Raw genomic sequence first — 72,089 nt, forward strand, 5'->3', positions numbered from 1 at the left:
GGTGTCATGACACTCTGAGGCATCAACTTTAAGCCTTTTCAAAAACAACGGGTGTTTTACATGTGACATTAGTATTTTTGTGCTTATGTGGAAATGGTGGTTAGCCTCTGGGGCTGCTATGAAAATGGACAATTATGCTGGAGACAGATAGATTTTGTTAATGTTAACCTTTATGTGTGGTTCGGGGGGCGGTACTAGTCCCCTGCACCCTATCATCTTCTTCCACCAATTAAATATATTCTATTTAAACCTTAGTCACCTTCACCTAGTTGTCTTGTGTTTTTTCATATCCACCTCCTCCTCTAGAATCTCAAACTGCCTTTACATCAGTCTCCTCTGGGGGGTTAGTGATTCCACTTTCTCCAACCCTTTGTTAAGTGTCGGTTCATTTACCTCATAGAGGAGGGTTCTCCGTGAGTCAGCAGGGACCCCTGGCCAAACCCCTCCTTTAGCAAGCATGATCCCTTGTCTTCTCTTTCAGGTTCTGATGCCTCTATTTATGTGAGGGCCCCAAGCCAGAAACTTTGTTTTCTTTCCGGTTCACGAGCCTCTTTGTATGTCGGATAACCTCTAAGGCAGTGCCAATCTTTGTATGTCGGGTCACCTCAAAGGCAGTGCCAATCTTTGTATGTCGGGTCACCTCAAAGACGATGGCCGACCTCCTGTTTGTCGGGTCTCCTCAGCGACGGAACCCCCCTACTGCATATGTTGGGCCATTGAAGAGTCAGAAACTCTTTTATGTGTGACTAGTACTAATCAATGTTTTTCTTTCTGGTTCGCGAGCCTCTTCTTATCTCGGGTCATCTCAGAGATGGTGACCCCTCTCCTATTTGTTAGGTTTCCTCAATGATGGAACCCCCCCTTAATATGCATAGGGCTTTTGAAGGACAAAGCCTCTCTTTGTGTGTTATACGTTGCTAACTTCATGACTTAAAACATCACAGCAGGTGGTCTTGTTCCACCCTGTGAACTGCTAATTAGGTGCTGTACCAACATACAGCAGAGGTCAGAATCACGAGGCAGATCTGAAAAAAAAGAAGTAGAAACAAATTGTTGATTGTTTTTCGAAAAAAAAAAAAAAATCCCTGTATATTTCACAAATGTGTGTATTAAAAGACTCATCCCTTATACCATAGCGCAGAACCATTGTAAGCCAACATAGTAGCTGTACAGTAAGTAATCATCATTGTGTGTGGCTTAAGGCTATCCAAGTGTAGTCGCCAGTGTTTTTTTAGTACAATTGCCAAGGAAATCCCTTATTTGACATTCAGATAAAAGGGAAGCTCCAGTGATCAGCTTTCCTTTTCTGAGCCAGGAAAACACCTCTTAAAGTAGGACTGGCTCTGCTGTGTTGTGTTTTCTTAGCAACTAGATTACGTCCTACAGACCCTAAGACAAAAGAACTCACTTCCATAATCATTTAATGTTGAATTTGTTCATAGTTTTTTTTTTTTTTAGGAAGCTCGTTTTGTAAATGGAAGTGGTCAAAAAGACATCAGTCAGTGTCTACTTTTGAATTTTCATCAAACACCACTCGTATTTTACATTTACAAATCAAAGGACTGAATTCAGTATGCTTTCCAGGTAAGGTTGTCTGGAATATCAGTCTCTTTGAATCTTTAACTCTTACAGAGCAGTATGGGTTACATACCATTGTTGTATGTTATGGTTATTCCAGTGTTTAAATGATCATAGCTAGATTGGTTAAAGAGGAGGTTGTATACTGACGTTGTGGAATATCATTGTTTAAACTCCTTATGTTTATCTTAAAGTCACGTTCCATTTTAAAATTTGACCATTATGGATGACTTTCTACTTCAGTTTGATAATAATAAATCTTCAGGAATACTCTTTTTACCAATGTGTTTACGCCGTATTTGCCACATACTCTGAATTGTGGAAACTGAAATCTACTTCAGTAATATTATTTAGCCTGGTGCTGGACACATCTACTCCCAAACCCTTACCGATTATTTTCTTAATTACGATTTAATTTAATCAATTTAACTTCACTCGCTGTTGGCATTTGGTTTGAATTAAAATTAAGGAACTGCCTATTTTTTACATTATCAATGAAACAGAATCATTGTCTCAATCGGGTTACGTGAGAAAAATCAACACATTTTTCCAAGAGTTTAATTCAACGGAGTTAGCTCAGAAAAAGTGAAATCACGTGATCAAAAACAAACTCTGAAAACGAAGAGCCTTATAGTGTTGGGGAGTATAATATTACAGTAATCTGATTACATTTTCACAGATTACAGTTAACCAAATGTGCTAATGGATTACATTTTCTGTGCAAAAAATAAGTTACTTTTTTACTGTCTAACTCGGCATTATTTTTAGGTCCCGACCAAATCCCAATTGAATAAAATGATGTGATACCTCTATCTTCCTGAACCTATTCTGAAATTTGGTATTATTTTTCAGTCCCTTCTGCCTAAAATCAATCTAAATCTGTCTGTGAAACAGGGCATCTGGTCATGTAATTTTTTTTTTTTTTGTTTTCTAACATTGGGAGCTTTGCAGGTGGTCTATAAAAACATTATTCCTGTTTAGTGACTAAATATAAGACTTTAATCTCAAATTCTCCAAATCAAATGTCTGTCACTCAAAAATGCATAAAAAAAGAAGAACCCATTATTACACTGGCCATGTACTTGAATATTTGACATTTTTTGTATTAATGAAAATGGCACTTGCTGAAGTCCAAATCTGACGATTTAATCTTTCTTTACCCTGTGGGCTCATACATATGCTAATAAACAGATTTTGCTACAAATAATTAGTAAATATTTTTGTATTTATTTGTATTGTTATGATCTAAAATTACAGTAAAACAATATATATTGTTCTTAGATGTGTGATTGTGGAAAATGGTAAATGTATTTGGCAAAGATAGGTACTTAGTATTTATTCTTACAGAGCAAACCTTAAACACGTTAACCTTCAAACTTCATAGGAACATGGGTACTCTTCCTAGTTTATTTTGATTGACAGATATTTTATCAATGTTTCTGCCACTGCACTGCAAGTTGCCACCAATGTTTTTTTCTCAGCAGCCGGTGTCTTAATTAGCTCAGTGATTGCCAGACATCAAACAAGAATGAATCAAAGGGTGTTAGTTTGACAGCTTGGTCTATTGGGGTTCACGTGCAATTAGGGACATTCAGCTATGGTTTGTTAAAAAAAAAAAAAAAAACACACACACACACACAAAAAAAAACCTCAAGTCTCCAGCTTAATCATCCATGTATCATTAGCGAATCGTTTTGTTTTATATAGAATAAACATATTTGAACAGATTAAGTAAAAAAAAAAAAAAAAGAAGAATTACAGGAAGAACAGTTCTTTATTTTTGTTCTTACAGTTGAGTATTTAAAAACAAACACACACACACACACAGAGAGTACTTTTTTAAAAAAAAAAAAAAAAAAAAAAAAAAAAAAAAAAAAACTACAGTAGTTTGTAAACTTGGTGTTCCAGAGTAGAAAAGATGATTTTGAGGGGACTGGAATAAATTTGACTGTGAATAATAGGTTACCAAAAACTATTTTGTACTACTCAATCGTGAATTTCAACTGGCATATATAGCACGGCACATAGCAGCACCGATCTTAAATAGTTAAGAGCACGCAGTGAACTCAAGGAGAGGTATTGATCAATCCCTCGTTGGTATACAAAATGGACTGTATGTTTGCGCGTGCGTATTCTGTCAGGGGAAGGCTTCACCGGTGATAGTTTAAAACCCACCATGCATGCGCAGTTTGTGTTTGGATTTTTGAAAAAAAAAAAAAAAATCTACGCCATATTGGATCGGTGTAGTGTATACCAGTTTCTAGCATTTAGAAATTAGCGGTTCTTGTTTCGTTCGGGCTTGTGTAGCTTACTTTGTTGGTTTTAAAAAGAAAAAAAAAAAATCGGGTTTACTGTCGAAGTTTAAAGGACTAAACGCGTGCATTTTAACAGGAAACGGGATTCAGGAAAGGTTTGTTAGATTACAGAAGTTGAATGGATCCGAGGGTAGCTTGGATTCAGCCTGAACAGAATGGACCTGCTAATGCCTTGTGGATGCATATATGGGAGACCTCTCAGGGAGTCCGGACCAATTCAAGCCACCACTATCACCACAATCTCGCTGTCAACTCGCCGGCTTTGGACGCCAGTTTTTTAAAAAATGGAACAGCTGCGGCGACTAAAAGCTGCTGTAGCAGCCATCAGAGCCGTGTTGCTAACCAGAGTATTAGCAGCAGCAATGTTACTATTTCTTCCAGCGTTTCAAACAGCAACGTAAACTGTCCCCCTTCTACCCAGTACATCAGCGCGTCAAGGGTAGGAGAGGGGAAAAGGTTGCAAAAGACCCTCTCTCTATCATCTTCATCTACGTCCTCCTCTGTGGAGTCTGGCACGGAAAGCCCTTCGTCCACATTTTCTTTGGCAAGGACTAGTAATGGTGATATCAATAACAAGTCTGCTGGTAGCAACTTATTTTTCAATTTCAGCGAGAATTTGCACAATGTGAATAATCACAGCCACCACCAGCAACAGCAAAACCACAATCGCCAGAATTATCACGGCACTACTACGACTACTATTAACAACCATCACCCAGGCCGGAGAAAAAGTGAAAATAAAGCGAGCACCTACGGGATAAACTACCTGCTTTCCAGCTGGAGCAACGGCAACTATCAGCTTTGCTCCGGGACCCCCTGGAAAAAAAGGAAGTATAGCCCAGGCATTAATGGGTAAGATTCTCTAAATACTTGGGTATACAAGTGTGTGTGTGTGTGTGTGTGTGTGTATATGTATGTGTGTATATAAATGTGTGTGTGTATATATAAAAACCCTGCGTGTTGTAAATAGACATTCTGCATCAATTCCGAGCAGTCCATTTGTAATTGCTTAGCGTTTGTTACGTAACACACATTAAACGTGTTTTAAATCTTGAGTAAACAATGTAGATCAAAACGTTGATTGAAAAATGTAATGAAACCTGTTCAAAACCTAAATCAATTTTCAGTAAACTTTAGGCCATATTGTTTGGGCAGTTTAGTTTTGAAACAGTATATTCAGACAGGAAGAGAAGGTGTGGAATACTTGTTCCAGCTCTTGAAATTACTTGGTTGTATTGGAACTGTTAAAGTTGCAATGAATTGTGTACTGATTTTGATGCGTCATTCCATGATAATTGCCCGAGGGAAGTTTCATAGTTCCCACCCCCTCGCTCTCCCCCTCTCCCTGCCTCCTTCCTTTCCTCCTACACCCTCCCCCTCTCTCCCCTTATTACTACCTCCCCCCTCCTACACTTTTTTTTCCACAAAATGGCTTGGTGTGGTGGTGGGACTTTATAATGAAGCAACCAAGTCTGGAAAATATGTTGGTTGACAGTGACCAATTCTTCTAAACCGTGAGAATATTTGAACAAAATTGTTAAACACATGTAGTGTACCTGAGGCGTTTTCAAATTAGTGTTGTTGTTGTTATATACCTGAGTGCTATACGGCCCCTTACCAACACATGGAGTTAATATAATTAGTATGTATTAGGACTGTTGGCGATTTAATGCATTAATTTATTTTTTTTTTGAAGCGGGTTAATCGCACTCCTCTGTTTTGACCCTCTTATTAAGCCCAGAACAGACAGGCGCGGCACTCCACGCGAGGCATTTTGTCGCCTGTGTCGCTGCCTTTGCTTTATGGACAGATCCGCGCAGGACTGTACCGCAAGTCCGACTGTTCTGGCTGACGCGTGGTACCGTCTGTGGATTAACCCATCACAAATCTTGAATGAAACTTGTCAACTGAGGTGTCCAAGCACACTGAAGTGTTTGATTCCTCCCATATTTCATACAAGAACAGGCAAGTCAGTATTTTATGGATCGCGCCGATCAGCATCCTTCCTGTAGCCAATTTGATACTGTTATCATGTTTTGCTTTTTATTATTACTTCTGTAGTTCACCACTATGTTTACTAAATAACTGGCTGTAAAATTATTTAGTAGGCTAGTAGGAGTACAGTACGTTGCACCCTGTCTCTTCATTGATCGCCTGAACCCCCTGCACATAGCCGGCCGCTACAATATATTTCTTGCCACTAATCAGAAAATGAAGTGTTTTGCAATATTGATCCCAAAGTGCTGGTTGTGGGATAAACAATACATTTGTATATCAGGTTTTTCATACAACGACGTATTGTATTACAGTTAAGTCTCACCATGGTATTGGAACCCTCATACATAGGAACAAAGAGTAACACTGAAACAAATTAAAGTAACACAGATTTTTTTTTAAATTGTTGATTTTATTTTGTTCATTGCGTTTCATTTATACCTCACTATGGTATTGGAACCCTCACACAGGAACGCAGAATAGCTTATTATTATTATTATTATTATTATTATTATTATTATTATTATTATTATTATTATTATTATTATTATTAAGTAGCATACATTTGTATTTTAAATGCTACATTGCGTTATAACAAATTCAGTGAGAACAATTTTGCACTTTCCTGTTGATCAGTTTTAAAACATCAGGTGTGAGTGTGACAGACTTGACTGATAATTGGCAGTCTTCCAAAAAATGTACGCGCCCCTCATTGTTTTGTTGAATACCAAATCGCACAATGTCACTCAAAACCACTTGACAAATGTGGGGGTCACCGGCTGACATTTTGAGTTACGCTTCACTTTCAGCATATCAGAATGTTAAAGTAAACTAATTTATCTCTTAATACATGCAACACAGATGCTATATTTTTTTACTGATATGTATTTGTTACTTTATTCCTTTTTTTATTTGTTTTCAACGGCTGCGGCTGTTTTTATTTATTTTTTAATTGTTGAGCTGGTTGCCGGTGAAACAATTTAATCTGCCTTTATTTCTATCATGGAACAGATATCGATACATTGGGATGTATACGCAGGTAAAGATTATTGATGCAGCATTGCCGCCGGGAATGCAGTTAAAGCTGATATGGCGTCTGGCCATAATTGGCTACAGTAATGGTACTGACAAGTACTGTATTATACCGTTACATATTTCTACAATATTGTAAGAAAAGTCGGTCTTGTAGTGCATACTGCTCATGTGTGCTCGGGTGAAAAACGTTTTTTGGTATGTTCATGCGGACAGTCTATACGTTCCTGAAAACGTAGAACATAAGAATAAGACTATTCTTCTGACATAAGATTACTCTCAACCTGACAAATACTGTGTCGTTAAAAGAAACGTCATGTGTATAATAATCTACACGTGTGTTTTTTTAGGTACAATTTTTAACATGATTTGATTTGAATATATATATATATATATATATATATATATATATATATATATATATATATATATATATATATATATATATATAAGGACTGTCAGATGATTAGTATTTTGCGATCTTGGGGAAGGACCAGAGACACATGGGGTCAGCAGACCTTGAAGATTAGAAGGTCCAAGACCATGTAAGGCCTTATAGGTAATAAGAACTTTTGAATAATAGCATCAGTAATAAAGCAAACTAATGAGATGGATGCAGTAATTTTAGCAATTACATATGCGATTAAAACCAGTTGCATAAAGTATTCTTAGTCGAACTCTATAAATCACAAGGATAGTCGAGATCTAAATATTGTTCTTTTAAGTATTTTAAGATTCCTGCTTTTACTGTGGCACTAAAATTGCACCCCTGTAATTACACCCATCTTTGTGGAGAGGTGGATGTGTTGAAGAGCTTAGAAACTTAATTTTTATTGTGGATACTGTTGAGTATAATTGCTGCACTTTATGTATACAACCAATATTTAAAATGTCTCTTTACATTTGAATCATAATTCAGGGATCGTGCATTTAGAACTGCATGTGGTTCGAAACCCCTGCCGCATCCTGCACTGAAAAGATTATGGGACATTGATACACCTCGTGTCGCTCTAGTCTGTTCAAAGTGATGAAACAAAAGAAACCACTGGACTGCAGAGTGCATTGGAACTTAAATAATGTGCACGGCATTGCAGTTAATTGTTGTGATCAGTTGCGTGAAGATGATCCACTGCCTGCATTCCTACTATGCCTGTTTTATACCTAAATAATATACAGTAAAGTTACAGTGTGTATTAGTTTAGCTTGAAATGGAAACATATGTCGTGGGTTTAGTACATTTATCTGTGCTTGATCTAATTAAAAATATCTGCTGGATTTGATCTTGAATATGCAGTTACACAATACATGTTGTAGGTAACATATGAAATTTGAGTTGAACTGGATATTCAGGGTTTGATTTTAAGGGATTTTTTCCTCACTCCCACAGACAAATACAAGGCAAATCACTGGCTATCCACAAATAATAATAAAAAAAAGAACTGAATGAATAACAAATGCAGTTTGCTTGATTTGATGGGGAGACCCACAGGCATGGGATGGCAATTTGCAGACTGGGGATAAACTTTGACCTCCATGTTGAACTGGAGTATAACATCGCATATTTGAGACAGTGTTTTCATAGCTGGATAATAATAATAAATATATTAAAGAAAACACGTTTCTATAGCTTGATACTGCACTGCCATTCATTATGAAGTGATACAGCCACGGCCTTGCTTAAGCCAATGTTCCAACAGCCTTGCCATCGGCAGCAGGCATTGTGGAAAATAGCATAATGTCTTCTGGGGGTAAACATTCCTTATTTAAGAACCATTAATATTTAAATGTTGTTTTTACATGTTTGTGTAAATGGATGAAAGACGTCTACAAAACTTTAATGCAAGTTTTTAGATAGCGTTCGTTGTTGCTTCAGCTTAAACATACCACTAACATTTTCAAAAATGTACTTTATACCCAATATTTTGAACGTTACATTTTTTATAAGCTTTGTTATTGTAGAGGCATGCATATTTCCACGTAAACGTAACTTCAATAAATTAACCCCACATAATAGTATGGAATGCATTTTCTGACATTGACTAGCACACACAAATACAGGAAGCATCAGCTTTCAATAGTCAAGATGTTATTAAAGTATATTTATGAAGCACTTGTCCTATGGACCACTGAGCATGCTAGAAGCTCTTATCTGTCCAAATTGACTGTCTTGAGCAAACTGACAAACCTTAAAATCGAACCCTGCTGTTCATTTAAAATGCAGATTTGCCTGGATAATAATTAGTCCTGTGTTTTTTTCACAGAAATGAAATATCACAAAATAAAACAAAATGCAACATATAAAATGAAAAATCATTATAAAGCAAACATAAAATTACTTTTTTTTGTTTTTTAAATTGGGCGGTTACACTGGATCCCTGTGCAGTATAGAATTAAGATTTTGCTGTTAACTTACAACCCTGAATGGATTAGCTCCTAGTTATTTGCAGGAGATACTGACCCCTTATCTTCCAAACCACACTCTGAGATCACAGGATGTGGGGCTGCTGGTTATTCCTAGAGTCAACAAAAGCAATTTGGGAGGTAGGGCTTTTTCTTCTAGCGCTGCTAAATTATGGAATGCTCTGACTTTGTTTGTCAGGGACGCTGGGACAATTACAGTTTAAGTCCAGACTAACAATGCACTTTTTATAAAATGGCTTTCTTATCTTAGTGGGTTTTAATGTAACTTTCAAATTGCTGCTTTTGTGTTATGTGTTTACTGTTTAAATCTGTATTTAAATCGTCCGAGTGTGGCAGTCGTATGTGTGACAAGCTATACAAATGTATTGTGAGTTGTTTGTTTTTTTCTGCATGTACTGTACAATGATTTGCGATACTTTTGTATAAAAAGTGCTGTATATATTTAAAAAGCGCTATAGATATCGATCTGGAGAGAGAGATGTCTATATATGTATATATTCTCTAAAACATACTTTAAATAAAAACTTGCAATCATAGTTGTCAAGGCTCAGCAGTTACCATAGACAGTGATGGGGAAATGGAACTCTGTCTAGCACTTGAGCAAATATAATTTGGAATTGTGACGGAAGAGAAGTTATGTCTGTTTCTAAAATGTGTGAACAACCTTGCATGACGATTAAACAATGCTGGAAAGAATTTGAGCACGAGGGGGATGTATGCAGCTGACAGTGACAAAGTAATGATGTGCAGATTTTGTAACGGTCAGGTAGAATGTGAGTCAAAAGATACTGTTAAGCGTTAGCTGTTTATTCCTTTTTGGGTGGGGGAGATGCTTTTGTATTGGTATGCTGGGGGGCGGTGGTGGACTGTGCTCAGTTTTAAGTTAAATTTTAGGGTTGGCGTATATTTTTTTTTTAACAATATTCTACCATATTTGGTAGTGGATTTTAATACAACAACTTTTGTTTACGTAATATGCATTATGCAAATCAAAAGATCCAATTTGTGCATGTTTAATGTTTGATTTGTAGTATTCAGATGTTGTCAAATGGTTTCTGTTAAGAGAAAAAGAAAAACGGCATGAATGTCACCTGATGAACCTTCAAAGTTGTAAAACTACCTTTTGAATTCCTGGCTGTGAACAAACCTGCGAACACAGCCCTAATAGAATTCAACAAATAATTACAGTAAAGTTAGTAAGGAAATGTGTTTTCCTTAATGGGGCAAATCCCATCCTTTGTTTAAAAGTAACATGTTATTTGACCTGCTCACAATGCTTATTTAACTCTGATATTTCTGACTCTTGTAGTGGCTTTTTAAAAACTGTTACTTAACAAGAAAACAAATAAATTAAGAAAAGATTACTGTATGTACCTACAGTTACACTGTTTGCACATGTTTTAAATCTTGTGTTTTGTGGGCAAAGGAGATTTGAACAACCTAAAATCTTTTGCTTTTTTTTTTTTTTTTTTTTTTTTTTTTTTTTTTTTTTTTTAATACTATATAAACTTGACCAATTAACAAAGAAAGTGAGGCATAACAAAGTGAGAGCAAGTCTTGCGTAGTCATGCGATACTGACAACCCAGAGGTACAGTACCAAGCCTTCAAAATAAGCTGATGTATTTCAAAAGATGAATAGAAAATTCTGTGTAATTCAAAGTAATGCTATAACCTGACTGCATACTGTAGTATGGTTTGAATGAGAAGAATAGTTGCAATACTTGTGGCACTACTATACTGCTACCTGTGCGGAAGATTAATGATCAAATTAAAACAAATCTATTAACGACAACTCATGGGTGAAAACAAAATGTGATGGGTCTAATGCAAGGAAATTTCATCAAGCCTTGAACTTGCAATATCAAACATTAGACCCTTTAATCGCTACTACTAAAACAAGACTACTCCTGTCCTCTGGGATATGAGCAAAGTGAATCAATGGAACTGGCTGTCTCAATCATGGCTCCAAGGAACGCTTGCCAAGTGTCAACAGAAAGGTCAGAGCTTTATAGTTAATAGATTTGGATTAATTATCAGGGAAAACGTTATCAATGTTGGTGAAAAATCCTGTATGTCATTCCAGGGGGAAAAAAAAAAAAAAAAAAAAGACTTTGTTTTGGTTTTATTTGATAGTTTTCATTATCAATATTTCATGTTTTTACAGCCTCCATGAAGAGATTATTGACTTCTATAACTTCATGTCTCCACGTCCTCAAGAAGCAGCTATGCGTGAAGATGTGGTGAGGAGGATAGAAACGGTTATAAAAGACCTATGGCCTACAGCCGATGTAAGTACTAAACCCTGCACACAGACACAGCACTGGTTCAGTAGTCTGAAACAGTACATCACAGCAATAACTGGGAATCTGCATTTATTGCCTTTTTGAGTCCTAATCTGCTTTGTAATCTCCATGAACATCACTTAAGAGAACAGGTTATACAATAAACCCAAATATGCAGATTGTATTTTGTGTCTGATGTTTCAAGGGTGAGACATTTGGAAGTTTATAGAATGGGAAAATAATGTAGTTCAATATACTTTCTATAAGGATTTTGTGCTAATTTTTTTTTTTTTTGTGTGCATTTTTTTATAACACTTCCTCTTTGGCTTGCACTGATTAAGTGATAAAATAGCATGTTGCACAGTACTACTGTCTACTTTGTTTAATAAACAATATCATCACTACGAATAGGTATACTTTGTTTAAAATGCAGCAGCATTTGGTGTTGTGTTTTAACCATTTAATATTTTAAATGAGCTGTAAACTACTGAAGTGGTGTCTTAAGCATGAGTCACAGGGGACTAAAAACCAGGTGTCCTCAAGCTCGTCAAAAACAGAGGATGTCCAGTAACCTGGCTGCACATTCATTTATCAAGGAAAGTCGATAAATTCAAAATGAAATGCGATGTGGCCATACAGGCGCTTTTTTATGCTTTGTATTTTCACCCATCCCTTGTATGGTTATGCACAATTGTAGTATTTTACTGAGCTGGGGAATCTCAGGACAGATCCTACCAATTTTAATATTATATTATGATTTATTGTGAAGGCTAGTATTGCTTTGAGGCGAATGCCCTGGAAATGCTGATTCAATTCTAACAGGACGCTTGAGTTTGAGATTTTACAGAAGGTCCCGATGTCCTGTAAAATAATCGGAGGACCTCCTGTTTAAAAATAAATAAATAAATAATTCTAAACCACCTGTTAATGTGGTGATTTTTAGTCCTGTGCAAATCAGGCTTTAGTGTGATTACTACCAATTTGGGGTATACATTTTTTAATTAAAATGATTATTTATTTTATTTACAGTGGTAGCTATTATGACTCTCCCTCTGGTTTATCCATTCAGAACAATCCCACTCCTTTGTACTGTGTCATGTTCTAAATGACCAAGAGTTTGTAAATTGGGACAACAGCCTCTCAATATAGAAAGAGACAAATGCTCGTATCCTTCTGCAGTAGCACAATATGCGGGTTGGCTTTTTGTTATCACAAGTACAAGATTGTAGAAAATAATACAGGTATCCAATGCATGGCCATTCTAGGGTTAAATATTTGTGAAGATTTTATTTGTAAAGGATGTTATGAGCAATGTAGAAAATAAAATTGTGATTTGGAGCTTTTTTTTTTTTTTTTTTTTTTTTTTTTTAATTCATTTGTGCAATAAGGTAATGTCAATCATTCCATTTTATATAACATTCAATACATCAAACTTCTTTTTCAGGTTCAGATTTTTGGCAGCTTTAGTACAGGTCTTTATCTCCCAACAAGGTAAGTTCCACATTTCATAGTATTTTTGTTTTTTCTTTGTTTGGTTTTGATTTATATTGGTGATTCATGGTAAAAATGTATCTACTGTAGTTATGTATTAGAGTGGGAGTTGGTAGAAAGTACGGTGTAGTGTTATTGCACACTTATCTACAATATACTGTAACATTCAGTTCAAAGTTTTGGAAGTTACTCTTGTTAAAATACAGTAATGGGCAGTGCAGTACTTTTCTACGTATATTTCTGTATAGATAGACACTGATTCCACCTACAACATACAGCTCTACTGTGTTTTACTGTAGATTAGGAGAAATAAGTGTATTTGCTTTTATTCTTGTTTTCCTTCATGTTGTGTTTGTTGAAGCAAAACTTAGTAAATAAGAACTCTTCAATTTGGAACCTTTTTGTTTGTTTATTTATTAATTTAGTAATAAGCAATTATTATCTTCCATTTTGGCATAACCAATTATTTTTGGTTCAGCTCACCACTGCCACCCCGCGCCGACTCAGGTGCAGCAAAGACGAAACACACGCTGTCCTCAAGTGTGTGCCGTCAGCCGTCAGCCGACAGTGTTGTTTTTTTTTTTTCCCTCCACACTCACTGTGCAGCTGCCTCAGAGCTACAACGTCGGAGGACAAAGTAGCTCTAGGCAGCTTAAAGACAAGCCCGCAGGCAACCGGGCAGACTACAGGAGTCGCTGGTGCGCAGTTAGCTGAGGATACCCTGGCCAACCTAAGCTTGGCCAATTGTGCGCTGCCCCCTGGAAGATCCTGTCTACGGTTGGCAATAGAATAGCCTGGACTCGAACCGGCGACCTCCAGGCTATAGGACGCATCCTGCACTCCACGCGGAGTGCCTTTACCAGATGCGCCACTCGGGAGCCCCATTTGGAACCTTTTTCAGTGTTAGAATGAATGTTTACCTCCAAGGCCACTCTCGGTTAATAAGTCCATTTGGTTAAACAAAAACTGAAATTCAGGAAGTCAACATCTTCAAGCGGTCTAAAGCAACAAAATAATATGTCGGATAATAAATACATTGATATACCTGAATGATAAGCATTAGAAGTGTATTAACTTGTGGTTTGTCTTGCAGTGATATTGATTTGGTTGTCTTTGGGAAATGGGAGCGACCCCCTTTGCAGCTATTGGAACAAGCACTACGGAAACACAATGTGGCTGAGCCTTACTCAATTAAAGTCCTTGACAAAGCTACGGTAAGCCAAAAAAAGATGTGTGAAAATCTGGGAAGGGAATTTTACTGGAAACCTAAATGGAACAAAACTACACTGAAGTTTAGCAATCTCACATGCTGTGTTAAAGGTTTTACCTAAAGATACAAGAGAGTTAGACTCCTTTAGGGTTAAAATCCTCCAGGTTAGTAGCGGACTGTATGTGGATCACATGAGACATTTGGTGAATCTTGGGGCATAATTGAATATTTAAAAGTTTCAGCCTGCTAAAAAGTGAAGGCAAATTAAACAAAATATTGTACCCGATATGTTGCCAAAACAAAACATTATCATGAACTAAACTACTACAGCCCCTCCACTTTACATTTTTCCATTATATTATATAAAATAGTCATGTGATGGGAAGAGGTAGTATAAGGATGTTCTGCATGACTGTGTATTTAAGCATCCAATTTAGGGAAGCTTGTCTCATAAACCATTTAAACTGGCAACTTCAGGTTTTCAGTATTGTGGTAATTCTGAGAACTGTATTGATCTTTCTCTTTGACCTAAGATCACAATGTCATGCGACCTTTTTGTTTGCAGCTGATAAGGCCTCATACTTTGTACACAGGTCTTCTGTGATTCTTTAGGTCATGTACACTCGTGGGTGTCGTAATGTTTGGTACTCGGCTGCATTCTTTGATTTTCTTTTGCCACTGTTGTCCAGTATAAATGGAACGATTTCACAGTAATTCAGACCATAGTTGTATTGTATGATTCTTAAAGTTCTATTACATTTGGTGTCCTGTGAACATTAACTGTGTTTGTGCTACATTTGTTTTTAACCTCCTAAATCGAAAGTGCAGTCTTTTTCACATTTACATTTTACTTCAGCTTTACAAACCATTTGATCTGATATGACACACACCTTAGATAATGCTACTAGAATACTTTTGTTTTTGTTCACATTTAATTCTGTTACGTAAACAAATGTCATATCAAGTACAAGTGGAGGCTTTAATATTATGTGAATGCATGCATGTATGTGTGTCATCAATGAATATTTGTCATTAATTGTTTCTCCCTGAAAGCACCATTTGCCTAAATATTTCAATTGGATTGAAAGATTGTTGAACATTTTTCAACTGCTGAACACTCTACTGGATCCTTGGCCTTTGCAGTCCATTTATTCAGCACTTGTCGGACACTTTAGGTCCAATGTTTTTTCACATGTGCTGTTTAATTTTTTTTTTTCCAGAGTAAAATAGGTTTAAAAGGCATTGAATCGCAAAAGGATACTCAGTACTGTATCTACAGCCAAGGCCCACCCCTTGTTCTCTGTATGTTTCACATACCTCTTTATAGACGTGCATACTGATAAATCCAGTCCTGATCACTCGTTTTATCACCAAACTCCTCAATAATGCGATCCAAGTCATTATTTTATTACTATAACATCTCAAAAAGCTCTGCAAATGTCTGTGATTCTTTCAGCGCTGGATGCAGAAGCAGCTACCTCCTTTATGCTGCCGTGTTCTCTCTGTAGTGCATGGTGCTATGAGATACATCTTTTTTTTTCAGTTTCATTTGACTCCTATCGGTCTGACTCAGCCATTGAAAGGTTTTCTCTGCTTTTTCCAGAGAAAAAACAACTAGAGACCTGTGCTTTACGTCTTTGTCAGACGGGGTCCGACATCGGACTGGAAAGGGAATTTTTATATTCGGTTAAATATAAATATCTGCCTGACTCAACAATGTATCCTTGGGCATAACTAACTTTTATTTGCCTCACTTTCCAGGTACCAATAATCAAACTCACTGACCAAGAGACTGAAGTGAAAGTAGACATCAGTTTCAACGTAGAAACTGGTGTGAAGGCAGCTCAGTTTATCAAGGGCTACATTCAGGTAAAGTGCTGAAATGTTTTTATGAGCTAGACTGCACACGCAGTATTTTAGACAGTGGTATGAATACAGTGGTATTAGCTAATATTGTTTTTAATTGGTTTTCTATTCTATATGTCCTTGTCTAGCTTTTCAGACATGGTTAAAATCTGCCTAACTTAACTATTTGGCCACATCTGAAAGAAATGTGTAATGGCGCTGATTTCTGTGTTTTAAAATGCCACAGGAACTTCCCCGAAAGAAATACAATTGACATCTGGCAAATGATTTATAGCAGTCTGCCAAGGGCTGGCCCTTGGAGTGACTCTGTAAGGGGATTCTTCAGCAGCCCATACTGTACCACCACAAATAATTTGAAATACCAACATGTTTTTGATGTGGAAATGACTAGGGCAAAATGTTATGGTTCCTGTCACTCAAGTACCCTCATGATTGAGATGGCACCCTTTCTGATATCTTCATATTTGGTTCACTTTTATTCTACAATTCTCTCAATTTCAGTTGTGTTGTATCACAGAAACTTATCACAGTACTTCATACTGTATATGCATCCTCTTTATAACCACAACTTTAAAAAAAAAAAAAAAAAAAAAAAAAGTCATGGTGTTAAACTATTCTGTAAAGTGCCATTCTCCTTGTACTATGCCACTTGGAATTTTTACATTAAGAAATTGTTTCATGAGTTATTAAACTGGTTATTTGTGCAGTCAAGAAAACATTTTGTTAATATTATGCTGGTCATTATTGCCATACAGTATGTGTATAGTTCGATGTTTGCCTGACTTTCTTTTTTTTTGTCTTCTCAGAAATATACCATCCTGCCTTACTTGATATTTGTATTAAAGCAGTTCCTCCTTCAGAGGGATTTGAATGAGGTTTTTACTGGCGGGATTAGCTCTTACAGCCTCATTTTAATGGTCATCAGCTTCCTGCAGGTAAGTTCCTGTCAAATTGGTTTCACTGTCTTCCAAGATTTTCCAGCTTTTAGTAGATGGCTTATTCTGTCCCTCTACGGGCTCACCATTCAACATTTTGATTGGCATGTTTGCTGGTTCCCAACAATAGTTTCCTTGTATTTTTACAGTTGCACCCAAGAATTGATGCCAGAGGACCCAATGTAAATCTTGGCATTCTTCTGATTGAATTCTTTGAGCTTTATGGAAGGCATTTCAACTACTTGAAAACCGGTATTCGGATTAAAAATGGAGGCGCTTATGTTGCCAAAGAAGAAATCATGAAAGTCATGGCAAACGGCTACAGACCGTCAATGTTGTGCATTGAAGACCCTTTCTTGCCAGGTAAAAAAGTGTTCATTTAATATGCCACAATCTGATTTGGTGATGTTTTGCCCAGTGAAGAGCGCTTAGAATTGTGCTGTTTTAATTATAGTGACTCCAAATAAATTGGAAGCCAATTTTATTGGTGGGGTAAGTATTGTTTTATTTCCATATGTGTTGTTTTACAGCCCTTGGTTAGCATCAGCAAAATCCTATTTTTGTATCTGTTGATTGATTTTTGTCTTTCAGGAAATGATGTGGGCAGGAGTTCCTATGGTGCCATGCAAGTGAAACAGGTGTTCGACTATGCCTACATTGTGCTTGGTCATGCTGTATCGCCACTTGCAAGGTCTTACCCCAACAAAGACTCTGAGAGGTATGCTACATTTTCTCTGAATGTTCCCCTGCAGTATTTTTTTTTTTTTCCCCAATGCCTAAATACCATTTGAAGTACTTCTAAGGCAAAACCTTCTAGCAGTGACACTTGCCTGGACAACTAAAATTGTAGAAAAATGTTCCTTACAATTTGGTTGGAATTAAACTGCATTAGAAGTAAGTTTTTAGGGATCAAAAAAAGCTCACATTTCCATATGTTACATGCTTGCTGCTCCATGTCTAAAACTTCAGGGCGGTGTGCTTTGCTTTGCATAAACATAGCAGTGATTATTATTTATTGAATTATTATTTATTTTTCCAAATCCATGCTTCTCCAAATTAAGAGTTTTGGATATTTTAAAGTTTCAATTTTCTTGCAGCACTTTAGGTCGAATAATTAAAGTGACCCAAGAGGTTATAGATTACAGGGAATGGATCATAAAGAAGTGGGGAGGGAGAAGCAGCCCACGGTTGGATACTTGTGGTAAGTAAACTCTTCTAGTATTGGCAATTTAAAATTATTTAATTAATCTAGAAAAATATACACTTTTATTTTCCATATTATCCCCCCTCAATTATGAGGTTACCTACATTAGGTGGGCTAAAGGTTGTGTGATTTTGAAACCTTGTTTTTTTATGTTCTGCAGTAATTGCTGTATATTGACCTCTGCCAGGAATGTATGTAATAACATGGCTTATCATACTACAAATGTATGCACAGATCCAGGTATAAAGACATCTGAGCAGATAGAGCACAGCGGCCTGAGTCTTGTGAGTGAGCAACTGCAGAACCGTGATTCTGTGTCACCACGTAGCATGGATTCCCCGATGTCCATGTCCAGCCCCCAGCAGCACTCCTGCAGCTCATCGGCGTCCTCTGTCTCATCGCTGTCTGGAAGTGACATTGTAAGTAAAACGCATGATTGTAAAAATGGCTTAAGAACCGTTTCTGTTGAGCATCTTGCAAGCAGTTCTAAGGTCTAACAGTGATTGGTGGCAAATGGCTTAGAAAAAATAAAAATAAAAACTGCCATGACATCCCCTGAAATTTAGGCTCTGGGGATGCTTTGTATTTTTTTGTTTTGTCCAGTGTAAGACACGGGAACTATTCAGCTAAATATCCTATGGTAATCTTTATGTAAAGATACTTGGTGCAGAAAGTGTTAAGTAGGTAATGTAGTAACATGTCTAGGTGTTGGCCTATGGTTGTAAATCTAGAAATAGCTGACATTTGCTGCCTCCACCTACCAACGCTCATTGTTAGTGTTAAATGTCCACAACAACAGTACAAAGTAACAAAGTCACTTGAATACACGTGATTGTCATGTTCTCTTACATTAGCACTGATAATCCATCACGTCAACGAAAGTAAAACTGACAGTGTTTGCAAGTTAAGTGAAATTTTAAATCTTTCAGAGTAACCCTGAGAAATATTAAACAACAAAGGTGCGTTTTATAATCGTGTTTATTTGAAGTAAAGCAGTCTGGTTTAGACTGCCTGTTATCTGGTTGAAAACTGTCTTGCTGACCTGTTTGGTGAATTGTATTGGGCTGAAATATACCAAAATATTAACTTAAATTCCTTTATTTAGGATGTGGCACAAGTCACAACGCAAAAAATAAACATAATTGTATCTTTTTTAAAAGGACTGTGATTCAACTCCTTGTCCAGCCACGAACATTCACCCATTTCCAATCCAAGTACTACCTTTGGCCTCTCTAGCGCCTGCACTGCAAAGGCCGAATGGGAAGCAGAATCTGTCTGGGGCATTAATAATGTCTTCCAGCTCCCAGGTAAATGCTACTCGTCTAAACTGATGTTTAGTAAGAACAATTTGCCCATCATACTTTAGCCCTTTACCATTTTTACCATTACCATTCTTCCTCAGTCCATTTTATTAATGTTTGTCGTGTTGGGATATCTAATATTAGCCCAACAAATTACTATATCCAGGAATGAAATGATTAATGCTTGTACTTAAAGTAATGTAAGTGCATAGAGCTATATCTACCTCTACAAATAAACTGGAAGACACGTCATCCTAGGGGGGGGTATCTCTAAACTATCTCGTCAGATAGAGCAGTCTGTTTATCAATTCTCATTGTGTTATTCTCTGCTCCTATTTATCTCAACCCAGTGTTAATTTTATGCGGGTGTTGGCAAAACACTTGGCAAATGACTCAACTTTTTCTTTTAGATTGACAAAACTAGAGTAGTGACAGTCGTACGCTACTCAGCCTGCAGAGGCAACAGCCAGCTTGCTTTGTCCAAGCCTTAAAGGGTACATAAGGACAGTCTTATTTTATTGTTACATGTTCCCATGTGTTGCTACAGCAGTTTACGTAAGGTGTGTGTTTTTTGTATTTTTTAATTCTAAATTCTATGCAGTTATATTTATAATATCTTTATATAAATACACTGTGCTTTCACAATATTGTATTAGTTTGCAGGTTAGTATGCATTGTTTGTAGTAAATAGAAATTAATGATGCATTTGCCATTTTTCAGGCAAGACTGTCTATGCCAGGTGCCCTTGCTGTTACATCACTGCCTGGCAGACGTGTTTGTATAGAAGGGGCACCTCCTTTGAATGCGGTCTTTCATATGCCCCCTCCGGCTGCTCCCCCTGCCCCACCCAGCCCTCTGCCAAGTCCCCACCTGCACCACAAGGTAGGTCTCTACACTTACTAAACAAAAAAAAAAAAAAAAAAAAGCAAACTACTTCGAAGTTTTCAACTTTTCTCATGTTTTTTGCATTGCCCTTCAGTCCTGTTCATCTGCCTCGGTGATAATCTATAATCAATGCCTAGACTAGCCTTGATTATAATAAACAGGTGGTAGAACATTCAGCTGTAAAGCCCCTGAACTATGGAATGAACTGCCAAGAGCTGTAAGGCAAGCACCAACTGTTGCTTCTTTTAAAATTAAACACATTTGTCCCGTCTAGCGCTTACATTTTAATTCTTTCTTTCTCACTGTTTTTATTCTTGTTTTATTTTATTCTTGTTGCTACTTTTATTATTTTATTGTTCAATTGCTTATTGCTACTTTTTAAATATTTGTCCACGACTACGTAAAGCACTTTGGGACAATTTTATCGTGAAAGGCGCAATATTAAAAAAATAAATAAAAAATTGATCGATACTGAACTTTGGCATCCATGTTAAGTTCCAGAATGCTTTAGTTCAGGATTTTCTTGATTGCTGAACTTCATGTCATTTTAAATCTAACAGTTGAATTGCTGTGTTGTGGTGAGATTTGTCATTGTTTGTCTGTTTAGTTTCTAATCCATAAATGTTATTTTTTGAATTTCAGAGGTTTATTAAGGTTGGATTTTTATAAGATGTTTATCTCAAATTTGTAAAACATCGTCAAAGCAGGAATTTACATTTTTAAAGACAAATCACAGTATCTATATCTTTCTATTATATCTATCTATATATACAGTGGCTTTCAAAAGTATTCACCCCCTGGACTTTTCCACATTTTATTGTGTTACAACATGGAATCAAAATGGATTTAATTAGGAGTTTGTGCTACTGATCAACACAAAAGTCCATAATGTCAGAGTGAAAAATAAAATCTACAAATTGTTCTAAATTAATTACAAATATTAAACAGAAAATAATTGATTGCATAAGTATTCACCTCCTTGAGTCAATATTTGGTAGAGGCACCTTTGGCAGCACTTACAGCCATGAGTCTATTTGGATAAGTCTCTCCCAGCTTTGCACATCTGGACACTACAATTTTTACCCATTCTTTGCAAAATTGCTCAAGCTCTCAAGATGGATTTTCAACTCTTTCCACATTCTCAATTGGATTGAGGTACGGGCTTTGACTGGGCCACTCCAGGACATTGACCTTTTTGTTTTTAAGCCACTCCAGTGTGGCTTTGGCTGTATGTTTGGGGTCATTGTCCTGCTGGAAGATGAATCTTCTCCCAAGTCCCAGGTCTCTTGCAGACTTCAGCAGGTTTTCTTCTAGGATTTCTCTGTACTTTGCTGCATCCATTTTGCCCTCTATCTTCACAAGCTTTCCAGGCCCTGACGCAGAGAAGCATCCCCATAGCGTGATGCTGCCACCACCATGTTTCACTGTAGGGATGATGTTCTCAGGATGATGTGCGGTGTTAGGCTTGCATCAAACATAGTGCTTAGCATTGAGGCAAAAAGCTCTATTTTGGTCTCATCAGACCATAGAATCTTCTTCCGCTTGGTCTCAGTCTCCCACATGCCTTCTGGCAAACTCTAGCCAAGATTTGATTTTTTTTTTTTTTTTTTTTTTCCCCAACAATGGCTTTTTTTTTGCCACTCTCCCATAAAGGCCAGTTTTGTGAAGCACCTGGGCTATTGTTGCTGTATGCACAGTGTCTCCCAGCTCAGCCGTGGAAGACTGTAACTCTTTTAGAGTTGCCATAGGCCTCTTGGTGGCCTCCCTGACTAGTGCTCTTCTTGCTCGGATACTCAGTTTTTGAGGATGGCCTATTCTAGACACAGTTGTGCCATATTCTCTCCATTTCTTAACGGACTTTACTGTGCTCCGGGGAATATTCAATGCCTTGGAAATGTTCTTATATCCTACCCCTGATTGGTGCTTTTGAAGAACCTTATTTTCTTTTGAAGAACCTTATTCTGGATTTGCTTTGAGTGTTCCTTTGTCTGCATGATGTAGTTTTTGTTAGACAATGTAGTAACCAACTGTGGGACCTCCCAGAGACAGGTGTATTTAACCTGAAATCATGTGATGCATCTTTAATTGCACACAGGTGTACTCCATTCAGCTAATTATGTGGCTTCTAAAGACAATTGGTTGCATCAGAGCTTATTTAGGTGTGTCATAGCAGAGGGGGTGAATACTTATGCTATCAATTATTTTCTGTTTTGTAATTGTAATTTAAAACAATTTGTAGCTTTTATTTTGATATTACAGACTTTTTTTGTGTTGATCAGTGGCACAAACTCCTAATTAAATCAGTTTTGATTCCATGTTGTAACACAATAAAATGTGGAAAAGTCCAAGGCGGGGTGAATACTTTTGAGAGCCACTGTGTGTGTGTGTGTGTGTGTGTGTATGTATGTGTAATATATATAATTTTTTTTTTTTCCTTTTTATATTGGTTACACAATTTCAGATATTTCTACTGATCGGGTTACATTAGTGTGCCGTGATTTAGATTCTTTATCATTGCCAAATTAAATTGAGTCTCTTGTGCCATCCACCCGCCCCCTTTCTGCAGATGCACAACGGGCCAAAATATTCCATAAAAGGAGTCAATGTCCCAGGGACTGCCCACAACCCCATGATGGGGGCCATGAAGCAGCCCGTTAACACCCGGGGGCAGAACCAGTACAACCGCAACACCTGGCGAAGGAGGAAGCATACGAGAGAAATCTTACCTATCAGCCTTAGCAGATGAGAAGATTGCTTCCCTGTCTTGAAGCTGGAGTTCACTGACCTATAATTCTTATAAATGCCAGACCGAGGAACAAGACCAGCATTCTCTAATTCGGCCTCTGGGTATGCCTGTATATCTGCGGCTGATTCTTTGCATGTTTCCTATACGGTGTTCAAGAAACCATCTTGCAGATGGTATTATTCAGTGCTGAATATCTGTGAAGACTTGTTTTTGGATGTTCATATTTATTTTTTTAAACCATCTTTTCTCCATTCAGTGATGGACACGGCTCATGTCGGTGACCTACAGGAGCGTGAGGAAGCAACAGCGCTTCTGTTTTAAGCACTACTGTCAAATGGCAAGTTAATGACTTCTACCCTTTTGTCTTTTTTCAAAGATGACCTGTCCCAGATCATCCCGGCAATGCTGCCTTTTTTCTTTTTTTTTCATACTCATTGCAGACTTTTTTTACTATGTACATAATGAAACAAACTGTTTATCATTTGTGCAATAACTGTTTTTAGGAAAAAAAGTTGTATTTAATTTTTATGGGTGTCATATGTTTAAGTTATATCAATGTTGAAATGTTTAGTTTTTATTTTTTTATTATAGCTTTGAGTTTACAAACCTTTCCCAGGTTACATTCTTTTTCAGGTTTAACATTTTAAAGGGTGGGTGCGGGGGGAGGGGAGATGAGTCAAATGAAAGCACAGTAAATTAGGAACAGAGTTAAATGGGTGTTAATGTATGTAACCTGTGTTTATGCAAGGGACACAAAAGCATTTGCTTAAGTGGTACCCAGTAAACCGAATGTGGAGAAAGGAATTATTTTGATTCCGTTCGGGGAATCTGTATAGCAGTATGCATTTGTTCTGTTAAGAGCAACACAATCTAATCAAACCTTACCAAGTACTTGCTCGAAGTATTATATTTTTTACAGTATTGCAACATGGTGCAGCAAGTATCTAGTGCACTCACTGTATTGCTGGCATGTAGAAGACAGGTATACTATGCAAGTTTCTTCCCCATGGTTTTCCATGGTGACCACTTGTTACCATTTTGAACTAAGAATCAGACTGCCTAGCCATGAGTTTTAAAAGCACCACGGTGGTTCCAATGGACAAGTCCCAATCTTCCATGATGCCTGAAGCTGTTTGTTTTAAATTGCAGTGACCTGTTTCCAGTGAGCACCTACTAGGTGATACAGTGGTTGAAAATGTATTTTAAGGGGCTTTTCCTTAACTTCCAGAATGTTGGTTTTGAAAGATTTTTTTTAGCCGAGTTTCATACGCTGCTGTTTTAAAGGCATAACAAATAAGATCGGTATATCTTTAGCAGCAAGAAAGTCATCTGCCATGTTGCCTGTTACATGCAATTATTTAGATAATGGTTTTCACTTTTGTTACTAGATTCCAGTGTAGACTAGCAATTTACAGTTCAACAGTCATTTAAATCTGAAAAAGACTAATAATTAGACCAAGTGCATTACAGGAAATGCCATCATGTTTCATTCAACAGGATATGGATTTATCCAGGTTTATATAAACATGCAGAAGTACTGTACAAAACAGTACTAGTATTTATGCAGACAATACTCAAATTGGCTTTTGCTGTTACTATCTTTTAAATCTGGCAGGCATTTTAGTGCTAGATTTCTCACATCATGCACCATTAGTTATGAACGATGAACCAGAACTTTGTTGCCTGGCTGCCACTGTGGTTATATCTTAATTGGTCACAACACAGAAGGAAGTATCATGTTTAAAAGTTTGTTTTGTTTTTTGAAGACTACATTTTTATGTATAGTTTTTCTATTTGATTTATTTTTAATAAACTTCTTAAAACAATTACTTTTGTGTTGGTCCTTTTTAATGTGATAAATGTGTTTTTTTGTTTTTTTTTGTCAACAAGTAAAAGAGCGAAGTGTATGATTTGTCACAGACACGGCTGAAGTGGGCGGCGTCAGAACCAGGAAAAGGAATGAATACAAAGACAGATGATGTGAAACGATGATGGTGCTTGTTTGCGCCAGTTTATTGTAAATAAAAAGTTTAAACAAACAGAAGACAGGACATGGCACTTTACGCCAAAATAAATAGACAAACAAAACTGACTATACAGATGAACACGGTGCACAGACAGACACACTAACAAACACGGTGAGCAGATAAATAAACAAGTATTGTGCTGGTCCCACCATCACACAATAGCAATTGATATTTACTACTAATTCTCCTCCTCTCCCGTTCTCCACTTACCGAACACCCAACCACGAGTGAGTAAAACGTGCATCTATATATACTGTTGTGCTGGGATTCAATTACTAATTAATTATTCACTTGAATCCCAGCACGTGAATTAATTATGTGCAACCTCGTGCTCACATATTAACTACTTTAAATGTACGTGAAGTGATGTACAATCCTATGCCTAAATACAAATATACATTTTAAACACTCGTGTTACACAGATCTGTTTATATCCTGTGTACCAATGACTATACACCAACATTTAACACACCACATGCAACATATAACGGATAATATACACAAGGGAGGGCACTTTGTCACACTTGTATATTAAGCACCTCAAGAATATGGTATCCTGAGCTTGCTCATGCAGTGGCTCATTGAAAACCAATTGTCAAACTATCTGTGCTCTTCAAGTAGGAAATGGCCTGTGATAAGTCATTAATGTGCATGAAGCTAGCAAACCCAGGGTGTACACAATAACCCTGAAGTGGACATCCCAGATATACCACAATGACGAGATCAATTCCTGGCAACACATGTCCTTGGAGATCAAGTGTTGGACCAATGTATCAAGAGTATTGTACAATAAGGCTTATAAATATTAAATCTATTCATTTCAAATGGTAAATCTGTTAAACGTTCTCCCTTAAATTAATCTAATCATTATTTGTGTACATCCCAAAAACCTGTTGAATATGCGTGCCAGATAAGGTTTTGGATCATTGACTAATTTACTCTCCAATTTAAACACTATTATTATTAAGTCATTTAGCAGATGCTACTATCCAAAGCGACTGACAGATATTAGTGCTTAAACTATGCATCAACAACTGCTGCTGCATCCGAAGGAGCACAAGGCGGTTGTGTCTTGCTCAGGCTTACACAATGGCTGAGCTGGGATTTGAACTGGAAACCTGGTTTCAAGCCCCTTCCTTTAACCACTGGAACACCAAGCCTCCTTTTAAAATATTGGTTAAAATGGTTAAAATATTCTAGGGAGCTGCAGGCAGTGTTTCTAGCCTTGCAAAATATTTAGCAGGAGGTGCAGGGGAGACACAAGCTTGTCTGGACGGACAACACTACTGTGTTGGCTTATATAAACCACCAGGGCAGCCTCAGGACCACAGTCTCCGTCGGGTTTCCAACAAATTATTGCTTTGGGCGCACAATCATCTCTCGTTGCCAGCAGTAAGTACATTTACCTGGGGTGACGAATTGGGCAGTTGACCTGAGTGGGCAGCTTTCTCTCAAGAAACTTATGTCCTGCAGTGGAATGGCAAGTGACAAGGTTACAACTTATATAAATAACACAGACACATACAATTCATAATCAATATATTTACAGCACAAACAATATTTAAAAAAAAGCAACTCGCTAGTCCATTCATAGCACACTTACTAGAAATATATTTTAAAGTTCAGATCACACATTTATAAATTGCAACACAGATTTATGTATGTATTTATTAGTTTTTATATCGCGCTTTTATCAACGTGCTTTACAATGCATACAACACATAAATCCCACTATGTTTACTGTGTCAGTAGGCCTATAGACTACATTTAGGGTTACCAGATTTCCAGATTGAAAAAAAAAAAACTTTTGTTCAATTTACTACTGCATTTTCTAAACAGGTGAATGCACTCAAAACTATGATACTGTAATATCATATTTCATGGTACGTGGACAGAAGTAGGCCTATTTTATTACATGTCGATAACTGTACAGTGTACAGACATCATATATTTAAGAGATCATCTGTAGTATAGACTTGCATATAGACTTCCCTTTCAAACTGCAACACTTATAATTGTTAATTCAATCTCTGCTCTAGGATAAAAAGTATACTTATATAAGTAGGCTTTTTACTTTTCTATGTAACACCCGCTCGCTCAGAGAATTTATAAAACACGGTTGTATTTTTAGTATCTAGTCCAGCTATACCTGTTCAGTGTGATAAAGCACAGAACAATATTAGATAAATGATCAGGTTCTTTTTATTCGGATACAGAATTAGAATACGGGAAACAATGCCACCAAGAAAAAATCATAGTTAAAAGATACATACAAAGGCAATGAGAACGTTTTTATTGGACCGCACTGGTAAACACATTGATAAAAGATGCAAGTGGTCAATCACAGACTTTCTATCATAATTAAGTTATATTAAAAAGCCAAAGTGCAAACTGCAATATTGCACTTTTAGTGCTTAGTGCATTTTGGAAAGGTACGGTCCGTTAACCAGGCTTAAATGACATTTGTGCTTTTATTGTATTAACTGTATTAAGCGACCAACTGTCTAACGTGACCAGCGACCACAATTCTCTTACCCAGCAACAGACTGAAAGCTGTATTAAGTACCCTTACGCAGGGCTATTGTTATAAGACAAATATGGTTTTAAATGGTACATCCTAAATTTAAAGGAATATGGTAACCATTTTAGCTGTATTTTATCTGTAATCAATAAAACAGAGGAAATGTGGAGAAACAAAAGGTTCTCCTTAGAAGACAGAATTAAAGTTATTAAACTTGTAAAGACAATAAGTGCCAGAAAAACTGCTGAAAAAATTGGCACTAGAAAGACGCAGATACAGCATTTTGAAACAGAAAGAACTAGGGCTTGAAAGGCAGACGCACGCATTGAAATTTACAAAGGATTTAAAACATTTTGCTTGACCTGAGACAGGCAAGCATTCATTGCTTTCACAAAATAATTTGTTTTGTAAAAGCATTATCTAAATGAATGTTATTAAATTACATACTTCCTTTTGTTCATATTACATCTTCTGGCTTTTACAGTGTATGTAAGAAATACATAATTACAGGAAAGCATGCCAGAGACAAATAGAAAATCCATAAGTTATGGGCCCTCTTTTAAGAGACCACCTGTGTTAAGAGGCCACTATTATGTTGTCCCTTATGTGGTCTCTTAATACGGGTTTGACTGTTGCTCCGCTTGTAACCAGAACCGTCAAGAAAGATCGAAACTGCCAATGGTGCACCCTCAAACTTCAACTGCTTAAATCTGCCTGCCGCAAGCTCGAGTGCAAGTGGAGGACATCTGGACTAATGGTTCACAGAGAGACCTGGACCAACCATCTCACGAGCTACAGGAGTATGCTTGCTGCGGCCAGGGTTCTCCTCTTTCTTTCGGAACAAAATCAACAACATCAAAAGGGCTGTAGCCAGTCAGCTGATGAAACATCTCATAGAAAACAATCTGCTAGAATCTCTACAGTCTGGTTTCCAGCCGCATTACAGTACTGAAACTGCTCTGCTCCAGATTGTGAATAATCTCCTGCTCAGTGCTGATGCTGGTGCTCCCTCTGTGCTAATCCTCCTTGACTTAACACCAGCTTTTGACACCATAGATCCTGGCATTCTTCTTGACTGCCTTCAGAAGTATGCTGGAATCTCTGGAACCTGTCTGTTCTTGATGTCCTCTTACCTATCCAGACGCATGCAGTCTGTTTTCTATGCTGGACGCAGTGGTGTCCCCCAAGGATCTGTTCTTGGGCCCCTTCTCTTCAATATCTACATGTTTCCCTTAGTGCCTCATGTTTCACTCCTATGCTGACGACATCCAGCTCTACTTAAAACTCGACCCTGGTAGTCACTCTGCCATGGTCCGGCTCTCAGCTTGCATTCAAGACATCGAGGCCTGGATGTCTGACAATTTTCTTCAGCTGAACACTAGCAAATCTGAACTCCTTCTAGTATCTAAAACTCAACTTAAGAATCTAAATATAGCTGCCCTGAACCTTGGAAACTCTCTGCTGCTGCCTTCCTCCACAGTACGAAGCCTTGGTGTACTCCTTTGATGCCCCCATCTCCTCCATGGTCAAATCTTCCTTCTACCATCTTCAAAACATCTCCAAAGTCCGTCCCTACCTTTCCCTCCCAGAGGCGGAGATACTCTGTCATGCATTTGTCTCCTCTCGACTCAATTACTGCAACTCTCTATATGGTGGTCTCCCGGCACGCACCATAAACTGACTGCAGCTAGTTCAGAATGCCGCTGCCAGGATCCTTACCAGATGTAAAAAATGTGATCACATGATCACCCACTTGTTCTCTTTTGCTTTCCATGCTCTTTAAGCATGATATCTGATAGATAGCATGATAGATTCCTTGAAGATGCATTTAGTTTTCTGTGTAATGATGTTCTTACTATGATAAATAGATCTTTGTCAACAGGACTAGTTCCAGCTGCTTTTAAAACTGCTTTGGTTAAGCCACTACTCAAAAAGTCTAACTTAGATTTTACTGATTTGATGAATTTTAGACTTGCATTTCTTAACTAAGGTAGTAGTCAAAAAACGTAACCGTTATCTGGATAATAGCAATGTCCTTGAAAAATTCTAGTCAGGGTTTTGATTTGCTCATAGTACTGCCCTTGTCAAAGTGGTAAATGACTTGCTGATGAGTTCAGACTCTAATTTCATATCCATTTTAGTTCTTTTAGACCTCAGTGCTGCATTTGATACTGTGGATTGATTGTCTCAAGACAAGGGTTGGCCTGACATGAACTGTTCTTAACTGGTTTTAGTATTACTGGTATCTAACTAACAGACAGTACTTTGTTTCTTTAGGGGAGTCTGTATCAGGATTATCCAATCCCCCAGGGCTCTTCTTGGCCCAATATTATTTTCTGTGTATATGCTGCCACTGGGGGAAATCATTCGTAAACATAGTATTAACTTTCACTGTTATTTTGATGACATGCAACTTTATATTTCTGTAAAGTCTGGTAACTCCACTGCTATTTCAGTCTTACTACAGTGTCTTGCTGACATCACAAGATGGATGACTAAAAATTTTTTGCAATTAAACTCAAATAAGACAGAGGTTTTTCTGTTAGGTTCTCTGCAACAACTAGAGCATGCAAACTCCCTAAAAATTGATTTGGGCGACCTGACCGCTAATATAAAACCTTATGTGTGAAACTTTGGGGTTATATTTGATTCTGATTTGAAAAATTATAAAAGTGTTTTTTTTTATCATATATGCAACATTGCTAAAATTAGGTATTTTCTTTCTCTGGCTGATGCAGAGAAACTAATTCATGTGTTCATTTCATCTAGACTTGATTATTGCAATGCTTTATTTATTGGTTTTCCTCATCACACCTCATCGTGTTTACAGCTTGTTCAGAATGCAGCTGCTAGGGTTCTCACTAGAACAAAAAAACGGGATCATACAACTCCTGTGCTGGCCTCACAGCACTGGCTTCCAGTGCCTTTTAGAATTGATTTTAAAATCTTACTTTAAGCTTTAGCTTTATGGCTCTGACTCTTTGGAACTCTCTCCCAGCTTTGGTGTGTGATGCTCCCACCGTTGCTCACTTTAAATCAACTCTCAAGATGACAACGTGTTCCAGTTTTTGCCAGTATCCAGCAACTTCGCACAGCCATTGAAGAGGAGTGGGACAACATTCCACAGGCCACAATCAACAGCCTGATCAACTCTATGTGAAGGAGATGTGTTGCGCTGCATGAGGCAAATGATGGTCACACCAGATACTGACTGGTTTTCTGATCCATGCCCCTACCTTTTTTTTTTTAAGGTATCTGTGACTAACAGATGCATATCTGTATTCCCAGTCATGTGAAATCCATAGATTAGGGCCTAATGAATTTATTTCAATTGACTGAACTGTAACTGATGTTGCGTTTATATTTTTGTTCAGTGTATTATGTCACTATCATGTATTATGCACTTTCCACTGTAGGTAATGTACTTTTTCATGTATTATGCACTTTCCACTGTATTTAATGTACTATTTCATGCATACTGCTAATATCATGCAATATGCACTTTCCACTGTATTTAATGTATTATGCTTTGTTTTTCTTTCTGTATATCATGTATTATGCATTTATCTGTATTTAAAGTATTATGGATTTTCTTGTTGTTACTGCATCTTGTAAAGTACTTTGTGATGGTAGTCTACTATGAAAGGTGCTATATAAAATAAAGATTGATTGATTGATAAAAAGCACTTAATTGGTCCAATTAAGTAATTTAGGGGACAGCTGGAACAAAAACCAGGAGGGACACCTGTCCTCCATGACCAGGATTGGAGACCCCCGCTAGCAGGTTCGTTGCTCCATATCACCAGATTTATATTGCGCCCTTTTTAATTCAAACACCTAATGAATCCTCCCTATTGTTTCTTGCTAATTCTGCATTTGTTATGTGCTTCTCCAGACAGAATGTATTTTATCAGTTTTGTTCAAGGAATGTATAGTCAGATATCTGTGATGTAATTAAGAAATTGAGATGGTTTAACAATGTTAATGTTAATGTTAATGTTTAAAGGCAGGTAGAGAGTAGCAAACCTAATTATAAACAACCTGTCTTGCATGTTGTGTGTGGATGTGTATGGAAGGGAACTGGAGTGCAGGATTGGCGCTAAAGACGGTGGGTGGGGGGGGGGGGGGGATGCAAGGGCTTATAAGGGGGTGCAGGGAAAAGACTGGGAAGGGTAGGGTAAAAGAAAAACTACTACAATCATTTATTTTCATTTTTGACTCCCATTCCCCTTTCCCTCGCTTTATGATTAAAAAATAAACAGCTTGAGCCTTTATCTACTCAAGTTTGCAGCCTCATTTCTGTCCCAAAAAGAAACCAAAACACTACAATATTTTGATGGACATTACATAAGCAAATGGAATGCTTTTTTTTTTTTTTTTTTTTGGAATACCGTGTTCCTTCTCAGAAATGTGTTTTAATATTAGCCTTTAATAAAGGAAAAATAACAGCTTTAATGAATTTTCATGTATCATTTCAGTGCAGTGTAGTTTCTTCATTGTAATAAAGAAATGTTTTTTTAACATTTACATTTTATGTGTGTTTCTTCATAAAAAGATATAGGGAGAGTAAAAAAAAATACATTAACTTTGATTCATGTACTAAGCGTTATTCTTAAATTAATTCACAGTTAATTCCAGTTCTCATGTACTTTTCTGTGGTAAACTGAGCATGCATGACTTAGAAACTTGGCTGTTAGCTGAGCAGAATATCCCCAAAACTGGGCTGAATTCGGAAAACCAAATCGGCCCAGAATTTGCGACGTTTTTTAAACACCAAATCAGCCCAGAATTTGTGACGTTATAAAAGCAAAGCGGTCCAGAACCCTGAGAACGAACAGATTATATGTAAAACTGTGATTACATTACAGATTAACTAATGACTCCTGTAACAAAACTGTAATAGTTGAGAGGATGCATATTTGCAATTAAAATAAACCACGCAAATGATTATATATAGATATATGTTATTTGAAAGAAAAAAGTTGATCGCCACAGAAAGCCAATTCTTACACTAGTGCATAAAATGACAATTTATATAAAGTAATAGTCACCCATAGTTTGTTATATTAGTACAGCAAAATACCACATTATATTTTAATTGAAAGGTTTTGGAATGCAGATCTCTCTCTCTCTCTCTCTCTCTCTCTCTCTCTCTCTCTCTCTCTCTCTCTCTCTCTCCGATCACAATGCCTCCAAGCTTTCCCACTCGTGTTGACGTTATATTCCATTGACAGACAAGGACCAATCAAAAGACTGTATGCGGTTCCTTCCCAAAAACCGGGCCTGTGTCATACCTCCGTTATTCTGATTGGAGGAAACAAAATGGAGGGGAACAAAAATGTTGTCAGTCTTTGATGATCAATCCTCATGAGCTTCTAATGGCAACTGAAAATTGGTAAAAATAAAAAAACTTTTGATGTCCTGGTTGATATCTTTACAAAAATGAAGCCTAGATGTTGCTGCGCTAGGTTTATTCATGAAAGCCAAGGCTTTTTTCTTTATTTCAATAAGCACAAAGCAAAGTTAATCCATTCCAGAGTGACGTAAAGAACTTTACGTATTCTTTACACAGTAACCCCCAGTCATAGCAAAGAAGCTACTGAATTTTGCAGTTGTATTTTTTGTGACAGATTCACAATACATTTTAGTATTGCTGTAAATGTAAATTTTAAATAAGCAACAAAGTGACAATCCATAGCAAGATTTAGTTGAGCAGGAGAAGAAAATAGAAACCTTCTGAGCATGCTGTACAGAATGTGTGCTCTACACCACTGCAGTAAACACATTTCAGTTGATAGAATATCTTAAACAAGCAGACTTTAGGAAAGCATTTTATCTTCCTTCATTGCACCACAACAACACGCTACGCAACGTGAGCTTGTACACCCCCACAATGTAAGCAATGCAAACCTCTTTTAGTGTTGAAATCACACAACTGGATAAATGAGAGTACCCCCGAGACAGCCTTCCCCACTTGCTTTATCAAATCATTAAATTATAAATATATATATATATATATATAGTTAAACAAATTTAGAGAGAGAGAGGGAGAGAGAGAGATTTATCTCTGGTGTTTGTTTCTAGTTTGGAGGCGAGCACGACTGTGACATTGTGTACAGAGCCTATATATATCAATAGGCCATCAATGCATTTTGTGTGGTCCATCTTCCAAGAACTTCCATCTGATAACATAACAGGCCTAAGTATTCTATGTAAGGCCTATTAATAAGTATAACCATAAAAAACCTGGGCGAGGAACGTCTTAGTCTAGTTGACACATGCTTTGATTAGTGTCTGTCTTTGAAAGAGCATTGTAAATGGTCCAGACCTGGTTTGCTGGCAACAATCCCTGACTAATAAGGAACTAAATATATCCCCTAACAACAGTTACAGCATTTATAAAAACACAGTGAAAAGGTATACCTGAGATCACATACACCAGTATTATTATTTTTATATATTTTAATTATTAATATAATAGTTTTGCCTAACAAAGAAAACTAGGCTTAATTTATATAGGATAAGAAATGTAAGACTAGTGTTTTGTTGAGTGTTTTGTGCTTAATTGGCATTCTTGGTTAAAAGGCACGTTAAGATTTAATGAAAAACAGGACTCCAAGTATAATAAACCTACTGGACCCAAAATAATGTCTTCTGAAAACTCCATTGCTAAAAATATATCTTTAAATATTGGGTATTATTTTGTCTGATTGTTTGTTTTTTTTAACCAGTAACTGGAGTGAAAACACTCAAAGGCACTTTTGAATGTGTTCCACAAGATGGTGCTACAATCAAATAGATCTACTGTTAAAGAAAGGCATTCTTATCACTGCAGTTGTTTCAGGCCACGGCTGGAGTTTTATACAGCAATGGCCAAAGGTTTTTAATCATCTAAAATTTTAGGATTGACACAGAATTTAACATTAATGAACATATTCAGATATTTTATTGACACCATGTAATCAAAGAAACTACAAAATTATATTGCAAAGTCTACCAGAAGCCATAATAGCAGTACAGTATTTCATGTTCTATTTTGAGATATCACATTTTTTAATTGTTGTTAGTTTTTCATTAAGTATATGGAAAACTACAAAGTGGTATGTAATTCAATATGTTAACGTGACATTATTCAGCAGGTTTCATTTGACTTTATGAAGCAAATTGGTTAATTCAATAGATTGATGCAAAATGTTTGGCCATAGTTGTACAATACAAAATGCAATTTATTCTCTGAAGATGAAAAGCTGTAGAGCAGTCTCTTCTACATGGTCACTTGCATTTATTGAAGTCATTCTTTGCTCGACAGGCAGACTTTTCACACGGTGTCTGTGTCATCCTATTTCTTCCATCTGTAAAAGATATGAAATATGAATACAAAAACATTCTAAATAATGCATTTTCTTAAATAAAAATGGCAAACAATAATAAAGATTATTTTAATATATTATTTTATAGTATAAGACACAATTCATAAAAACTTGAATACATTTATCTCAGTAATTGACTAGAAATTGAAAATCACAGTCAGGCATGGCAACTATAAAAAGTACATCAGTACTTAGCTTCAAATGTCATCTTTATGTCTTACTCTTTGTGAGGTATATTCTAATATTTAATTTTAATTATTTAGGGGGAAAATCCTACATAGATATAGGTGCTTCGATTAAATATTGCATCCTAAAGTGGAATCGAAAGGTTATCAATTCAATGTAAATAAATGTAATTCCAATACACAGATTAAAGCTTCACTTAATAATATATTCCATATACCTTTTTGGTTCGAAGATGCTAATAGCAGTGCTTTAAGTACCAGACAACACTTTTGGAAAAGTAACTGCAAATTATTTTGTTTATTCAGAAATTACAAAATTCAATACAAGTTATACTGACATTCCAAATACTGTATATATAAACATGTATTTATAACACATTTTGGCAGAAACATTTAAACACAACTTTCCTTATTTATGCACTGTTACATTTTAATAAACTGCTTAATTACCATCCTGATGGAGAATATTCATCAGTCCAGTGTAGTTTAGAAGAAAACAATGACATGATGAGTGTTTTCCAGATTTTGTAGAAATGAATTTCCTGATGTTTTCCTAGACACAGTGTAACGCAGTGAAGAGCCAAGCTTACACCCACCCACAATCACATTATACTCTCAGAAACACAGATTTTTTTAGAACGTAAGAAAACAGCTACCTGGTCATGTTTACAAGTATACATATTTGTTGTGGCCCTGGATACTGTACACAAATTTTGACAACTGATGCTTGCTAACTAACAGGTTGTGCATTCAATGACTGACATTCTCCAGACAAGATCAGGGCCGACCTAATAACACCGTGTAACAATTTTTTTTTTTTTTTGTTCCTGGGTAGTAAGTGTTATTTCCTAATTGTTTATGCCTCAAAAGTATAGAAAATGGCTATTATTCCCCACAAACTTTGCTTTTGTGACCAGGACAGTGATATTTCAAAATATCACGATTTCCAATGGGAAAACGGGCAAATGTGGGTCTTTTCGTTCACATAAAGTCAGAAAAAAACAACATATGAATCCAAATTAACATATATTTATACTAAAGTAATACAAAAATGACTACAAAAGATTTAGAAGTGAGTAGTTTTTCGAGATTTACGATTATACTGTATTTATTGTTTTTGTGGTCAGATGAGACCAAGATTGAGCTTTTTGTCCAAAACTCAAAACCTCAAGACACAAGACAAAAAGGTGAATGTCCTACAGTGGCCCAGTCAAAGTCCTGATCTCAATCCCATTGAGAATCTGTGGCACCATTTGAAAATTGCAGTCCACAAGCGTCGTCCAACCAACCTGAACAACCTGGAGCAAATCTGCCAAGAAGAATGGGCCAAAATCACTCTGACACTGTCAAAGCTGGTACATATTTACCCCAAAAGACTTAAAGCTGTTATTGCAACGAAAGGTGGCTCTACCAAATATTGATGTGTGGGGGTTGAATACTTCTGCAAGCAAGATACTTCAGTTTTTTATTTTTCTTAAAAATATTTCCCAACATAAAACCAATGTCACCTTACAATAATTGATTCTGAGTTTCAGTTATTTAAAATAAAGTATTGAACAGAACAAAATTTCAATGTACCATTTGTAATTCGGTAATATGAGAGAAATGGTCAGGGGTCTGAATACTTTTGCAAGGCACTGTATGTGTGTATATATATATATATATATATATATAATATATATATATATATATATATATATATATATATATATATATATATATATATATATATATATATATGTATTATACATGTATATATATATATATATATATATATATATAGATAAATATATATAATATATATATATATATATATATATATATATATATATATATATATATATATATACAGTGCCTTGCAAAAGTATTCAGACCCTTTTGTTCTATTTGATATTTTATTTTTATATATATATCAAAGTACAGCCTGTCAGTTCTACACAGCTCCAAAACTGTCGACAGCGTGGTATTTTGGTTCCCTTTCAATTCGAAGACGACCAACAACCAAAACTTTTGGGGTACTTCTGTGCATTTTATGTTAGAGCTGCAGATAGGCCCGTCCGTGACGTCCTCGGTCCCACCTACCGAAGGACTAGGTAGTCAGTCCGCGGAGATCACGTTAACTTTTGCTTTTGACAATCAGGTAAGTAAGGTAGGTCTAAACTAAACCCACCAGGTTTTCTTTGTAAAAGAGCTCTTGTAGTAATGGCTTTCTGCATGAGGTATTAATTGTTATTAATTATAAGTTTTGCATTATGTGTATGTGTGTCTTTCATAGTTAAGTTGTTTTTAATCATTATGTTTAAATTGTGTGTAAATGTGTTGTTTGTAGTCATTTTAATGTGCTTACTCTTTAACCCTTTGAGTTGTACGAATGTACCGGTACTTTCTCTGCTCTCTGGTCCCCAGGGTGTATGAACGTACTGGTACGTTCTGCAAATTTAAACTTGAATTACAGAACCTACAAAACCCCTGATCACATGACATGACAACATTTCTGTAACACCTTTATTGGTCCCTTGTACCCTCTGCCAGATATTGACTGAATTACATATAATTATCCCAGTCAAAAAAAATGTCAACAGTGTTTGTAAACCGGCGAAAATTGCTTATTGAGAAAGAAGTATTAGTAATAATACTGAATTCAGATTCCAATTTAAATTCAAATACATACAGTTCATCCACTGAATCGCATGTCAGCGAGTGTGTCAGTGAAGACGTAAGTGAAGAATATTTACCGTCAACATCAAGTGACTGCGAAGAGGCGGCGCCAAGCTCCATGCATTGCTCCATGCTTCAAGAAGAATTATACACTGAGACATTAGACTCACTCCCTCCTCCCACAAAACCTGTTTACCCGAATATGATTTATTCATCTCTCTCTCTCTCTCTCTCTCTCTCTCTCTCTCTCTCTCTCTCTCTCTCTCTCTCTCGCTCTCTAGTTCAGCCTGTTTTTTTGTTAGGATGTGTTGTTGTGATTGTTCCATTTTGTTCCATATTGTTTATTGCCTACATATTATTTTTGTAGTCAAAACCTTTCCTTATGACTAAATAAAAAATATATATTTATTGTTTTTCTTTATTTACGGTAAAAATGATTTATCTGTATTTCGTCAGTATTCATTACAAACATCTAGCTTTCAGCTGGTTTGTACTTGTACTCGTAAAAAACAAAACCTCACTTGCGTAGGACCGGCAGTGCATTTTAGAACTCGCATCTCAAAGGGTTAATATGCTTTTATATTATGTTTTAATGCAGTATTGTCCAAGCTTAGAATTCTCACATTATGCAAAAAAAAAATCCCTGTGACAGCGACCGTTTCAAAATATTTGTGGACATTCATTGCAAAAAACTACATTAAGATAACATTACGATTGCGACAAACACCCACAAAAACTAGGAAAATTGTGATAGTTTTTACAGTACAGCAATGTTAAGACATGTTCTACTTAAGTATTGCTGTATAGACAAGGAAAGTGTGGAGTCTCCCATGGTACCCACACGTGTAATGGTTTAAATACTTTAAATAAGTGATTTATGTATATTTAGTCAGGAAAACTCATGGGAATAGAAAAAAACAATGTTTATTAAAGCTTTAACAACAAATATTACATTTTACATATTTTCATTACACTTTCAGCCTTAGGCTGGGGAGGAGGAGGCGAACTCTGATGCACAACAGGGATGAAGGGACTGAGGTAAGATATCAAGTCATTTCTAAATGATTGTTGGACATTTTTTTTTTGAATGACAAATGAGATACTAGCCATTTGACTGGCAAATGTTCTGGTAATGGAGGCGCCTAATAGCCTGATGTTTATGATTTTAATCTAGCTTAAAAGTGAGTTCCCTGCCTCACCCACTGCTCATCAGCTTTTTAGCAAAGCTTTCCAAGAAAGAAATACAGAGATGCACATTAAAATTATAGTGAGATACACTTTGGCATGAATGGGCGGTGCAGCAGTCATTACCTGTTAGATAATAGATTATTGCAACAATTGCAAAAGATAAGGTAAATTATTTACAGATAATGACCGCTGCAGGGAATTGTAATGCTATTCTATTTTAGCTGTCTGAGAGCATCTACTTGCTGGATAATGACTGCTGTATTCAGTGCCTTTTCTAAGTTACTGTAGAAAACCAGGTACTACAAAGTTTTCTTTTAGTGCTTCTAATAATATATAGTCTTCTCAAATTTACCAGTCAATGGCCACGTTTACACAATGTTTTTGTAGGAAAAATTGTATATAAATATACAGTATATTATGTATGTGTATAATAGGGGGGTCTGGCTTAAACTGTTCCTCCTCACCACTCTGCGGTAACCCCTATAGGCCGAGTGAGCTTGGGGGCAGAGGTGTGCTGGGCTGGATTTGTCCTCCAGGGGCCGGTAGCCTGCAGACATCCGCGCTCAGGTTCCTGGGTATAAAAAGACGTCGATTTGCTCATGGGATCGGAAGACGCACACTGAGCCTCAGGTCCCTGAGCTGTGTGGGGAATCGCTGTGGTGAAGGAGAAAAATAATAATAATAATAATTGGGCATTCCAAATTGGGAGAGAATTTAAAATAATTTGAGATTCAAAAAATTAAAAAAAAAAAAAAAAGCTTTATGATATCAGTAGTCGTGCAAGGCCAAATTGGACCTCAGACACAAACATTGAAGTACACCCACCCTTATTTTAATATTAATTAGGTTATTTGCATAATTTGTAAGGACAATTTCTCTAGCTACATGGAAACCCACACTACCTGAAAGTTACTACCAAAATAGTGCAAGAAAAAGGTGAGACTTATTTTTCTCATTCCATGGAAACTGTCCCATTGTTGTCATGTGTCTTCACTATAACAAGGCCAGTCACACTTCGCAATTGCTTGCCCCCTTTGACCTTACATTAAGACCTGGGTCTCTGGGTGACCAGTCAAGAAAAATGCTGCTGAAGATACAGAGCCGAGCCCAAAGCAGTTTCTCCACTATCTAACTGCTGTGCCTGCTTCAAATACAATCTGATTTTCTATTAGTTTATCCAACTGACCTATATTATGGCTTTCAGCTTCAATTTGTTTTTTCTAATCCAATTTAATTTAAACTTCTTTGCAAGATCAGTGATATATTTAACTTTAAGGTTTTTTCTGTTTATCTAATTGTTTTGTTTTTTCAAATTCAGTAACATATCAGTATTTAAACATGTTCTTTTGTTTTACTGCAGAGGTTATGCGTAAAGACACGTAGAAGCATGCACATTTCCAAGTTTAATGTCTACAGAAAGAGAAAATAATTAACAAGCCAACAGTATGCGCCTGAGGAGGTACATTGCATCTGAGGCAAAAGATGATGAAAAAGTGTTAACTTATGCAGTATTGCTGAGAAACCTAAAACATTCTAAAAAATAAAGTTGCATTCACAGCTAGTTAATTTATATACTTTTTTTCCTTTCTTCATATTTATATAATCACTGTGCATTAATTATCATATGATTTACGTGTGTTTTATGTATTGGATTTGTTTTAGCTTTTCTTTCTTTCACTAATGTAAACCTGATATTCTCATGGACTTCATTCCCCAAATGAATAATGCACTAATTTATACAGGACATTTTTCACAAGGCTTACCAGATTTCCATTTAGAAGGGGCTTTAAAAACAGCCGAGCAAGCACAGGAGAGACAGAGCACCGAGGCGAGGTTGCAGCAACTGTGGCCGACGCAGGCAGGCAGGCAGGTGGATGGGCAGGCAGGCAGCCAGGCGGGCAGGCGAGCAGAACTGGGGGAAAACCAGATAGAGCAATACAGCACAGAAGCACAGAGCTGGGGAGACATGCACGAAGAGAGAGCTGATCGGGGACATGGCTTTAGGCAGATTCAGCATTTAGAGTGGGCAGAGGCGAGTTTATCTTCCCCTCACAGTAGTTAAGTGCTTCACCTATTTTTATTGGTTTTGTTTTTGCCATTCTTATGCATTTGAATGCATAAGAATTGTCTCTAATTGTTGCTTAGCAGAGTTTCATTATTTTTATTTTAGAAATCCCTTCTCCCGTTTTTTTTTTATCAGACACCACCCACCTGCCCTGGTTTATTCCTTGAGCCCTGCCCTTCAATTTAAAAAAAAAAAAATGAGCTTGGACACTTAATTAGGACATACAGAAGGGACTGTGATTGGACTTTTTATTATTTTTTAATTTTAACTTTTCATCTTTTCATTGTTACTTTGTTTACTTTGGCCATTTGTATTTTATTTTAAACTTTGATGTGAAGTACTATCTTTTAAAAAAAATATATTGGAAAAGAGTATCTCTTGTTCTGTGTTCCTTGTATGCATTACCAGGGTGGTGCTTCCGCAATATTGAAAGCATCATTCAGTTTTGCTGTAATTGATAGCTACCAGGTGACATGCTCAGTGATGCATAAACACAAAAGCTAGTTCATTTTTCAGAATACAGCTGGGTTCTGTGCTGATACAGATTATTACTGTCATTTAGGAATTAAAGAAAGCATGACTCCCTCACCCAAAAAGATGTTAGGTTTCAATTTATAATTAACAATTCAATACTTTATTACAAGCAAGAATGGTACTATCAGTAACCACTTGCAGAGCCATCAATATCTACTTTGATTCTAAATCATTAACATTTCTAATGCTACAGCTGAGTACAACCGTAAACACCATTGGTAATGCTTAAAAGTTGTTAAAGGTTATTTGTGCATAAAAAAAAAGTCTGTGTGATGTAAACATTGATTCAGGTTATTTCAGTTAAATGCTTATTGATTACCTTTATTGATTAAGTGTTATACTCACAATGTGTTACATACTGTTGGATTAAAGTAGGTAGATAACATGACTGCCATCCAAGGGAAGGTAAGGGTAATGTCTGGCAGACATTACAGTCAAGGATAAATAGGTATACAAAACAAAGATGAAAAAGTGAACCCTGAACTTGACATATGAGTTTCTCAGCATCTAGATGGCCTATTGTATTGCCTCTAACCACCAGAGAGACAGAGTGAAGGGGGGCAGGTTAATTATTACACTGAACTTAGAGAGAATATATGTCTGAGAGCCCTTTTGAGGCCAGAGGGATCAGTTAAACTTCTGAATAGGTCACCAGGATGTGATGACTGTGGAACGGTCGCATTGCAATCAAGGATAGCGGCTTGAATAGCAGAGGCAGGAGACAGGTGATCGTATTTTTTTAAAGCGCTTTTTGAGCATTTTTATTAACAAAGTAAATCAAAACCAATTAAACAAACTATCCAGAACTGCACCCAAGCAACAGCAATCTCGATGCAGGAACAGAGAGCACAGCCTGCTGCTATTAGTCTTCTTATCTCTCACCCCAGCAGGAGAACAAAGAAACAGGCTTTCAGCTATTCTTACACAGAGGTGGCCATCCCCAAATTGACAATCAGTTAATCAGTTTGGGAACAGCCACATTCCACACACAATATCTACATGTTTACATGTACACTGAAACAGAAAATGATAAACAAAGCAAATCTAAATAAGAAGAATATAAAATACATGTACCAAGTTGCTCATTAATACAGTAACACTGTTAGTAAGATTTTAGACATTTCTATTTATCGATTTAATGCCTGGGTAACAAATAAATAAACCTAAACTAAATCTCTGGGTCACAGTTAATATTAACTGAGATACAATTACCAGTAATTACAAATCAGGTAATGTAATAATATAATAACAGTCAGGGTTAATTATTTGAGTTTTATATATATATATATATATATATATATATATATATATATATATATATATATATATATATAATGGAATTACATGGTTTTAAGGCCTGGTCACGAGTGTCGATGGTGCCTGCGTGTTGACTTTCATTTTGCAGTGGTCACATGAGAGACAAGCCTGCGATCGACAAGCTGGCAACACACAGTCAACAACGTAATACAACTCAATCATAATGCATGTTTTTGTTATGAGAGTAAACATGCTGCAAAGGAAGACTACAATATAAAAATGTACTAATTACATTATTACAAACAAAATAACTAAATACCTAAATAAATAACTAAATAAATAAATAACAAATGAAATAAAATAAATAAATCAAAATAAATTACATCTATTATTTATGTATTTATTTTTTTAATTTTTGCAAAAAATATCCTCCATAACTGCATGCTCAGCAAATTAATTTCAAATGAAACATATTTAAAAAAAATATGCTACACCTGGATTTTATTATTGTAGAACTGTATTCATAGCTTAAATATGTTATTGTAATTGTGGACATTAACATTCGCGTATCCACACACACACACACACACACACACACACACACACACACACACACACACACACACACACACACACTGTATTTGCATATCTATAGACTACATAGAATTAATTGGATGAAATGCAGGAATCAGAATGTATCACATACATTGTCTGATATTACTATCAAATTTGATTGGCTGGTATTGAAAATGTTGCCCTTGTGTTGCATGAAAAACAGAAAATTGTCCAAAGTGGGAGACATGTTGCAGGGGTGTTGCCCAGGGTGGTCACACGGGGCGACAAAGCTGGCAACATCTGTCGTCCCCTTGTTGCCGTTGACAAATGTCAACGATGTAACCTTTACACTAGATGTGGGAATGACCAGTGAGAACAAGGAGTGTGTGTCTTTCATGTGGAAATGGTAATGGTGTGACTCATCAAGCAAAGTTGTGAGGAGGGCATTACAGTGTATGTATCATTTTAAATTTTATGTATTTAGAGAATGCCGCCCACAGGGCCCTGTGTTAATGTTCTATCCTTTCACCTCTGGAAACCTGAGTCAGAAGAGGTGAGTTGAGTTACAGAGTACCTGAAGAAAACAGCTAAACTGAGACCACCTATCTCAGTTCTTTTCTGACCCAGGCCTCCAGAGTTGAAGTTATAGAATATCGAGCATCATCATTTATATGTGAGCATCAAAAGAAACTTGTCACTTATATTTGGATAAAATTCAATAGATGTGATCAAAAAATGAAAAACTCTGGTTTAGAGCAGGTGCAGTGACTTTTTATTGTGCTGATTAACAACTGATTACAAAGATGGTGCAAAATGATCTGTCAATCTTGGACAGGTGTCTTGGTCTCCCAGTTTGTGACCTGTCATTAACCGAGTGTGTCTGGTTATACCATCTTGTAAGGTTTGAAATTGCTGGCTTTGAGCACCCAAGACAGTGAGCCACAGTACGCTGCCCTAGTCCAGGCTCCAACATTCCGATTGCACGAAGGCACTGCTCTATTGACAGACGTGCCATATTGTTTTTTGTTTTTTTTTTTCTGGGACTCTATTGCTTTTATTCAAGCTTGCAATTCAACATCTGAAATCACTCCATCAGACTAGGAACATGAAACCAAAACACAGGTACTACGGGGCGAAACTGAGGCGCTGCGGCGATCAGTGCTTTTATTAACAAACAAAAATAAAAGATTTAACAAAAAACACTTTTACAAAACACAACGAAAAGGGCACATAGGCCAAAGCAAAATGACACAAACCGTAATAATGTTGGTACCTTTCAATCTTGTAATCAGGTAGCATTCGCTCTCTCATTCTCTATAGTTCTCTTTCTCCTAAGCTCTATTAAACAATGAGCCAGGACTGGGTCTTTTATATTCAGTGTCTGGAGCCTTAATTACCCATTAATCATATAATGACCTTATGAAGGCTCCAGCCACATTCCCACAGGCTTTATTGGGATGGGGATTTAACCCCATCCATTGCAGCTACACTTTAAAAGACCGGCTTTTCGGCGGTGTCAAATAATAAATAATAATGATGGACGGTTCCCGTCGGCCCACACACAAACATCAGTAATAACAATGATAATAACAATAATACAAATGAAAACAACCATACATAAAATAAATACACAAGGCTAGCTAGCAATTATGAACTTGCAATAGATGATAGCTGGGTATTACAAGCAGTCACTGTCTGTTGTAGAACACATTGGTGAGTCCATCAGCTTGCCAACTATGTAAAACAAACTGGCCATAATCAAGAAAATAAATTTCTAATTATGTATTTCAGTGCTGTTTTTTTTTTTTTTTGTTGTTTGTTTCTTTTTATAAATTTAGCCATCTCCAATTTTTTACCCCGGTTTTCTCCCCAATTTAGTGTGCCCAATTGTTATTTGTATATTCATAAGAACATAAGAACATAAGAACATAAGAAAGTTTACAAACGAGAGGAGGCCATTCGGCCCATCTTGCTCGTTTGGTTGTTAGTAGCTTATTGATCCCAGAATCTCATCAAGCAGCTTCTTGAAGGATCCCAGGGTGTCAGCTTCAACAACATTACTGGGGAGTTGATTCCAGACCCTCACGAGTCTCTGTGTAAAAAAGTGCCTCCTATTTTCTGTTCTGAATGCCCCTTTGTCTAATCTCCATTTGGGACCCTTGGTCCTTGTTTCAATTTTCAGTTCTAAAAAGTCCCTTGGGTCAACATTGTCAATAACTTTTAGAATTTCTGAATTAGGTCGCCGCGTAGTCTTCTTTGTTCAAGACTGAATAGATTCAATTCTTTTAGCCTGTCTGCATATGACATGCCTTTTAAACCCGGAATAATTCTGGTCGCTCTTCTTTACACTCTTTCTAGAGCAGCAATATCCTTTTTGTAGTGAGTTGACCAGAACTGAACACAATATTCAAGAAGAGGTCTTACTAATGTATTGTGCAGTTTTAACATTACTTCCGTTGATTTAAATTCAACACTTTTCACAATGTATCCAAGCATCTTGTTGGCATTTTATATAGCTTCCCCACATTTTCTAGATGAAGACATTTCTGAGTCAACAAAAACTCCTAGGTCTTTTTCATAGAGTCCTTCTTTAATTTCAGTATCTCCCATATGATATATATATATATATATATATATATATATATATATATATATATATATATATATATATATATATATATATATATATTATATAATTTGTATTTCCTGCTTGCAGTACCTTACAATTTTCTCTATTGAATGTCATTTGCCATGTCTGCCCAGGTCTGAATCTTGTCTAGATCATTTTGAATGACCTTTGCTGCTGCAACAGTGTTTGCCACTCCTCCTATTTTTGTGTCATCTGTGAATTTAACAAGTTTACTTACTATACCAGAATTTAAATCATTAATGTAGATTAGGAATAGCAGAGGACCTAATACTGATCCCTGTAGTACTCCACTGGTTATCACACTCCATTCTGAAGTTTCTCCTCTAATCAGTACTTTCTGTTTTCTACATGTTAACCACTCCCTAATCTTTGTACATATGTTTCCTTGAATCCCTATTGCATTCAGTTTGAGAATTAATCTTTTATGTGGGACTTTGTCAAATTCGGCCCACCACTAGCAACTCCCCGCCGACTTGGGGAAAGGAGGCTGGAGCACGCGTCCTCCAAAATGTGCTCCTGCCAATCCGTCATTGTGGATCCACAGCGAGGCCACCAGACCTATAGTGCCGGAGGACAACATAGACCTGTAGGCTCCACTGCAGAACCACAGGCACCCTATCAGGGGTCACAGGGGTTGCTAATGCGCTGTGAACCATGGATTCCCCTGCCGACCTAGGCCCTCCCTACCCGGGCAGCGCTAGACCAATTGTGTGCCACCTCCTGGGAACTCCTGGTCATGGTCAGCTGTGACATAGCCTGGACTCGAACCTGTGATCCCCAGGCTATAGGGCACATCCGCGTGGAGCCAGCGCCTTTGCTGGATGCGCCACTCAGGAGCCCCATTTCTGTGATGGTTTATCTATCTAAATTGCATGTACAGCAACTCTTCATTTAGGCAAATGAAACACTGACAATCAGATCAAGATTTTTGTATTTTTATTTAATTAGATATTAATTGCAATGCCTAGCCAACTGGATGCAAGCATCAAGTAACAGAATGCTGCTGCAATCCTTCCAAAGAAAAAACAAAGGAACACAATTCTACCAGTGGGAGTCATTCTTATGTACAAATGTACGGAAAACAGAAATCAGATGCAGGTCAGTTCTGCAGATTGAGCACCATCAAAAACTATTGTTAAATGTCACTGTTCATTCAGGTCCCTGATATTTAAACATACTTTTACATACAATTTTTTCTGACTAAAGTGTTACTGAAAAAAAAAAAAAAAAAAAATCTTTAAAACACTGTCCTTAATACAGAATACAGGAGTGGCTTTATCATTGAAGGTTACTTTAGATTTCTATAAATAGGAGGAATAAAAAACAAGTCTTTGTGAGGTGGCCTTTTTAATGAGGTGGTCTCAAAAATGAGCTCAGTGTTAACATGTACTCTCAGCTCAATAAAAGAGGTACCAGTGGTAATGTTAATAAAGCTAACAAGGTAGCACTGAAGGTGCAACCCATGTGTCTGCACTCATGGTTTATTTCTTTACACAAAGAGAAGGAGCTGTGAAGAAGATACCTTTGAGGTTTTGAAAGCCTGTGATTAATTATTGTTTAGTTGGTCCAGCAAAAGGTATCACATCTCCCTCTCTTTGCCTATCATCTCTGGACTGCTACGGCTACCATTTCATCTATCAATGACTATAGAAGATTATAGAAGATTCAGAAATTCTCGTATTTGTATTACATAAAGCATTTTACTTCTACATTAGCTCTGATGTAATTCCTCCTTTTCATACAGCCACATATATGTTCCCTTTGGGAGGTTGAAGCCACGGGAAAGGGCAGCATGCTAAATGAATTTAACATTACCCTCAGGTGACCTTCACGGATCTTCTTCTTCCCTGTTTCTCACAACCCCAAAAAACATTTTATTTGTCTGTTGTATTTTTCCAACATATTTCCCGCCTACACTCTTGGCAAGGCAAGAATCAAACAGTACTATATTTTGATATTTTGGAAAAAAACCCAGCATTTATTTCTTGTGCCTTCACGTTTGTAAGAAAGAAGTAGTTTTACAGGTAGGAAACAATAATTGTTTGGCCCTTACATATATATTATATATATATATATATATATATATTAATATATATAATATATATATATATTATATATATAATATATATATATATATAATATATATTATGGTTTGTTAACATTAAATATACCCATATTAGAGTTTTCTTTTTCAGACTTTGTTTACAATATGTTTTTTAGATTCATATTCACAGTGCGTGCTAAAGTGGAACACTTCATTACTCCATGAATCCACTCATGCTACTTTCTATAATATAAATACCAGTAACAACAGCTTGGTCATAAACACCTCCCTAGACAATGCATATTATAATACAAGTATTAAGACACCATGCATTATTGTTCTAAATGTATCAAGTCAATTATGTTCTTCAATGGGAAGTTGTATTTTCTTCCAGCAGAGCATATTAACTGGCTTGAGTGATTTATAATGGTTTTAATGTAAACAGCAATCACTTCTCCAACTGTAACCCAATAACTGGAACTCAATCTCTTCTGTCTGAACTTTGAATTCAGGCAGGATTCTAGTTTAATAAGAGATAAGCTGGAATTGTCTTATCAGTGAGTTAAAAAAAAAAGAAATCTGCTACATTGCTTATGTGACTCCTTTCTGATCACAACATTGGCATTCGAATTGTCTGTCTTATATTAAAAGTCACGCTAAGCTTCTTAAGGCTGCATGAGTCACTGAGATAGAATTGATCTCTTTTTGAAACTTATTTTCAATTTTCCAAACGAACCACCCATAACAATCCAATTACACATCAAATGTTTGGAGAATAAAGCTTCACAGTGGGCATCTCATGAAATCTAATGGTCTACACAAGTACAAAAAAAAACAGGAAATGTTATGAGGTATTGATAAAATATTCCTAAGAAGAACAAATTTTGTTTCTGAAAAGTATATCTTTTTGAAGTTACATTCTCTTACACAGTACAGTCGGTCACACGTGCATACTGAGACATCCATAAATCTTACCTCCCATTTCATTAGTTCAAGATACTTTTTTATTTTTCCGAAATACCTTAGAGACTATTTTCATTTTGTTCTAGATTATTAAACAAATATACGTTGCTTGTTTAGACCGAATTACTTTGCAGAGAAACAACTCAATTAAGTTTTCTATTAAACAGAAATGAGCAAAATGGCATATAAACCTTTAAAAGCCATATTTCTCATAACTATAGAGTAACATAATAAATCAGAAGTCAACTTCTTAAGAAACACAAAATCCACATTGCCTTATTCACCTCCTAACACATAAATGTTTAGAAGGCATTTTAAATAAATATGTTTTCCACAAAGCAAAACACACAGGGGGAAATTCAGCACAATTATCCTGGAAAGAGAAAAAGCTTTGTTTAATTTTACAAAACTAGAACAAAATATGAACACCTAATAGCCCTTGAATTACATTTCTCAGTTATTTCAGATTTTTCTGTTTATTTGGATGTTTGTCTTCTTTTTTAAAAAAATGGTGTGTCTGACACTTAGTACAGTATAACTTTATAATATTAATAAGTGGTTGTCAATGTTATTTTTGCATGTTAATGTACTTTGTTAATTTAGCACATAATATTTCTGTTCCCCAGCATACACTTACACTGCAATAATAATATTGATACACACTTATTAATACCATAAAGTTGTGCTGTATTACAAATAATCCTAGAAGAGTTGAACACTATGCAGTGTAATAAGATAGAATGTTACATAAGTTCAAAGCTGGTGATGATTCAGAAAAAAATAATTAATAATTTCCAAAGGATAAATGAAATGGTAGCCATATCAGTCCAGAGATGATAGACAAAGAGAAGGAGATGAGAAATATTTTATTGGACTAACTAAACAATAATTAAGCACAAGCTTTCAAGACCTGAAAGGTCTCTTCTTCAGGTGATAGAAGGAAAGAGAGATTTGAGGTCTTGAAAGCTTGTGATTAATTTTTGTTTAGTTAGTACAATAAAAGGTATCACATCTCCTTATCTTTGTCCAAAACTTTAAAATAGCACCCTGAATTTGTATGTTATGTAATATGTTATCATAGAATGTATTACTGTATTATTAAGATCTATCATTTGCTCAAAACATTGTGAAGCTGCAGTTTGTTTGTTAGAAAAATTACAATGTATAAAATAAATAAATAAATAGATTACTTTGTTCACCTGAAAGTAAACAGAGTTAGGAAATGATCAGTCAACATGCCCCCTGTTGGCTGGATTTAGGACAAGGACTGGTTCTCGTCTAGGCACCCAGAATTGTCTGGAAGTTGCCTTCAGCAAACTACTACTGGCGACTCATTCAGTGATAGGGAGAGTCAGTGGGGAGTTTGTGACCAGACCAAGAAGACACAGAGAATGGTTTAAGATCCCCTCTGTATATTCCAATTCAGTTACTTTCATGCACAGAATGATATGATGACCCCCCTCTGACGCTACCATTAAAAATGTATTTTAATATTAAGAGGTATGTTACTGGATTTATATCTACAGTTCACATGACTTTGCACAAATAAACTTCCAATGTTGTACTAATGATTATTACACAATAAGATTTTATCACTTTGCCAAAAAAAATACTGTAAATGACGAGAATAAATAAGATATCCCACTGCAGTCTACTGAGATATTGAAACTTGTTTCCTTCAAAACCATTATCAAAATACAATATGATCAGTTCACAAAAAGATATTACTCAGACACTTTGCAAAGGCTACAAGTATCATCGCTTGGTTTAGATGCATTTTTGCTGTAGAATTTTTTTTTATGTTTGCAGTGGAAAAATGCAATGGCAAAACAGTGGTCATGACAGCGATTGACAGCAAGGTAGAAGTAGTTGTAATGTTCAAGTGTGAGGCTACAGTGAATTTTATAAAAGCTTTGATTTAGCTTCGCTTCATTATTCCTGCCACCAGGTGGCAGACAAAAGTGAACATTAATTAACAAAACAGCAGGTGGCAATGTGGACTTTAAGTAAATGTTTTGGCTAAGTTACTGCATGCTGAAGGATTCATAAATAAGCCATCTCACAATAACATCACAAGCTTTATGTTGCTATGGTTACAAATAAAAAATCACTGCCAGGTTTGGGAGTTGTTTAATTTAAACATGGCATAGCATCACTGCCAGAATACCCGAATGGGAGCATCTATAAACAGCTGTCATGGGCACAAAGTCCCAGGGCTGTATAAGTGAGCATGTGGAAATACAGCTACAGGAAAGTAAAAAATACATTTAAAATAAACAAAGACAAAAGATGACCAGCAAAATAATAAGAACCTTGTGAATGTATTAATATGCTTATTAGAGGTAAGAAAATGTTATTAAACCTATTTAAACCCTTCGCTATTACCTATATATATATATATATATATATATATATATATATATATATATATATATATATATATATATATATATATATACACATACTTAGAATTACTGTTTGCTTTATTTCGCACTGCACATCACAAACAACAATATACAAAACAATTAAAAACAAAGCATTAATATTTAACTGTTATCATATATACACATATTGAACAATAACACAAAGCAAATTAAATATCTAGGTGCTGAAGCAGTTTTTATTTTAGCCAACAAGGTGTTCAGGTGTGGCAGCAACGCATTAGCAAGTCACAAGGCAGTGACTTCAGCTCCCGAGCAACAAGCCTCTTATGTTGGGAATGGATTCTTTCAATGCAGCGGGTTTGTGCATTTGAAAAAGGAGAGGAGGACTCATTAAATGAATTGGAGACTGAAGTTGATGAGAAGCAATTACCCTCTGCAGTAAGAATTCAATCAGTGTACTGCTTTTCACGCGAAAAATGAAAAAAAGCTGGTTGCATAGAGGACTCAAGTTGGACCCTGACATCCCTCATAAACGAAGGAGTGGTTGTACAGTGTTAGCCAATTTGTTTCTCTATGGGTCTCTCGCTATGTCGCGGCCCTCGATATATAGCGGAATTATAGTGGACATTAACACCTGCGATACATCGAGTGGGTGGTGTATATATAAAATGCTGAAATTACATACTAAATATTGATGAGCCTTCCCCTGCGTGACTTGTTTTTAACAACAAAATATGCCTGTACGATGCCCATAGAAATCTACACCCCCATTCAAAATGTTCACCTTTTGTTGCCTTATAGCCTGGAATTAAAATGGATTAATTTTTTTTTTTTATTTATCCACATATCCTACCCCACAACTTCCAAGTGAAAAAAATATTCAAGAAATTTGTAGAAAATTAATTAAAAATAAAAACTGAAAAAGCTTGGTTGGATAAGTGTCCACCCCCCTTGTAATAGCAATCCTTAGTTAGCTCAGGTGTAACCACTCGCCTTCCAAATCAATTACATTGTAGTGATTCACATGATTTTTTAGGATAAATTCTGAAGTTCCTGTAGGTTCTCTCTGCTGGGTAGTGCAGTTCAAAGCAAAGACTCAACAATGAGTACCAAAGTACTTTCAAAAGAACTCCTAGGCTCAGGTGTAACCAATCACCTTCAAAATCACACACCAAGTTAAGTGGCCTCCACCTGTGTTAAATTGTAGTGATTCACATGATTTTATGATAAATTCTGCAGTTCCTGTAGGTTCCCCCTGCTGGGTAGTGCAGTTCAAAGCAAAGATTCAACCATGAGTACCAAAGTGCTCTCAAAAGAACTCTGGGACAAAGTTGTTGACAGGCACAGATGAGGGGATGGGTATAAAAGATATTAAAGGCCTCAAATATCCCTTGGAACATGGTCAAGACGATTATTAAGAAGTGGAAGGTCTATGGCACCATTAAGACCCTGCCTAGATCAGGCCGTCCCTCCAAACTGGATGACCGAGCAAGAAGGAGACTGATCAGAGAGGCTACGAAGAGGCCAAAGGCAACTTTGCAAGAGTTACAGGCTTTTATGGCCAAGACTGGTCAAAGTGTGCATGTGACAACAATATCCCAAGCACTCCGAAAAGCTGGCCTGTATGGTATGATTGCAAAAAGGAAGCCATTACTGAAGAAAGCCCACCTTGAATACCATTTGAAGTATGAAAAAAAACACTCAGGAGATTCTGTAGCCATGTGGCAAAATGTTTAGTGGTCTGACGAAACTAAAATGGAACTTTTTGGCCTAAATACAAAGTGTTATGTTTAGCGCACATCCAACACAGCGCATCACCCAAAGAACACCATCCCTACTGCGAAGCATGGTGGTGGCAGCATCATGTTATGAGGATGTTTCTCATCGGCAGGGACTGGGGCACTTGTCAGGACAGAATGGAAAATGAACGGAGCAAAGAACAGAGAAGTCCTTGAGGAAAACCTGCTGCCCTCTGGAAGAAAGCTGAAACTAGGACGGAAGTTCATCTTTCAGTATGACAATGACCCAAAGCACACAGCAAAAGCTACACTGGAGTGGCTAAGGAACAAAAAAAGGTAAATGTTCTTGAGTGGTCCAGTCAGAGCCCTGACCTAAATCCAATCGAAAATGTGTGACATGACTTGAAGATTGCTGTGCATCAACGCTTCCCAAGGAACTTGACAGAGCTTGAACAATTTTGTAAAGAAGAATGGTGAAATATTGCCAAATCTAGGTGTGCAAAGTTGGTAGAGACCTATCCCAACAGACACACAGCTGTAATTGCTGCCAAAGGTGCTTCCACCAAAATTAATTCAGGGGGTTGGAGACTTATCCAATTATGATCTGTCAGTTTTGTATTTTTAATATATAATTTTTTCTCAATAAAAACTTTTTTCCCCTTAACAATGTGGAGTATGGTGTGTAGATAAGTGGAAAGAAATCATCATTTAAATGCATGAAACTCTGAGGCACTGCCACAAAAAATGTGAAAAAAAAGTTTAAGGGGGTGTAGACTTTCTAGATGCACTGTACAATCAGAAAATGCTGTGCTTACTGTGTTTCAAAAGCCTTAATTACAGACACGTTTTATAGGCTTTCTAAATGCCCCCAGAATGTGTATACACATATCAGTGTTTGTTTATCTTGCACTTACCTTTTACAAAAGACAAATAGACAGTCTGATCTAATTACAATGGTATGTGACAAATACGATGCTGGGAGATCTAATAATGAAGGTGGGCTTTTCAAACAATGAAGTTTATGGTTGTAATTACAGAACATAATGTAACTATGATCCTCAAAACAATATATCAAGAATTTACATTGATTGTTTTGTTGCCACAGCAGCTTTACCTACAATGAAAGTAAGCAGAATGAAATGGGTATTGCTAATAATTGTCTGTGAGGTGTGCTCAGGTGTTATTATTTGTTAATGTGCTTCATCCCACTCAAGTTTCAGTCACAAATCTTTTATCTTATCTTACATTTTCAGTCTTTTCCGGAGGGTTGAGGTTTTCTTTTTTTTATCTGTTTGGTTTGCTTTTGGCAAACTGCATAAACAATATATCCTGAAACAAACAGAACGTACAGAATGAGCTACATGGTTATTCCAATTTCAGTATTTTACAGGAAACTGCTGCTCTAGTTTTTTGTAATACATTGGTAGATATAAGATATACAGTATAAAAACACAGATGAGATATGGTGCAGTGCAATATCCCTTTTTAAAGGAAGCAAGCCCATTTTCAAAGAAAAATAAAATCTGTATCAACTACACCCATTAAATTGCTCCTTTGTGTAACTTCAGTAATATCATTTCACACTGGGCTATACAGAAAACACACTCAGGCTTGATCTTACTCCCAAATAAACTAATCCAGCTCCCAGAGTTAATTTCAACAGCTCAGTGTGCTCTTTTTGATTGCATTATTTATTTATTTATTTTTTAATTATGATTCAAGCTCTGGAAAACATACCTATCCTGATGCTAACAAGGAAAGATTGCATTGCAAAGATCAATACACGAATGTCTTTCTTGTTTTGTACTATTACAGTTGCAAAATTAGAACTAATAGAATTAATTGTCACTCTTGCATCTCCACCTGCAAGGGATCAAATTTTATATATATTTTTTCAAAATCGTATCTAAATCTTTTGCATAAGTATAGCAGACTGACAGTATTGTCACTGCTGAAAATAACACATCCCCAAGTAAAATAAAAATAAAATACTAAATACTTTCTCAATACAAATCTGTATGCATGACATGGTCAAAAAGATTATAAATAAAAGAAAATAAGTGCATGGCTCACTAGCTCTCCTCCTCATTGACTATCAACAACTGGACACCAAGCCTTGTACTCCATCATTACAGAAATTAAATAGATTGATTCTTTAGATTTTATTAACCATTACATATAAACCTTTTTTTTTTGTTTTCTTATGCAAGGCTAATTGTTTTTTATGTTTGTATTTAAGAGGCTGGTTAATTTAGAAATTAATGCATCAAATTATGTCAGCTGTAATGAAAATAAATGAAAAGGATACTGTATGATTAAAAAAGAAGAAATTCAGAAAATATGGTTGAAACAGATTTATCTTTTGAGGTTCAATTTCTTTAAAATATACTGGTCACAAATATCTAGGGCTCAATGTAATCCGTTCCATATGCAAAGAAACTGAAGACTAGTCCTCCAACAGCTGGATTTCTAAATGTATACTCTTGCTATAGAGCTCTTGCTGTAAGCCTGTGTTTCTCTCAGGTTCTGAGCACATCACTCGACTGCTAGCCTGATCACTGTGGTGCCTGGTACAAAACTCATGCTGTCTGTCTCTGCATCTGTTCATCTCAGATCCTCATCCTTTTGAGCAGCAGTTGATGAGAGTAAATAGATCCCAGGTGCATTGAGTAACCACAGGCATTTCGCTTTGTATCTTTTTTTTTTTTTTTTTTTTTTTTTTTTTTGCCGTTGGGTTTGTGTGATTTCACCTGATTGTGGTTTATGAGGTATATGAAGTTATATTAAATGATCAGTGTATTTTCTATTTAAAGGGTGAATGATAGATACATTTGCTTTTTTAGTTTGCTGTTCAGAAACAAGACTTTGTTGTTTTAGATTCCTTAAAGCCATGTTCAGCTGCAGGCACACAGGCTTTGAAGTCTTTATGCCACTTTGTGACTGTGACTGGAGAAGCTATCTATGCTTCAGTTATTACTTGCATATAAAGTTCTGTGACAGAGATTGAACGATTCTTGGTGTTAGATCTCCTTCCCGACCTGTGAGGACACTATGTAAAAGGATTGGAGTACCCTTAACTAAATGGCACGACAATTTATTCCTTAGGGTAGGTGGAAGTCAGTCATTTTGGAAGGGGGCTGAGCTACTGCACCCAAGTTTAATGACTCAGACGGTAGACGGCGTGGCATCCGAGGATTGGAGGAGCGGATGCGCTCGTTAACCTAGGGGTCATGGGTGAGGGTATAAATAGGGGGCAAAGTGAAAGTGATCTTTTCCTTTATGGTTAGCAACAATCTAGAAGGAGTCCCCTTTATTTGTGAAAGAAACCGTGTTTGTTAGTTTTGTCTTGTAAAGCTGTTTGTTTGTATTGTCCGTTTCAAGATTACTAACACGATCCGGAGCTGCAGCAGCAGGCCAGCATCAAACTCGGAAATCACCACTCACTTTTCACTGAGGAACTGTCTTTGCACCACAAGCACTTAATTTATGCACTGTAGGAACTGTGTCTGTGTTTTGTGTTTTGTGTGGGTGAGACAAGACTGGACTTTTTGGTTTTGGGTCAGACCCATGGGATTACAAACAGGAGTGATACACGCTGCTGTACCACTTCCATCATTATTATTGTTTGCAGGTTTTGCCATAAGGCTCTAGACATTATAAATCATTTAATAAACACCCTTGCACCTGTAAATCATTGTCTGTGTGATTAATCTGCTCTGGACTGCACTCAACTGCACATACTCACTACTTTGCCACAAGTTGTTATTTAAATATAGCTCAATTAATATTTAAATAACTACTGCCAACACAGATGGATCCATGTGGGCCTTTACCGACTAAACAGTAATGAAAAGTGCCCCTGCTAATATAGTAGTTTATGAGGCTAAATTAATTTCAGCTGCTCACTGAACCTGCCTTGGATTGTGTAGGTGCGTTCTCTCAAAAAATTCAGATCTGCTTCATCTCCTATAGAAAATTGACCCCAAAACAGCACTTAGACCTGCAGGTGTAACTCGCTGACATCTGCTCGCAAATTCTTTGGTTAAAAAGGAAGCTGGCTTGGTCGTGGGATTGGAGAACAACCACTGAAGCCATGTGTGGAACTGTTGCAGTGAGGGGAAAAGCGTTTTGACATTCTAAATTAGGAGAAATTTTGGGGGTGGGGGGAAAAATAGCACATACTTGTTGGTATGCCTTGACTAGATACACTTCCAGCTTGGTTTACTACATAGTTGTTCACATGCGATATTTAGAAACATCTGTCAAGAACTGCACCATTCCTTTGGGGATAGATAAAGCATAAATTTAGATGTGTCTTAGATAAAGTGTTAGAATAGGGGTGTAGAAGAATGCTTCTGGCTTGAAGTCACTGGCTGTTAAAATGAATCTGGAAATAGGCAATTACCCATTTCCCTATTTCATAATATCCCTCCATGAAAGGTTAAATGCCTGATACACATTCCTCTTTGTTAGCAAATGTATTTGAAACGTAGCTTTCAATCAATTAATTAGTAATAGGCAAGTAATTTGTAACGTTTAATATATTTTACTGCAGAAAATGAAATGGATGATCATACATTTAATATGCATTGCATAAGGAAGGTCTTGCTCTAGCAATCAGGTTCACAGTGTCAGCCAAAGCAAGCAGATGTCATGCTCAGCATCAGAACGAATGAGAAACTTGAGATGAAAAGCATGGGTGATTCTAAAATCCCTATCATTTCACCATGTGCTTGCTGCTATAACAATGTAAAAGGAAATTATATAACTTTGGCATCTGTATATACAGAGGTCATATATTTAGGTCAGGTTCCTGGAAATACATTTGTCATGATGCTTCACCTGCCAACAGTAATAGGAAACCCGATTGACAATACTTAGGTTCCAGGATTGGCTACAATAATTACTTTCTGAACTAGCCCAGTGTTTCTACCTATACAATGATTAAATTGGTCATTTCAATACGCTGCTCATTAATTACATTTTCTTACTTTCATTTAAGCCCACCGGCTATTGATTTGGTACTGAATTTTGGCAATTATATTAAGGCCTGTTTGCCACTGTCCAAGAAGCTAATATACCACAAAGGTATTTGGTTTCACATGCAGTGAATGGTCATGTTATTACATTGTAATAACTAGGTATTGTATTAGTGGTTCCCGTTACACAGTAACTACTGTACAATTACAAGCCTTAAGCTGATCCTCAATGGGTTATACAGCTTATATCAGTTTAAATCAAAATGTACACATGTTGTCATTTCACCAAGGGCATAGATTTTAGTTTGATGGTAACAATTGCTGTGGAATATGTTGCTTGGGGAGGCACTTGCTACCTCTGAGGCAAGTTGAGCCAAAGTGAAGAGTGAAGAATATGTAACTTCATCATAATTTTGTGGGCTGTAGCTGCTCATTAAAGCACAATGTTGGCGCTAAGTTGGAGTCACAATGAACTAGTTTCATAACCTCGTTTAATTTAGAAAGCTTTTTTTTTTTTTTTTTTGCCAGTAATAAAGAAACATTAAACAATTCTATTTACTTGTATTGTTTTGGATGTTGGTGGTCTATAGAACAACAAATAAATACATATATTTAAAAGCCCAATGAGAGGGTTTGTTTTTTAGTATGCTTGACTGCTGTAAATCATTTTCTGTTAAACAACATGGCATTGCTTTTATGGAAATATTACACCTGAAAAGGCATTTTGTTAATGTTTTTTTTTTTAATTGTTTATTTTAGTGTATTGTTTTGTTAGGGCCTGCTCTCCTGTCCATGTTCTGAAAACAAATGTGAAAACGAGTGTTTTGTTTTCATCCATTTAACCATTTGATTATGTATCAAGTACCAAGGTATATTAAAGCAGAAGTTAAAAAAACAAACAAAAAAACTGCCCTTACAAGCACACTTGGAGCACCATTAAAAGCAAGTTATAAAAATACACACAAATTACATTTAAAAAATACTTAAAAGAGAACCTACAGTATATATTTATAGGTTATAATTCTGCAGACTGCTATGCCAGAGTAACTATAAAAAATGCATGATATATTCTCATTTAAATATGTAAACTTTGACAACATATGATCTGTGTGTTCATCCTGGTACTGGTATGCAATCAGACTGTTAAACATCAGAAAAACTGAATAAAAAGTGAATATGTGTAATATGACTGTATGGCAGAGCAAAGCTCTGCCCTTTTTAAATTGGCAGGGATGGGGTTAATTTCCCCTACCTGCCTGGGTTTATTATGTTCAGGTGGCTGGGGTTGATTAGTTGATTAGGTTAATTAACGATCAATCAGTGCCCAGCCACTTGACATAAAAGGAGGCCTCTGCTTCTCATTTGGGAGAGGGAGCTGAGGAAGCAGGTTGGTGTTTGTGGTTTTGTATTTGTGGATCCAGTGAAGGCATTGCCCAGCCTGGAAACCTTAATTTTGCAAGTTTTGTTTTTGTATTGCTTTATTTGTGTTTAAATCCCTTTATTTTGCCCTTGTGCACATTTATTTTGTGTTTATTTATAATAAAAGTATATTTGTTTGAACTGCAGTCTGTCTCTGGGCCTTTATCCACTCACCAGCCTGCCACAGATTGACTTACATTTTTGACCATTGGTAAATGAAAAAGCTTATCTGGAAGGTGAATGTGGTCATTTTAGAAGAAATTTGCATGTGGAAAACCACATTGTCTTGTAAATTTAAATTTAGATCTGCAAGTGGCTCACCTGGAAAAGGCACGACCAGATTGTGTGTTTATTTTGACATCAGCGCTGTACAACTCTGGGGACAGTAGCTATTACATGCGTTGAATAATTCAGCAGCTTTTTGATGCACTTGATGTTACAGCTTTCATGCCACTGTATCAGATCAATGAGTCCCTTCCTACGCATTGCAATGAGGCAGATCCTTTCATTTGTAAGCTATTCATCATCATCAGCATACCAACTCTACTCCATTATGTTTTTAGAAGTTTGCTGTTTGTGTTTTAATTTAATTATTTTTTAGGTAAGTTTAATTTGAGTATTTACTTGGTCATACAGGTCATTTGGTCAACGTTATACGGTTGTAGCAACCAGTGGGGACATATAACGCCATATGTTTTTGGAACCCTATTACTATTTAAATTACTATTTAAAAGAAATAATAATGACAAATCTCAATTTTGTCTATCCTTGCAAGAAAACTATCTAAAAAAGCTATCCGTTAATTATATTTTGGAAACCGATTTTTAAAGAACATTTTGTGGATATTGACATATTTCTTACTGGAAGAATGAACAAAAGATTAGAAGGGTCTATCATGGTGAATAATCAACCTTTCTCTGACAAAACTTTCAAAAGAGATAATGACCCACAGCAGACCAAATCAATAAAAGTTTTACAAAATGTAATCAGAATCTGGAATGAACATCATCCTTCCATTTTTAAAAGGGCTAATGTAAGTAATAATTATATAAAAAAAGAAAAGCTACCCAAAGAGAAATGGATGATTTTAAAATGATCAGAGAGAGAGAGAGAGAGAGAGAGAGAGAGAGAGAGAGAGTGTGTGTTGGAGTGAATGTGACACTGAAGCAAAAGAGACGTGCTGATATTTGTTGTTGTATTGGAGAGTTGTGACTTGCTGTTAGAAGACAAGTTATGTGAAAATGTCAGATTAATGAAGAGAGGCAGACCATCAACCACACTGACTGCATCCCGAAAGCATACCATGACAGCAATGAAAATACTGTAGAAGCTATAGAGAGAAAGTTTCCAGAATATTCCATGGATCTGGGACACTGTTTACACTTACAAAATCCCGCTCAAAGACAATGCCCAGCCAGTAATTCACCCACCCCGCAGAATGCCTGCTTCTTTGACTCTTCAATTGAAATTATAAAGACATGATTACTGTTCTATGTAACATATTTTTAAACTACTTGTGAATGCTTTACTCCATTTAGGTGAGAGCACGTAACAAAGTACAAGCAAAAGGATATGATAGAACAGCCATATCCCTTAAATCATTAAATACGAGAGAGGTGGTACATGTAGAAGTAACAAGATCATAGAATAGACACCCTGTAAGTTCCATAACAGGTAGCACCAAGAACCTATGATGTGATAATTGGGGTGGACAAATCTATCGCAGAAATAGATTAAATCTGTTAGAAACAAATGAGACATTCAGGAACAAGCCAGATGTTGATGTCTACCGTCTACTACACAAAACACTACAAGGACTGAGAAATCTAGCTGACCAAATGTGCACTGTTTTCTGAGAAACGAGACACAGCAGTTGTGAACAATAATGATTCAATGAGGGACATACTCGCCTCCAATGACTCTTCGAAGGTGACAGACTTGCGTTAACCCTTTAAACCTCCTGTGAGTCTGGGCATGTAGGAATAAGTAAACTGTAGGAGCTGCCTCTGCCTCCACCACCTTCACCGGCAGGAGCAGAGCAGCAGGAGTTGCCTCTGTCTCCGCCACTGGCAGGAGCAGAGGAGCTGCCTCTGCCTCCACCACCTTCACCGGCAGGAGCAGAGCAGCAGGAGCTGCCTCTGTCTCCGCCACTGGCAGGAGCAGAGGAGCTGCCTCTGCTTTCACCACCTTCACTGACAGGAGCAGAGCAGCAGGAGCTGTCTCTGCTTCTGCCACCTCCACCAGCAGAGGGTGAATACCTGCTGGTTCCGCCTCCACTAACGTGGGAGGATTGCTTATCACTCCCACCTCCACCACCAGAGGAGCTGGAGCTGCCTCTACCACCAGGGGAGAGGAGCAGGAGCTGCCACTCCCTTCACCAGAAGAAGGACTGCATAGTCTCCTGAGGGAAGCCAGGTGTGCTGCACACAAGGGGGGAGGTATCTGGCTGTGTGCCCCGCCCCTGTGCATATTTTTGTGCTATATGTTGTATGTATGGTGTTAATGTTGGTGTATTGTAGTTGGTACACAGGATATAATATAGGTTAGCGTCTACACTACACAGCTTTTAGTATCGTATCATATTCATTTCCCCTGTTTATTGCACTGCTAGGAAATGTAACTGAACTATTTTAATATTGTGTGTACGCATTAAGCCTGACTAAACATAAGGTACAGTACTTCAGTGTGGCCGCTTTGTGTTGGATTAATTAGAACGTTCTCGAGATCGGTTATGTAGTGTGGACAAAAACTTTGTTGTGCATGTGGACTAACTTTGCAGGACTAATTGTTACTGTTGCTAAACCTTCACTGTGTGTTTTAGTTCTTTTGTTCCGGGAGGGTTTTTTCTTTTTTTTAGTTTGTTTGTTTTTGGGTTGTACGGTATCATATTAAACACATCTTCCCAGTGCAATATTGCTATATGAGCTAAATTGTTCCAGTACTACTTATCCCAAGTGACCTGCGCTTGCACAATCTCAATTGACTTCACACAGAAGGTTCACGCTGTCTGTTGCTAATTCGGATGAAAGTAAATATTATTTTAATAAGCGCTCCCACCATTGTCACCATACAGAAGGAAATAATTACTTTGTGCATTTCTAACTCAGCATGTTCACAAACTGAAGTGACACATGGATTTAAAATTATTGGTTTTATTGTTCTGCAACATTATCCTCCAGATTGTATCCAGCCAATTATGTAAAGAGAGAGCTACGTGACAGCAATTCAGTATTTATTTTAAATCATTGCAGTGCCAATAAAGTTAAGTATATTCAACAGCAAGCTTCTTGATAAAGTTTTAATGGCAACAGTGCGTATCATGTCCTTCAACAGCAGGGTTTTAAATCAGTCACAAATGCTGTAACTTGGATAGAAGGTGCAGAAGTGATGCAGTGCGCAAGTAATGACAAACAACAACGTTCAAGGTGCAATAATGGTTTATTTATAATCCAAGGTCACTTGACAACTGTAAACAATAACTGGCAATACACAGGTTTGTGTACTGCTCAATAAAATCCACAGGGTTTATTCCTGAAATAATAATTATTATAACTACACATACAGAACACAGACATAGTCACAAGTCCAAAGTGAGTGCGAGTGGTGAAATACATTTATTTGTGAACAGTAATAAATGTTGTCCAGGTTCGTGCTGCCTTTAATGACAGCTCCTGGTAGCTGTCGAACAGGTATAAACGTTTACAATTAGTACAGCAAAACAAACAAACACTAAACACTCACTGTACATCACAGTCCTTCAGTGCTTCATCCATAACCACACTTTTAAGCACTTTTAAGCCAGTTTAAAGGCAACTAATACAGTTTAAAGGCATAGTGTGGACAGGGCCAAAAACACAGGCCACGACAATCCTTTTAAGTTGCAGTCAGGAGAGATCCAATTTAGACAATGATGAAAAATGTAAAAAAAAAAGGAAAAATATTTGTAATTCACAGATAAGTATGTGTTGTGCAAAGTATGATCACCATTCACAGGACAGGCCACAGCGAGCCAGCAGATGAGATATAAAAAAAAAAAAAAACATGGATTGATCTCACCCAATTCAAAAGGCAGCAGTTCCAAAATTGTGGCAAGGTTGTTTGTGAGTTTGAAGTTTGAAGTTTGGGTCCAACGTTCCAGGCATCAGCAATATAATCCAACAACAACGATGTCATTCATAGTCCTTTGAACTTTTCAGTTAAAGAAACTCAGAACAATTGAAAAAGCAAATTATGTTGCATCCTGAAAACATACATGTAAAGTTCAGTGTTTGTCCTCGTGGCTGCAGGTCTACCATACAACAGGAACTTCCCTCACAGAAAACAACCTATTTATTCACTTCTTAAATGACCACTAGGATTTCATAACGGGGTAGGCACAAATTTACTTACATTCAGGTAAAGGCAATGAAAAACACCATGCAGAGTGCAGAGTGAAAACATACAACAATATGAATTTATCATTGCATTATTTTCTATTTGTAAATGGCTATTCTGTCATGCAATTAAGAGGCAGAACTGGTGTGCTTATCTATACCATATTATGCGGCAGGTGCCTGTGGCAAGGTGGTCGCATTGCACAGGTGCGTGGTGATGTCACGATCCAGGAAGAAGCGAGACAATACACAGATGTGGGGTTTTTGGTGAAGCTGAGCGCTTGCTTGCGTTTAGCATTTAATAAGTAAACAAACAGAAAATAAAAAGATTGTAACAAAAAAACACAGGACACGGCAAACTTTACTCCAAAAATAAAGAGACAAACAAAACAAACAGATATTAACAAAACAGGGTGGACGAATGCTACACAAAACAAGTACGGTGCTGGTGCTTCCAGCTCGTAGGAATTTATCTTGTTCTATTTTACTTTACGTTTCTCTCCTCTCTCTCCAGTTCTCCACTCCCAAACACACAACCCCGAGTGAGTGACTTTTATGCAGCTGTACCGAGACTCGATTGCTAATCAATCATTCAATTGGAGTCTTGGTAGAACAGCACGTGAATTTATTTTGTGCAGTTCCCTGTGCTCACATATTATTACATTTTACCTGCATGTGAAGTGCTGTGCAATCCTCATGCCTAAATACACATATACATTTTAAACACTTGTGCTCGTAATCTTAACAAAGGAGCAGTTCAACTTCAGCCATGCCCCCTAGGTTAGTGAGTGCAATCATTTTTCCTCCAATCCGCAATTGCCACATCACTGCCCATCAGGGAAAGGAAGCAGAAGGAAAGTAAAAGGTCAGATTTAGAGAGTTGGGTTTCAGGTGGTAAGAATGCATCCAAGTTAAGATAGCCGAAAGGCATTCTGAGATGTGGGAGTCAAATAAGGAAAGGAGAGGAAGATCTGGGCATCATCAGCATAAAGGTGGTAGGAGAAGCCAAAAGAGTAGATGAGAGTACCTAGCGAGCAGGTATAGAATGAGAAGAGGGGTCCCAGGACAAATCCTGGAGGTACACCTTTAGAGGGTCAAAGACAAGAGAATGGTTAGAGAGATAGGAGGAAAACCAGGCAAGAGCAGTGCCTGAGATCCCTAGTCCTCTTAAAGGAAGCAGTGGTAAAAAATAGTTAATGCAGCCGTGACCTTTAATGCAACAGGCAATGCGTTATGTCTAACTGCATATGCCTTAGCTGCAATATACAGTCACTTAGAATTACTGTTCATTCTATTTCGTACTGCACATCACAAACAAAAACATACAAAACAATTAAAAACAAAGCATTAATATTGAACTGTTATAATATACACATGTATTGCACAATAACACAAAGCAAATTAAATATCTACTTGCTAAAGCATTTTTTTTTATATTAGACAACGATGTGTTCACGTGTGGCAGCCGTGCACTAGCAAAAAGTCACAGGCAGTGACTTCAGCTCCCTAGCAGCAAGCCTCCTATGTTGGGAATGGATTCTTTCAATGCAGTGGGTCTGTGCATTTGAGAAAGGGGAGGAAGACTCATTAAATTAATTGGAGACTGAAGTTGATGAGAAGAAATTACCTTCCGCTGTATGGATTAAAACAATGTGCTGCTTTTTATATAAAAAAAAAAATGACAAAAATTGTAGTGGCTTTTTATTGTATTAAATAATGAATTAGCTGATATTGTCTTTTCTATTTTATTAGTTGGTTTATGTTGTCTTTTTTCTATTGTATTAGTTGGTTTATATTATCTTTTTTCTATTTTATTAGTTAAGTGCCCTGGACCCCTTCTGGCTCTTTAGTTAAAATTGATTCATGCTGTGTCATTGTTCAGCATTGTGTGTTGAAAAATAAAATCACTGATTCTTACTTGTGGTGGTCTGGGTAGGTAACTTGAAATCCAAAGAACCTATAAAGGGGGGTGGGGGGTGGGAGAGAAACATTAGTTATATTATTAAATGGTATTTACCATTACCCGCGTGACATATTGCTCCACTTCTATAATAAAGATTATAAAAAGGATAATTGTAGTATTCCATTTATATTTACTACTGTATATTTAGTAAACAACAATCCCCATTTCTGTTTTCTAACTATTCAGCTTTTTAAAATCGCTTTCTACACATGTATTGCATATATTGGGAAAGCTTACGATTAAACAAAAAGTCTGAATGTGAGTGGACAGCAATGAAAAAAATGTGTTAAACTAAATAGGAAGCTTATCTTTCTTAAGATAACCTCACTAATTCCTAGTTACCTCTATGAAGAGGCTTCCTTTCAAGATACAAGGCACATTTGTATGACACCCTCTATGACATTGGGTTTGTTCAAACATGTTTCTGATGAAGCTGATATTGGACCTTTCATATCAAATGATAAGAAGCAATTGACTGTGTTGAGCAACCGACTTGCTGGAAAGATACATCACAATACACAGTAGAAGCTAGCGACTGAGAATTGAACTCAGATTTCCAGATCCAAAGTTTAACATGCTGTTTACTATGTCAAAAGTGTATGATTCTTTTAGCAGAGAAGAGCGGCACAACTTCATAATACTCAATTAAGTCAACTACCAGCGAGAGTTCATTATATGCTCATTAACACTAAGGAAGTGTTTTATCTGGTAACATCCAAATGTAAAGCAGTGTACCTCTAGGCTCCATTTAGGGTTGAATGACTTCATTCAAATAAGCTGTTTCAGTTTTTGCACGAGTCCACATATAACTGCATCCTTACTCCATTAACATCACAGTTTTGTAATTGAACATCCATTGTCTCGTGGTTTCTTCTCCTACTAATATATAACATGTGTAGGAATAAGAAAGGAAAACAAATCCATGGAAAAGGGAAAACTTCCTCTGCATAGCATTATTGTTTATATTGCAAGAGTTATAAAAGCTATGAGGTGATTGCTGGACACCATTGCAAAATGAGTTTCATTCTGGTACTGTTTACAGCAGATCCTGGGAAAGGATCACATCAACACTGACAGTGGTACCAAAAAACTACACACCCCAACTAGGTTGATTTATTCTTATCAGGATTTTAGATCACCTAATCATACATATTTGTAAATATGTACACATCCTACAAATATTGAGTTTGCCTAGTGTCATCATTTGTATTATCAATGTTATCACACGTCATAAAACCTCACTTTAACAAAACATTTACTTATCAGCTTTTTTCAGAAATATCTCATAGTCAGCATTTTTTAAATAAAAATGATTATGACTTGTGACAATGGGATATGTGAACATTGTTGGGCATGACATAAGCAAATTGATTTTCTCTAGATATAATGTCGCATTCTGCCCGAGTACCAATGATTAATGGCATTGGGAGCAGCTGCTGTGTATTATATGCTAGTCTCCCTCTGCTTTCTTGTTTGCTTTACTGTTTTCCTAGAATCTATGAAAGCCTCATAGAGATCAATTGATGAAGGAACCAATGGTTGTATTGACTTTGTGTCCATACCATATCCATAATAACTTTCAAACCAATTGAAAGCTACAGTAGAGGGCTTATTTTCTGTGTATTTCCTGTCTTTAGCAGTGGTGTATCCAGCTTACATGCCTGGGTGGTGGGATGGGGGGCAAAGACATTTTCTCCCAACTTAATCTCTGATCTCACCCCTAAATCAAACACAATATGGGAGTTGTTGTCAGACCACATCACCCATAGAAAACAATTGGGCTTTTAAACATTTGCTTGTGATGGGATAATAGCAAGGCGTATGCAGATAGTATGCCCTTTAAGATGTTTTTGAAGGCAACAACAACCCTGTTTACATCATCATGACCTTTATATCTACTGAAAACACATGTACAAATCTATATAGGCTCAGACAAAGATTCATCACAACTGAATAAACCAGTCAGTCAGGACAATCTTGCTTTAAATAACCACCTTTATTATAATACACAATCTTAGATTTCCAAGAACAATGAATCTAAACAGCGGTTGAAGAAAAATGAGTAGAATTAAAATAGTTGGAGCACAGCCTCACCTTACGAGCATCCTGCTGCTGCTTGCTAAAAACAAGCAAATCAATAATAAATCTATGCGACGTGTTCATCCCTGTGAACAAAAAAGAGTTGTCTAAAATAAAAATAAAATAAAAATTAATATAAATGTAAATGCATATATAACTATGACCACATACACCCCCCCCACCACCACCACCACAAAAAATCAGAATTTTTTCTGACCTGGAGGGAAGACGTTCAGCCACCTCCCCTTCAGGCCTAAAAAACCCCAAAAAACCAAAACTCTAACATAGTATAATTATACATATTGATAGGTGGCATCTTTTAGCAAAATGCATTTTTTTTTTCTTTCAGTATAACAAAGGATATGGTAGGGTTGGATCCTGGAATAAAGTCCTTCTTTAAGATGCCGGTTCCAGATTTGTTGAGCAACGAGAATGTCTTTAATATTGTTCCTTATGTAACTCTCACAAGCATCTGAAGATCACCGACCAAGCTGATGACATGATGACATGTGCAGGAATGTTTTGCTGAGCAGCTGTGGTTGCAGCTCCAATCCTGACGGAATTGCACAAATAGTTTGAGGAAGAAATGTCGCCTTTTTTGAGATCTTGGAGTCTTGCAGAAAATCAGGATCTGGAGACTGAGAGAAGCATCCGGAGCACAGAATGTTGACAGACTCCAGGACTCCTTTGTGATGGGTGGTTTGGAAGATGAAGGTTGGAGCAGGTCCTGAATGTCCTGCAGCTACATATATATCTGAGGTAATAGTTAAAGGAAACATTAATTGCGAATAATGAGGCAATATGTCACCTCGATTAGTTACGTACATCATAGGGAGACATGATTGCTTTAATTAACAAAATCCTATGGCAGAACTGAGTAGCCGACATTACCAAGCATAATAAAGTGATATTGTAACCTGATCAGTAATAATGTATGAGACACTAATTGCATTGAGTAAAGCTAAAGTAGAATTCTACAATAAGATTTTCATTATGCAACCTGACAAAGTATGATTTAGGGAATCCGATAACAATTGCCATTAATTATTGACACAGGAGATGGATCATCCTGGATCCAGCACAAGCTTCAAAGGAGAAGGAAATTAAAGCTGCTCCTACAGCCGTGTGTAAAGCATACTGCGAATTAGAATAGATTTTCTATTGGATCCGTTGTGATTCATTAGTATGGAGGATTGATGAGTGATAGAATGTCCACTTTAAATCGGTGTTTAGAAGCAATAATTTAGAGAAAGCAAGCATACTAGATTCTAAGGCGGCAAGCAGCTTTTGTAAAAACATGTAGAAACGTCTGTAACTGAAACTGATGTACCACAGGATACAAGATCCTGCTCGGAACATTTTGAATCCAGTCTTAATATTTGTTCGTAACTGCCTTCTGGTAAATTCATACAATCCTGTAGCTTTCCCGGAATCAATAGGAGAAAATGAATCCAAGACGTTATTAATACTGTAGATATGCAAGTTGCAAGTGACGAATTTGAATGTCTTGGTCCAAAAGTTACTGTTTGAATTGTTCCTGAAGAATTGGCTATGTGACATTTAGGCTACGTACACACTCAGGCTAAATGTAGTTGTGAGTTCACCTTATGCTCTTAATACAGTTTGTATACACACACTGTTCAGTTAGAAAGGGCAGCGACAACCGCACTAGTTAATCCTTTTCAGAAGTATCGAGTGCGATTATTAATTCAGTTTGGTTAGTTAATGTTAACTGTGTGTGTGTATTACAACCGCACTAACATAACCACAGTTGGTGCTCCGTGGATTTCTGTGCAACTAATGATGTCATTGTTTAGCGAGTGCCATTTGTAAACGGTTGTCGAGCCAAATGTAGTGTGTGTGTGTATGTAGCCTTAGAGCAAGCAAGCATATGGTGTCACTGTATGAAGAAACTGCCCCCCTCCGTCCCCCCAGCAGCATAAGTGTCTCTCCCTACATAGCAGAGCGCAGCTTCCTTTTTGTATTTTATGTAACTGCACATTATATTTTAAACTAAATACTGGGAAAACCTAAATTATATAAATGAATCACTGTCGAAAAATTCAGATACACTATAAATCAATCAGTTATAAAAAAAAAAATCATCTTGCCATTTAGAATTAATTTCTAGAGTGGAAATGTTTATATTGTTGTGTTTATCTAGGCTAACATTCATTACTCTCAAGTTAGTTATAATTAGGCTTGCCACTATTTTTTGCCAAATTGACAATTAATATCAATGTTTATTATAAAAATAATTTCCTGGGGGGGCGGGGGTAGGGTGATCCAAGCAGAGAATGGGTGAAATCGACCTTTATGCTTTAAAAAAGAAAAACAACTTTTTATACCATTGAGAAGCATCTCATTTAGTGAAACGATAACAATGATGAAACAATTTGTTTTCTTTTTCCTGTGATCCTGTTGTGCATGATTGCTCTCGCATTCGGTTACGCACATGGCATTTGATGCGTACCTGACAGCTTGTTGGAAATGTGTCACAGGCTGTGTCTAGAGCTATGCTGAAACCAATCTGGAAAGTTACTTTTTTGCATAAGTGAAGTGTTGCAGTCCTGAACTTGATGTCCTGCATTTCAAGGATAAGTAAAACTATGACTAAATTTATGTTCCAATCTTTGTGAATTTTGGGCATGAATTTCATGAAAAGAGGAACATTCAGTAATGACTGATACGGTTTTGGACAATTCCTGTCACTATCTTTTCCTGCCGAATCCTGGAACTGGGTCTATGATTGGAAAAGTCAAATCCAGAAACTGACAACTGACCCTGGTGATGGGGTCAATTGTAACATCGGAGACCTGATGTTCCTTCTGTTTCAAAAATTACCTCCAGAAAGAACCATCAGCCTCCAGGCTTGTTGAAGTTGCTCCCTGCTTGTTACACCCAGTCTAGTCTTTCATCTGCATCTCTCCATGGGACTGACAACAATACATTTCAAGAGTGCTTGCTATATGTACATCAACTCTTAAAACAGGATAACTATGGAGATTGGTAGCTGACAGATGTAAGCTGTTTGCATCAAAGTCTGGTCAAACAAGCTCAAATCATCTGTGCGAAATGGACAGAAAGGTAAATCATTTTACATCTGTCCCCTGTCTCCCCTATATATATATTAAAAGTACATACAAAAAACACATGCAAGCTCGTATAAAGATCTGTACATGCGATGGCTTTATTGCTTTATTGAGCTATTCATCACATATAAAACAAAAAGTCACCATGGCTAGATACAAAATAATAATAACAAAAACACCTAGCTTAACATAAAACTTGAAAAAAGGACCTGAACACTTAAAAGAAATAAAAACAGTGAAACAAAATGAATTCTTAATATTTAAAATGTTATGGTGATCATCAGCAACAAACTTTACCTGTCTTGATATTTGTTGCACTTGATTCATTGCTTGTTTTTTCCTGTATCATCGAAAATAAGTGATCAACTTGCCTCCCTTTTTATTTAGATTAGGCTGTCCTGTAGGCAGTCCACAGAAAACTTTCCTTTCATTTATTCATGAAAAAGGTGGAAAGAGTGACAGAAAAGGCTTTCTGAATTTCAGGTTGTTGAAATAAAATGTTGAGAAATCACTCGCCATTTAATAAAAAATATAAACACGAAATGTTCCAAAAACATTCTGAACACCGACACTTTGATGAAAAGGGGCCAATGTCACAACAAGAAAAGTTATCTTTTGGTAGTGGCTTTCCCTTTGACCCAAGGTGCTGATATTTTTACTGCTCTACCGGGGTCATAAATCATGTACCTTTCCTTAGACTTACCTTAAGAGCTAACTCTACATATTTGATATGTATTTTTGGTTTGTTAAGTTTAAATCACAGGTTAAATGTTGACTAGGAC

General features: G+C 36.7%; 1 protein-coding gene across 2 annotated transcripts; it reads left to right on the forward strand.

Annotated features, from left to right (window-relative positions):
- Positions 1 to 3,487: 3,487 nt before the first annotated feature.
- Positions 3,488 to 25,024, forward strand: tent4a (terminal nucleotidyltransferase 4A). 2 transcript variants are annotated; one of them, XR_005950155.1, is made up of 14 exons: positions 3,488 to 4,745; positions 11,507 to 11,630; positions 13,069 to 13,115; positions 14,209 to 14,329; positions 16,087 to 16,194; positions 16,998 to 17,126; positions 17,276 to 17,489; positions 17,718 to 17,844; positions 18,224 to 18,327; positions 18,565 to 18,749; positions 19,491 to 19,637; positions 20,352 to 20,513; positions 23,083 to 23,363; positions 23,519 to 25,024. XR_005950155.1 is itself a non-coding variant. In XM_041248461.1 (13 exons), exons 1-13 carry the CDS (start codon positions 4,012 to 4,014, stop codon positions 23,260 to 23,262), a joined length of 2,382 nt encoding a protein of 793 aa, XP_041104395.1. In that variant the 5' UTR covers positions 3,488 to 4,011; the 3' UTR covers positions 23,263 to 25,024. The 2 variants fall into 2 exon arrangements, 1 of the variants encoding a protein (XP_041104395.1); XM_041248461.1 differs by having other exon boundaries at positions 23,083 to 25,024.
- Positions 25,025 to 72,089: the final 47,065 nt, after the last annotated feature.

This window comes from Polyodon spathula, chromosome 4 (assembly GCF_017654505.1).
Source record: "Polyodon spathula isolate WHYD16114869_AA chromosome 4, ASM1765450v1, whole genome shotgun sequence".
NCBI classification, from domain to species: domain Eukaryota; kingdom Metazoa; phylum Chordata; class Actinopteri; order Acipenseriformes; family Polyodontidae; genus Polyodon; species Polyodon spathula.

What these genes read in the sequence shown, in the direction of transcription:
- tent4a (XM_041248461.1), top strand. Translation starts at nt 4,012, where the DNA reads ATGGATCCGAGGGTAGCTTGGATTCAGCCTGAACAGAATGGACCTGCT. An exon ending in TATAGCCCAGGCATTAATGG is followed by an intron (nt 4,746 to 11,506) that starts GTAAGATTCTCT and finishes ATGTTTTTACAG; the next exon opens with CCTCCATGAAGAGATTATTG. An exon ending in CCCACGGTTGGATACTTGTG is followed by an intron (nt 18,328 to 18,564) that starts GTAAGTAAACTC and finishes ATGTATGCACAG; the next exon opens with ATCCAGGTATAAAGACATCT.